This window comes from Candoia aspera, chromosome 1, assembly GCF_035149785.1.
Source record: "Candoia aspera isolate rCanAsp1 chromosome 1, rCanAsp1.hap2, whole genome shotgun sequence".
Lineage (NCBI taxonomy): Eukaryota > Metazoa > Chordata > Lepidosauria > Squamata > Boidae > Candoia > Candoia aspera.
The window spans coordinates 98,515,206-98,587,294 of record NC_086153.1 but is presented as its reverse complement, the minus strand read 5'-3'; the positions used below and the strand labels follow the sequence as shown (position 1 = coordinate 98,587,294).

The following is a 72,089-nucleotide window of genomic DNA, read 5'->3' as shown; positions in this document are numbered from 1 at the left end:
AGCCTGGTGTCAGCAGAAAGCCCATAAAGGTTTGCCAGAAGTAATAACATGTCTTGTTTTAACCTTGATCAAATAAACCAACTTTATATTCCTTCATTTTACTTCCAATGTTCTTAAACTTTAGTTCATTCAAATATTGTTGCAGGATTTGATTTCTCTTCATTTCTTCTTTGTCCTATCCCAAAGAGGTTTTCAAGGCTTTAACAAGCCTCTTTTGTAAACCCAATAGGAAAAAAGTATTCAGGTCACTCTCTTGGTTTGTATTTCCCATTTGAATTTTAAAACTTCAGCCAGTTTCTTTTGTAGAACCCAGTGAAACATCATTTTCTAAGTCATTCTCTTGGCCTGTCAGTTGTAAATCCACTTTCAATACCATTTCTATCTTGTCCGATAAAATTTGTTCTACATCTGTCATTTCTTCAATAACATCTTTTGGACATAGTGTATCAATAGAAGCAGACATCATTACTGACATTGCTGATATTGTGGCTACTAATTTCTGACTCCATTCTTCAAAAGTCTCTTTCAGTATTTTCATTGTTATAATATCTTGCAACATTTTACAGGCTTGTAAATCTTTCGTCTACCTAAAAACTTTAGTTCCCTCTAGTGTCCAGTTTTTGAAATCATGAAATTTGTTAATCTTCGTTATGTTTTGTAAAAACCAAAACAGAATCTGTTTCTGATGAGCAACTATTGGTCCTTTGTAATTAATTCCAAAATCTTATTGTAAGTTTCAGTATTCCAATTTTATCTGGACCCTTAGTCCATTTATAACTTTCTAAGATCAAAATCTTATTTAGCTTTTTGCTGTTTATTTCAGATTCTTTAAATTCTTAAACTTATGATTAAAATTTTATTTCATTCAGAATTGAAGGCAGACTCTCCGGCATTTCAAACTTGTTGTTCCAAAGGTTTCTGTCATGAGTACTGATGGTGAGCTGGAGGGGGCCCCTATCCAGGGGGAAAAATGCATGCGTAGTTTAGCAGCTTTGAACTTCCCTTCAGAGAAACTCAGAGCAGACCCACTTTGAGTTTTGGGTTTATCTGTGTGGGTTTCCCACAGTCTTTCAGTTTGGCAGGATTTTCTGTCTACTAGAGTAGTTCAATAAACACTAGAGACCAAGACACCGTCTCAGCGTGGTTCTTCGCTCTAAGTTAGGACAGTTTCTAATAGCTTAGAAGTAGTTAATGAGCAATTTCTGAAAGTGATTAGAAAGTGAGGTTTGTGAACTTAGTGTCCTTTAAAAGTCTCTGCCACAGCCGCGAGCAAGATGGATAATCCTGGTGTTCAAACCCATGGAAAACCACCGTCCTGCTGTCTCCTTGCAAGGACCAGCCACCCAGAGCATATGTGGGCAATCTCCCGTCCTTTCCTTTTCCAGAAAGGTTCCAAGGAACTGGTCTACTCACCGGTTCTTCGTTCTTTTCCGCAGTCATCAGCTCAGCTTTTGCAGAGCTGTCTTCAGTTCGCCATACCCCGGAAGTCTCGAGTTCCAATGCTCTCTCATTATAGCCTCTGGTCAAATCTTTTATCAGAAAGGATCTTGAATATGTTCAAACTTCATCTTGCTGACTTTGCATTTTGAATTTAAACCAAATTGTGCCACATTTGAATCCCTAAGGTCAATTTCAAACTTTGTTTTAGCTGATTAGTCTGCCCCGAGAAATAAGCAACTTCAATTCAGTAGAGCTGTTTTTTGAACTATAGGTAGCACTGTGTGGAGAACCAAACAATCAGTGAGGTATACTTGTTTGATCTTACAAATCAAGGTATTCTCTTCAATATTTATTGTCCTAGGCTATTCTGAGGGACCTGACATAAGCTGCAGAAAAAGGATTTCATGAGATGTGTGAGCTGCAGGGAAAGGAATAGATCTTAGGTTGCAAATACTGTGTATCAGCATGGGTGTACTTTTTTTAATGGACTGTTTAAAGATAGGCATGAAACCGGGCCAGAAATGCAATGCCCTCCAAATGTGTTTGGACTGCATTTCCAGAATGCCTCCCCAAAATGTCTGAAGGCTCAACACATCTGGAAGATGCCAAGTTGGGAAGAGTTGTCAGTGACTGCATCTTCATTTGGAAAACACTCTGTTTACTTAAAGAAAATGGGGGGGGGGACCTCCAACCATTCTGAGGTGCTCAGTTTTCTTTCAATATTTCTGTTATATTTATGTTCTATTGCCTTTTGTTTGATGAAGGTAAGCATAGTTTTATTGATCTCTTTTTATCATTTTTGCTTTATAGCCTTGGAATTAGAACATCTTCTAAATCAGTGTGATATTGCAACTGTTGTCAAACATATAATGATTTTCCAGCCCTCCTGTCTTGAAGTTATATGAAGAGAAGATTTATACATTTATCAGGGCAATATTATTTGCCCAGTGGCAAAGACAAGTTTTAAATAACTGGGATAGCAGCAAAATGAAAGAATTTAGAAGCTTCATAAATTGACTTACAAGGCCATTTAATTTTTATAATGTCCTGTGCATTACTGTTGCTATTATTTTCCTTTTGGGATCCTAATGACCACCTTTTTTTAAAAAAAAAAAAAAACTCCTCTAGCACACTCAGAAAAGAGATAAATTTCTCCCATATTGCAGTTTGTAATCATTACTGACTTCAGCAAAGGATCGTTACCTTGTCGTGGTGCTGGAGCTTGAGCACCTCAATGATGCCATGAGCTAAACCGTGAAGGGCCACCCAAGACAGGAAAGTCATGATAGAGAGGTCAGACTAAATGTGATCCCTGGGGAAGGTAATGGCAACCCACCCCAGTATTCTTGCCATGAAAACTCAATGGATCAGTACAACCAGAGATATGTCGGTATACCATCGGAAGATGAGACCCCCAGGTCGGAAGATGGTCAAAATGCTACTGGGGAGGAACAGAGGATGAGCTCAACTAGCCCCAGACGTGATGACGCAGCTAGCTCAAAGCCGAAAGGATGGCTAGCAGCCGACGGTGCTGGTGGTGAACGGCGAATCCGATGTTCTAAGGATCAACACACCATTGGAACCTGGAATGTAAGATCTATGAGCCAGGGCAAATTGGATGTGGTTATTGGTGAGATGTCAAGGTTAAAGATAGACATTTTGGGCATCAGTGAACTGAAATGGACTGGAATGGGCCACTTCACATCAAATGACCACCAGATCTACTACTGTGGATAAGAGGACCACAGAAGAAATGGAGTAGCCTTCATAATTAATAGTCAAGTGGCTAAAGCAGTGATTGGATACAATCCAAAAAATGATAGATTGATCTCAATTCGAATTCAGGGCAAGCCATCTAACACCACAGTGATCCAAATATACACCCCAACCACAGATGCTGAAGAAGCGGAAGTAGAGCAGTTATATGAGGATCTGCAGCACCTACTGGACAACACACCTAAAAGAGATGTTATTTTCATCACAGGAGACTGGAATGCTAAGGTGGGCAGTCAAATGACACCTGGAATTACAGGTAAGCATGGTCTGGAAGAGCAAAACGAAGCAGGACATAGGCTGATAGAATTTTGCCAAGACAACTCACTCTGCATAACAAACACTCTCTTCCAACAACCTAAGAGACGGCTTTATACATGGACTTCACCAGATGGACAACATCGAAATCAGATTGACTACATCCTTTGCAGCCAAAGATGGCGGACATCTATACAGTTGGTAAAAACAAGACCTGGAGCTGACTGTAGTTCCGATCACGAACTTCTTCTTGCACAATTTAGGATCAGACTAAAGAGATTAGGGAAGACCCACAGATCAGCTAGATATGAGCTCACCAATATTCCTAAGGAATATGCAGTGGAGGTGAAGAATAGATTTAAGGGACTGGACTTAGTAGATAGGGTCCCAGAAGAACTATGGACAGAAGTTCACAACATGTTCAGGAGGCAGCAACAAAATACATCCCAAAGAAAGAGAAAAACAAGAAGGCAAAATGGCTGTCTGCTGAGACACTAGAAGTAGCCCAAGAAAGAAGGAAAGCAAAAGGCAACAGTGATAGGGGAAGATATGCCCAATTAAATGTAAAATTCCAGAGGTTAGCCAGAAGAGATAAGGAATTATTTTTAAACAAGCAATGCGCGGAAGTGGAAGAAGACAATAGAATAGGAAGGACAAGAGACCTCTTCCAGAAAATTAGAAACATTGGCGGTAAATTCCAGGCAAAAATGGCTATGTTCAAAAACAAAGATGGCAAGGACCTAACAGAAGAAGAAGAGATCAAGAAAAGGTGGCAAGAATATACAGAAGACCTGTATAAGAAAGATAACAATATCAGGGATAGCTTTGATGGTGTGGTCAGTGAGCTAGAGCCAGACATCCTGAAGAGTGAAGTTGAATGGGCCTTAAGAAGCATTGCTAATAACAAGGCAGCAGGAGACAATGGCATCCCAGCTGAACTGTTCAAAATCTTGCAAGATGATGCTGTCAAGGTAATGCATGCTATATGCCAGCAAATTTGGAAAACACAAGAATGGCCATCAGACTGGAAAAAATCAACTTATATCCCCATACCAAAAAAGGGAAACACTAAAGAATGTTCAAACTTTTGAACAGTGGCACTCATTTCACATGCCAGTAAGGTAATGCTCAAGATCCTGCAAGGTAGACTTCAGCAATTCATGGAGCGAGAATTGCCAGATGTACAAGCTGGGTTTAGAAAAGGCAGAGGAACTAGGGACAAAATTGCCAATATCCGCTGGATAATGGAAAAAGCCAGGGAGTTTCAGAAAAACATCTATTTCTGTTTTATTGACTATTCTAAAGCCTTTGACTGTGTGGACCATAACAAATTGTGGCAAGTTCTTAGTGGTATGGGGATACCAAGTCATCTTGTATGCCTCCTGAAGAATCTCTATAACAACCAAGTAGCAACAGTAAGAACAGACCATGGAACAACGGACTGGTTTCAGATTGGGAAAGGAGTATGGCAGGGCTGTATACTCTCACCCTATCTATTCAACTTGTACGCAGAACACATCATGCGACATGCTGGGCTTGAGGAATCCAAGGCTGGAGTTAAAATCGCTGGAAGAAACATTAACAATCTCAGATATGCAGATGATACCACTTTGATGGCTGAAAGGGAAGAGGAACTGAGGAGCCTTATGATGAAGGTGAAAGAAGAAAGTGCAAAAGCTGGCTTGCAGCTAAACCTCAAAAAAACCAATATTATGGCAACCAGCTTGATTGTTAACTGGCAAATAGAGGGAGAAAATGTAGAAGCAGTGAAAGAGTTTGTATTTCTAGGTGTGAAGATTACTGCAGATGCTGACTGCAGTCAGGAAATCAGAAGACACTTAATCCTTGGGAGAGGAGCAATGACAAATCTCGATAAAATAGTTAAGAGCAGAGACATCACACTGACAACAAACGTCCGCATAGTTAAAGCAATGGTGTTCCCTGTAGTAACATATGGCTGCGAGAGCTGGACCATAAGGAAGGCTGAGAGAAGGAAGATCGATGCTTTTGAACTGTGGTGTTGGAGGAAAATTCTGAGAGTGCCTTGGACTGCAAGAAGATCAAACCAGTCCATCCTCCAGGAAATAAAGCCAGACTGCTCACTTGAGGGAATGATATTAAAGGCCAAACGGAAATACTTTGGCCACATAATGAGAAGACAGGACACCCTGGAGAAGATGCTGATGCTAGGGAGAGTGGAGGGCAAAAGGAAGAGGGGCTGACCAAGGGCAAGGTGGATGGATGATATTCTAGAGGTGATGGACTCGTCCCTGGCAGAGCTGGGGGTGTTGACGACTGACAGGAAGCTCTGGTGTGGGCTGGTCCATGAAGTCACGAAGAGTTGGAAGCGACTAAACGAATAAACAAATCATTACTGAAGATGACTTTTTAAAAAAAGAAACACCAGACTACATGGACTGTTGCTTCAGTGCTGAATTAATATGGATCTTCCCAGTGAGATGGATTATTTTCAGTTTTCACTTAACAGGCTAAGCCCAGACAAGAGGCATATTTTGCATTATGAGGTTAGTTTCTGTTTTTGTTTTGGTATCTTGTAGAACCACAATATAGCTTCCTTGTAGTTTTTATTAGTGTTCTAAATAAAAATACCATCCAACATGGTAGGAAGATCATGACTGGGCGTACTTGAACTTCTGCATATTTGAACCAGGTGCCTCATCCTGTTTTCCTTCCATTCCTCCCCAGTTCACTCACTTGAATACTACAGTCAAGGTGTGCAAGGGTTTTACTGGGATTTTGGCACAACAAAATATTCCTAGGTCAGCACGCTCCGCATAAGATTACAATTCCTGTATTTTTTAACAATGAATAAAAGGTGTTATTTGGAACAGAATCTTTCATAACAGGATTTAAGAGTTCAGCAAAAACAGTGTCTAAAGGCACTGTTCCAAGAGAACCATGGTTTAGATATTGTTTGCTACAAGATTTGCCCTTGCTTCAACGATCTGCTCCCCCTTCTCAAAAGAGATGTTCTCATATAGGCATGCAGGCATAGAAGAATCTTTTTAAATATAAACAGTGTTCATTTTCAGGTAATTATTTCCACATTTCAAGGCAAATATGAAATCCTCAACCCTGGGCTTTTCTCATGGTTCCTTTGTAAAATGCACTTCTATTTCTATTGATTGATTAATTGATTGATTATGTGTCATCAAGTTGGTGTTGACTGTTAGGGACTACATAGATACACCTCCAGGATGAAGGCCTGTTCCCACTTGGCCTTTCAGGTTTCTCAAAGGTGTGGCCACTGTTGCTGTAATTGAGTCCATCCACTTTGCTATTGGTTGTCCTCTTCTTCTCTCTCCTTCCACCTTTCCCAGCATTATGGGCTTCTCAATGGAGTTGGGTCTTTTCATTATATGTCCAGAATATGACAATTTGAGCCTGGTCATTTGTGCGCCAAGTGAGAAATCTAGGTTGATTTGTTCTATATCCATTTGTTTGCTTTCTTGGTTATATATTGTCCCATTTCTATACATACCCAGAAAAATGTTGCTTCTACTCTGCATATGAAAGATGAAAAAAGATTGCCAGAAACTAGGCATGAAACTAATTTCCAAATGGGTTTGAAATCTGGGGATTCTGATACAATTAAATGAATATGGTATATACAAATGTGTGTGAAACTCCTGCATGCTTCCCCACAGCAGTTTGGGTTTGGAAGAGGGGGATTGGGTATCACACATAAACCAAATGGAAACCAATCTTCCCTCCTCTCCCAAATTCCTTTGGGGCAAAGCAAAAGGGAACATCCTTATCTATGTAATTCTTACCTTCAGAGAACTGAGCTTCTGATCTTTTCTGTAAACCAGTTATCTATGTCAATAGGAAAAAAATGTACAAAGATGATATAAAACATGTGCTGAAGACTAAAGGATATCATCTGGATGCTCCATGAAATGAATATAATGAACTTTGAACATTAAAAAGTTTTACTTGGAAGTAGGACTCAATCCACGATGCTATTTTTTCTAGGACTCAAGTTGTATTTCCATTCCCGTGTTCTGCACTTTTAGTCTTCACATGCATTTTTAATTTATGCTTCCCCACTGGCCAGTTTCCTTGTTTTGGCTAGCCACAGATTCATTTTTTACTTGCCAACACTCTATCTCAATTTTTCTACAATAGCTATTATTGAAATTTGGAAGATGTTTTCCAATTCTTACCAAAATAACTAGGTATGGACTTAAAAATGAATTCAGAGTTGATTAATTTATCTTGGAAATTATTAAACCCCTCTCCCTTTCCCCAAAAAGTAACAGAAAAATGTGAAAAAATCAAGCCAACATTATATCTGAAAGTGTTAGCAATGACTACATATAGTTGGCTCATTTATATTATGAAAGAGCATTTCTAGAGGACTTTTGGATGCTAGGTGCAATGTCTTTCTTTGCACTGACAAGACATGTAGGAACAATGTTGACTCCTCAAAGTTAAAACAGCAGCTAAGGAAATTAGCATGGCTATTGTAGGAGACACAATTCCAGAGCTGGATTGTGGCAGGGCTTTATTTAAATCTTGGACAGAACACTACAGAGATCTAACTATTATTTTAAGTGACTTGCACTGGGCTTCCTATCAATCAGTTTCCAGAAAAAAAAAGGTGTTGGTTTTATCTTTTAAATCCCTTTGTGGCTTGCCAAAAATTGACATTTTTACCTTTATGGACACACTCATGCCAAATGAGATCATGAAGGCTTACTTATGCTTGCAATAAATCTTAATCTTTTCATGAGATTTTAATATGTAATGCCTACTAAGATCAACATGCATCACAATTAGGAAAAGAAATAGCCCATAAGTAATTAAATTCAGTATAGTCCTAAACTGAAACTAATGAAACTCCTCTTTTCCTCATGAAAGAAAACTCTGAGTATAACCAAGGAACAGTAATCTGGAAAAATATCCAAGCTACATGAAATCTGTATAATTTTTGGCTTATCAGGCTGAGCACAGTTCTCCACCTATGGGATAGTGGTGTGTGCATTTTTTAATAGAAGATTACTAGGTTCAACTCATATCCTTCTCTCGGTGGGCAGTCCCTCTCTCAGGGGGAGATGGGCAGTGGCAAAATTTGATAAATAAATATCACCTCTTTTAGTTAACATGTGATCTCTGCCTCAGACTCTGGAGCAGTGTTTCTCAACCTCAGCCACTTTAAGATGTGTGGACTTCAACTCCCAGAATTCTGAGAGTCCCATGCTGGCTGAGGAATTCTGGGAGTTGAAGTCCACACATCTTAAAGTAGCTGAGGTTGAGAAACACTGCTCTGGAGTGTCATTGCCAATGAAAGCAGACACATTGTATGCATCAACAGTCTGATCCAAGATATGACAATTTCATTCACTATTCCATTATCCACTAAAACTCCTGCTTCCTTTTGGAACATCAAAAACTGGAATTGAAAGAATATGGTAGGAACAATGCACAGCTGGTAGAATTTGCTTGGCTTCTGTATCAGAGATTCTAGCTCCTATAAAGAACATTGCACTGATACCTCATCTTGGTTGGGACCATAGGTCATTGGAAGGGACTGAAGCTTAATCAAATGATGATGTTAATGTTGTTGTTGTTGTTGATGATGATAGGAAGAGAGGGAGGGGATAACAATAGCACCAGCTGATTCTTAAAACTAAAGCAGTGACAGACATACAGCATGTAAAGATTCTCTTAGCACAGATGACATAGCATTACCTGATAGAAATCTTCAAGTCTATTGCATTCCTTCCCTGTAAACAAGTTGCTGCTAAGATGAAAACCAGATTATAGCTCTGACGTGCCAAGTTACAGGCACTGTTTGCTGCCTGATTTCTGGCTGAGTGTTGTCTACTTAGCTTTCATTTACCAACCTGCTTAAACTTACTTTCTTGAGCTATTGGGCTTGAGAAATTAAAGAGATGAATTACAGATTGATTGACCAGATTTGATTGACTTTGATACTACATTTTGATTTAGTTGCCTCCACTGTGTTTCTTCATACATATTATTTGATGTAAGAAGAAATTCCAGGTTGAAGAAGTCCTTCACAGATAATAGTTGAGTTTATATTAGCATAGATTGTCATATCAAGCAGTTATGCTATTTATTTGAAAAGGTTAAATCTAAGAAAAAGAAATCCACTGTGTTTCTTAAATTAACTTAGGCACTCTGACGGAATCCATTCTAACTGATGATAAACAAAAATAAACATGTCAGGCAACTTAGGTCTCATTTCTGCTTAAGTATATTCAGTAGACATATTAATTGTAAGCTTTGGCAAGCTTTGTGCAGCATTAAACTGCTAACAAAATTGTGAGTTTTATCTTATGTGGATTTTACTGTAATATCTTACTGTTCAATTAATAATGTATTTTACTGAAATTATTGATCGAAATCGCTAAGATGATCAAGTGTAGTGGCTTTTCCCCTAAAGAAAGAATATAAGTGAGCAAACACAGAAGTGTAAGAGAAAAATGGATTTCAGTCTGTTCCGTAATCTATTTTTCCCTTTATAAATGGATAACGGATCAACCTATGGATCAACATGTTGGGTTTTCGGGAGAGAACAGGTACCAAAAGCTTTACTGTACTCAAAATAATTTTTTTAAGAAATATCACCGCAAAAATGATAGCTAAAATTTATTCTCATCTGAAGTATGACTTTTTATTGTTTCTTTTTAAATATTTAAAAAACAAACGCCTTCCTCTTACTTCACTTTACTTAAAGTGGAACAGAGACCACGACTAATTTCTCTCCAAATAGCAGTGCAAAGGAGTTAAATAAATATGTCTGTGCATAGGTTAGAGATAGGGAATTAGATTAAGAGCCTCCCAACTTGGTTATACAAGGTCACAGTTCACAAACTACTCATACTAGAGCTTAATTTATTTAAGATGTTGGACAGCTCAACCTGAAGTAATCCCATCCTGTCAACAGTAACTAAAGAAGATGATACAAAAGAAATACGTGGCATAAAAAGGGAAGAAGGGGGAAAAGCTTTTTTTTTTTTTCCCTTCTGGAAGTTAAATGCTACTTTCTATCATGACAAGCTGGAATGGAAAGAAGCAGTATCAGGAAGTTGTGTTTAAAGCAGTGGTAATGGGATGGCTTAGCTTTCTATCCATCCCTTTCTGACCGAATAAGGAAGCAAATCCCTCTGTATTCAGGAAACAGAGCTAAGTAAAACATCTAATATCTGCCATTAAAGAATTCTCACTGTAACTCCAAATTTCTCTGAAAGTGTGCATTATCATTTCTTTAATTCTTCCAAATACTGGGAGTAGTGGTCTTGGAAGGTTCTTAGGGCCCAGGGCAATGATATATGTTGCTGTTATTTTAATTAGCTAGTAAAAATGGTTTTCCATGTACATAGGAAAATATACATATTAGAGGGAATTTTTGTAACTCTCCTCCTGAGTTTTTATAAAATGAAAAATAAGCCTCTAGAATATATTCTCATGAGACAGGTAGGGCAAGAAGTGGCCTCTGCTTAAGGGGCATGTGGAGAGGGTTGCTGGACCATTTTAATGCTAGGCATTGTAACCTCAGGAGAAAAGGGGATATAGAAACCAGTAGACCAGGAGATCTAGTCCTACCTTAGGCATGAAATCAGCTGGGTGACCTTGGCCAGTCACTCTCTCTCAGCCCTGGGAACGGGCAATGGCAAGCCACTTCTGAATCTCCCTCCTATCCCTCTAGGCCATTCCCTCTACATCACCTGATGTTACAAGAAGAAAACTGCTGGGACTTGTCCAGGCAGTGGCCAGGAGTCAAAATACTAGCTTGAAGAAAACACCCACACCCACCCACCCACACACATACACACAAAGTTTAGAGTTGCACAGAAAGTAGAGAATGAGGCTTCCTCAGATAAATAAATCCTGAATCTACAAGTGAACACAATTTCCTTTTCACAGACAAAGATGTGCCTGACCAGATGAAGACATATTGACAATGTTTAAATGCCCTATGAAAAATAGGTCTTGAAATTGAAGAATGCCATGTGCATGGTATTATTCCGTATACTTCCAGAAATTGTTTCAAAAACTGAGTGTTAAAACTAATATTGTATACAACTGGAACCAGATCAAAGGCATCCTGGCTCAGAGGCAGATGGGAGGCAAGTAGTTAGGTTCAGGAATCATACTGGTACAATAGTTGATAAAAATGTAAATAAAAGAAATTTTGGGGCAACTGATTGCCAACAAATGCAGGTCTTGCTATTCTGCCTTGGGATGTCATTAAAAACAGTAATAGGTTTTACTTGTAAGTTTGGACCAGTTCGGTAGCTAGGACTGTAGATAAAGCAGGTTACTCAGGATGTAAAAACCAATACAGACTGCAAAGAGATCCAGAAGGTTAATATTGTAAAGGACAAATGAGAGGCTCATTATAAAATAAGAGTAAAAGATGCATATTGGAATAAAAATGCTAAAACCATACAGTAGGTGTACTGATGGAATCTGAACTATAGGAACTATAAAGAAAAATGATTTTGAGATAGTGATGGATAGCTTACTGAAAAGGTCACATCATATGGAGATGGAAAATGGAAAGGCTATGCTAGGAAGTGTTCTAGGAACAACTGAAAATAAATAGCAAATATAAATTGGTAGCATGGCTGCATTTGTAATATGTGTAGAAATTTGGCTGATTAGACTCAGGAACAGGATCAAGAAGGTGTTAAAAAGAGCTTCCAAAATTATGAAAGGAGTGGAGTTCCTGCCCTCTAAATAAAGGTCATAAAGCCTTTGAGACATTTTAGTTATCAGTTTTATGACATTACCTGCAACGTTATAAAAAATAGGGACCTTTTTCTCCACTTAATAACTAGGGTTTCAGCAGGCAGTAATGCCTAAATGATGCTGGCTGTTCGGAGAAAGCAAAGGTGGAGAAAACACTGTTGGATGGGAAACCACCAAGAAATCTCACAACTAGAGGATAGACTGCGAAATTTTTTAAAATCCAGAAAACAACTTCCTTCTACATTGTTACCAAGAAAATGACATGGATTTGGATATAGAGTCACCAGAAATGGAGCTTGACTCAAGGACACTACTGTAGATATTATTAGAACTTGGGATCCTCAACAACATTTATTTCTTCTGGATTCAGGATTCAATGTTATAGAGAAACCACTTCCTCTATATTATCTGGTCAAAATCCACTAAATACTTGGAAGATTGCTACATTTGAAAGCAACCGTATATTCAGATGTGTTTTTATTCACTTGGGTTAATTTCTACTGAATTCAGTGACACTTATTCCCTGGCAAGTCAGTGTATGACCACAGCCTAATTATGAATGCTGTATGTTTCCATAGGCAAGTGTCCCTTATATCTGATGCAGAATCAGGTTTTGAGTTTCTGACCTTTCTCTGTATAAGTTCTACTTCGTAACTGTAGTTCTGAAGGAAAAATACAATTAGACAAATTGCGTAATTCAGAGCTTGACAATTCACTATCAAGGCTCAACCTAAAAATAATGTAATGTTGATCATATACAAGAATCAGCTAGAGAAATCCTGCATTTTATTTTTCTAATTTGTAGAAATCTTGCAGATGAGAAATTGAAGTGGCAAAATACATACATGTTTTACTAAAGTGGGGGGAGGGGATACTTTGTTTTACTGGTCATGTCCATGCAAAACACATCTGGGAACCTGTTTTAGAGAAGGCAAAATTGTAAATATTCCATAATGGAATTTTCATTTATATAATTAATCATCGGCTGGGGCTGTTCTTAGCTTTGGACTTCAAAGGACAAGGTTAAATATCACAAAACAGTTTAACTACTTGGCCACTAGTTACAAAAATGACAGCAGGCCGCATCTCAATTATATTATAAATATGTACAAGTAAAGGTCGGCAAGAACTGGTGACATTTTGAAATATATATATTTATTAGAGAATCTTTCCTCTGACATTACATTAATGTATGTCCAGGCTTGAAAACATATTAATCATCTGATCAACCAATGCAGGGTTTTGTGGAGTGGGACAAGATTGTGAAACCAACAGATGCCTCTTTTGCAGAGGATACAGCATTTTATGTAGCAAAACGTCAGCCTTTTCTAGCACATTAAAGGACAAAATTTCACAACAGCATAAATTGGTGTTGGATTTTAAAGTTTTTGAACTATTCAGAAGTGGATATATCACCAATAAACATTCCAGGGAAAATATGGGAGATTTTAATGTCACCGTATAAATGTTGGACATAATTAGAAATTTTGGTTTAGTGCTCTTTTGGAAAAGCGGTAGACCTGTTGTTGTTGTTGTTTTAAATGGATTTAGCGCTCTGTGACCTGGCAGTCAGGTTAGCAGGTACAGAGAGGTGCAGGGGAAAGGAGGAGGTACACTGGGTGGCTCCGCCCCACTTCACCCTGTGCCCCTCCCCTGTGCCTGTGACCTGTTAATTGGGCTAATAGCCCCCCCCCCTACACACACACACTTTCTGTCTCTGGTTTGCTGTCTTTCTTGCTTGCACTCCATCTTGCTTATATGCTCTGCCTCTCACTTGCCTTCTCCTTTGTCTTCCTCTCTCTCTGCCTCTTGCTCATCCTTCATATCACTCAAGAGAGCACTAATCCCATTTTTTAAATACAAATATAGGGTTCTTTCAAATGAGTGCTAAACCTACATATCTACAGTAAGTCATTCATGTAAGATCTGAGAAGCACTTTAGAAAGTATGAGTTAGACATTACATAAGCAGATGCCTCTGCAGTAGCCAGGTGCCTGGTCAGTTCTTGTAGAGAATAAGGAAGTGACCTTGACAAAGACAGGTCAGATTCATTACCAAAGAGATGAGGGGAAAAACATGGCTTAAATCCAAAACAAGCAGAAGGAATGCGAAAGGAGCTCATGAGTATACAGGCAGGGGAGTAAAGCACAATTGGACTTGCAAGACTCCCTTGCTATGGCCAATCTTAATACAAGTAGTTCTAATCTGGGGAGTTGATTTCTTGGTCTGGTCTACACAGTAGGGTAGACAGTTCTGCAAAATGGCTAGGTTGGGCAAAGTGCAGGAACTGGAGGGGAGGTGGGGGGACTTAGAACAGCTTAAAATGATCAATAAGAGCTGAGCACATCCTAGCTTTTGTCTGTGTCATCAACCACATTGTCAGTGATGGGTCCTAGATTGTGTCCATGACAAAAACTGTATGGGGGTAAGAGGAAAAACACTATTTTAAAACTGGAACAGCCAGAAAAGACCTGATTCTTCCTCTGCTGTGGATTGGTCTTGAGAAGAAGGCAACTTCATGAAGATGTCCTTTAAAAATGGTTAGAAGTCTGTATGAACTGGAGCCTCTCACAACACCAATTAGGCTGGGATCCTAGCAAGGGTTTTTCAAAGGTTTATGCGTTCCAGCAGTCCAAACATGAAATTATACTTAATTATTAATAACCAATCAATGCACTTGATTAAATAATATTTGAGACTAATTATATACAAGGCATTCAATAAGCAGCTGACAACTTACAGCAAATTTAGCACAAAGAATATCCAAGGGAAGCAATCAGGTAAGAAGAAGTAAATAATCTATAGAGAATTTAATACATTCAGTGAGAGAAAAACAAAGGCTGAGTTCAAAGAAAGCTGGTTCACTTTAATGAAGCATACATGGAGTTCAGCTATAGCTGCAGAAAGCAATAAATAAATAAGTAAGTAAGTAAGTAAGTAATGTTAAAGCTTCTTGCTGCAGCCAATAAGGAAAAAAGGTTTAAAATTTCTTGTCACTCAAAGAAGATAAGAGATTTAACATTCTCACACACATGCTTTTGAGCAGGTTGTGGGGCACAGTTTAACTTGGGAAAGAAGAAAAAGCTTGCCTTCTTGATAAATAAAGTGGGAAAGGATTTCTGGTTTAAGAGACAGAAAAAGAGAAAGAAAAAATTACAGTCCCTTTCTTTTGCAGCACTGGAATACATTTGCTGGCTTGTGATGGGAGATACCTTAGCTTCTTTCAAATAAAAAGGGGGGAAAAAAGCCTAAGAAAAAGAGTTGTTCAACTGAACAAGAATTCCTCTTCCATTCTGAATGTTTGAGGACCATTGTTATACTTTTCTTGAGCAATTTATCAAATTAAAATAAATCAAAACCAACTTCTCACCAAGATTTGGGAAATTAACATTACGGGCCAGGCAGAAAGGAGAAGAAGAAATCTTTTTTCCTCCCCTCTCTTTCCTGGGCTGAAGGAGAGAGGGAAAGAGGTGGAGATTCTTTAACATGATGATTGGTGAGAGGCAGGAGATGGTTAATGACGACCCCAAACAAATGGTACTGTTTGATCAACAGCAGCTGGACATTACGAACTGAACCCCGGAATTATCAATCATCTAATATCTCTAGTCTGGTTTCTTCATTCTGGCATCAGAACATTATAACAACCTAGCTATTTACGGATCTTTCATAGTAACTTGTAGAGTTCTTGCCCTTTAAATACCATCTTCAAATTCACAAGTGTCACTCACAGGGAAGAAAGCACTTTCAGGAAAGCAGGTGGGGGCAGAAGTTGTGAATCCTTGTCAAAGCTTTGTGCTTTTGCCAAGCCACAGTGGAGCCTCTGTTTTAAATTGCTGTCTATCTTTACCCAACAGGTCTGGCAGTTTCCCGGCAATTCCCTCTGTTGTCGATCCAGCAGACCAAAGGTCTCCCACCTCCCCCTATAATCACTTCTATGACCACATATGACCACCGTGGTAAACTACGACAGAGAAAGCTAAGCTGAAGTAGTTTTCATCAAGATCTAATTAGTTTGGCTAAAATATGATGGACTCTATCACTGTCCCCATTCCTAGTTCTCTAAATTTCTCTTGCTGTAGGTAAGGATGAGAAGGAAGATAATTAAGGGTAGGTAGAACTAATATTTGATTGATAACTGGCAAATAAAACTGGCAAATAGAGGGAGAAAATGTAGAGGCAGTGAAAGACTTCGTATTTCTAGGTGCGAAGATTACTGCAGATGCTGACTGCAGTCAGGAAATCAGAAGATGCTTAATCCTTGGGAGAAGAGCAATGACAAATCTCGATAAAATAGTTAAGAGCAGAGACATCACACTGACAACTAAGGTCCGCATAGTTAAAGCAATGGTGTTCCCCGTAGTAACATATGGCTGCGAGAGCTGGACCATAAGGAAGGCTGAGCGAAGGAAGATAGATGCTTTTGAACTGTGGTGTTGGAGGAAAATCCTGAGAGTGCCTTGGACTGCAAGAAGATCCAACCAGTCCATCCTCCAGGAAATTAAGCCAGACTGCTCACTTGAGGGAATGATATTAAAGGCAAAACTGAAATACTTTGGCCACATAATGAGAAGACAGGACACCCTGGAGAAGATGCTGATGCTAGGGAGAGTGGAAGGCAAAAGGAAGAGGGGCCGACCAAGGGCAAGGTGGATGGATGATATTCTAGAGGTGACGGACTCGTCCCTGGGGGAGCTGGGGGTGTTGACGACCAACAGGAAGCTCTGGCGTGGGCTGGTCCATGAAGTCACGAAGAGTTGGAAGCGACTAAACGAATAAACAACAACAAGAACTAACATGCATCAAATAGGGAATATTACAGGAATATTGGAAGGATGTCTAAAGACAATCTTTAGAACAAAGTTAAAAATGAATCTAAAATTACAAAAACACAATGAAAAAAGCATACATTTAAGTCATATGATGGAAGATGTAGGGATATGCATAATAAATAACAGAGTTCAGTAGCATCTGCTTTGGTTAAAGATTTTTCCTCTGGGCATGAACAAAGGATAGTCAGAGAATGTGGATATTTGTTTAATTCCTTACTTAATGCATGCAAATATCCTTCTGCTAAATCTTCCACTGTCTTGCTATACTGTAATTCAACAATCAGTTATGCAAATGACGAGGTTGAGAGGATATTTAAACAGCCTTAGGGTGGAAAGTCAAGTTTGTTCCTTTTTAGTAGCATTTTATTCTTGGCTTGGCTACAGTCAAACTTTAAACCCTGAGCTGAACTGGGGTGCTATTTAATCCCTGTGCTGCAGTTGGATGGAGGTGAAGATAAACCCAGAATAAGCCCACATTGCCTAGGCTTGTCACAGAATCCAGTGTTTGAATGTTTTTATTTCTCAGAGGTATATCCTGTGTTGCATTCAGGAGTTTGAGGCAGCATTCGTAGCGCTCCATCCTCTTGTTCCCCCACAGCAACCCAGTAAGGTAGGATGGGCTGACAGAGAGTGGACAGCATGGAACACAGAAAGGGGCAAGGGCAAAGTAGATTGGGCTGAATTATGGTGGCAGTGGGTAGCTTTGCCCCAGATACTACTTTTGAAGGAGAAAAAATAGGACGCTGTCTATGACCGTTTTCCTTGTCATATTTCCACCTGCGTTGCTGGCTGGAATCGGTGCGAACCATCTACCTCCCACTTCACAATATTGGAACGGTGCGGGGGGGGGAGGGGGACTTGCTTCTCTCATTAGAAACGGCACTATAAGATTATTCGCCCAGGCCTCACTTCACCAAATGCCCCCGAACAGCCGTAAGCAACTAGATCTCTTGCAGTTTGGGCTTTGCAAGCAAATGGGCTGGGGGAAAAGTCGATGGGCGAGGGAGGGGGAATCGGGGCGGCCCAGGAGCATGGGTTGGTGGTAGATGTTCTAGCGCTCTGCTGGTCGAGCAAGAAGCGCTGGAGAAACCAGGGCGGTGGGAGGCCAAGCTGTGGTCGGACTCGGGGGCTATTATTGGAGAACCGCTCTTCTCCCTCCCGCGCCGTTCCGCCGAGGCTTTCTCCTCCCCGCACCCGAGCCTCCGGAGCCAGAGAGGAAAGAGCGGGCTGGGTAATAACAATGCGAAGGGCTCGGGCGGGGGATTTGATCTGGAGTAACTTGCCCCAGCGGCTGCCGCCCAGAGAGGCTTGATTGACGTAGACCTGCTCGAAGCGGCGCATCCATCACCAGGCAGAGCCACAGCAGAAGTCACCGGCCGCTCCTGCAGGAACACAAAGGCGGGCGGGCAGCGGGGAGGCTCCCGGCCAAGCTTCACCTTTCCTCTGGCAGTAGCTCTGCCCCTCCGAAGAGACCGGCGAGGAGGACTCGCCGCCTCCAAGCCCTGATGCCTGGACAACCATTGCAGAAGGGGGAAGAGCGGGGGGGACGGGAGGGGACAGGGGAGCCCTGAGCCCACAGGCCCGTCCTTGATCGATCGGCTGCGCCTTTCTGACCGCTTCTGCCTGTTCTGCTTCCCATCCAGAGGAGTTGCTGCCTTAGCTGATGGATGCCGGAAGGTGCCGCATTGCCTGGTGTATGTTTGTCGGCTGCTTCGCTGGTAGGCATTACTTGGCTGTTCCTTTTTGTCTCTGAATGCCTTTCTTCCGGCGGATGGCTGGGATCCGCGCGAGGCGACCAGACCTGCTTCGGCAGTGAGGGAAAAGAACCCAAATTTCACCCCCGGCCTTTCCCCGCTCTTTCCCCCTTCCCTAGAGGCGACCGAGGGGGACAGACGGCAGCCTTGCTGGTACTAGATGAGGTCACTCTGTAAGTGGGGAGTGGGGGTGGAAGACGTGGTAATGAAATCCATCCCCGGCTCCGGAGACTAAACAGCTTGGGGGTATCAGAAGCAGCAGCTAATTGATTTAAAAAAAAATCCAACTTATCCAGCTGATCAGCACATGCCTCTTGAACCCTGCCTCGCATTGATTTTTAAATGCTATACAGGGATTGCTTAGAGAGAGTGAGGGAGGCAGGAAAAACACCTTTATTGAAAGCTTGGAATTAGCTCCTGTTTATTGAAATTGCAGTTCTTTAGCTATTTCAGCAGCACCAAGGTGAAGATCTCCAATTTGCAGGGAGAAGTGGGTGGAAATATTAGAGTGTGCCTGTGGTGGGGGAATTAATTACCTCAACCTCTTCTGCACTCCAGGCAAAGTCACTGTATGGCTGTTTGGCCTTGTTCTCTCTGGCATCATAATGCTGATCTGTATCTGCTGATCAAGGCATTTTATGTTTTGGCGAACGTGACTGTTTAATCCACTATTGAATGGGAAGGAGGAAGCTCCATTCTGTCTACTTGGGCCCTGTCAGAGCCATTATTTCTATTAATCAGCAGGCAATTGCTGCAGAAAGAGAGTAATTGGGTTCAATTATATGTGAGCTGTAGTTTTGCTGCAGCTTCAAGCTGTGGACAGGTGTTGGAAGGGTGGGACTTTGGGCTGAGAAAGGAGAGCAGCAGCGTAGTGTGTGCGTATGGTGTGGGGGTCACTGGGGGAGATGATAAGGGCAGATGGGAACTGAGCCAGACATATTGATTGAACCATATTAGGGATTATTGTTGGAGAGATTGGTACCAAAGGAGTGCCAAACTTGTTGGATTCTGGAAATGGAAGGAAGGATTTCTTAAAGGCAAATCCAAAAAAGGGACCTGATTCCAGACTTTGTGGCAGCTTGGAGGTTCCACCTCTTCTTCAGTAAAAGAAGAACCAAGAGCAGTATTGGACCAAGTGGCACAATGACTCATTTGCAGGCAGGTCTGTCTCCAGAGACCCTGGAGAAGGCCCGACTGGAATTGAATGAGAACCCAGACACCCTGCACCAAGACATCCAGGAGGTTCGGGACATGGTGATCACCCGACCCGACATTGGCTTTCTTCGCACAGATGATGCCTTTATTCTTCGCTTCCTAAGGGCCAGAAAGTTCCAGCATTTTGAAGCGTTTCGCTTGTTGGCCCAGTACTTTGAGTATCGTCAGCAGAACCTTGATATGTTCAAGAGCTTCAAAGCCACTGACCCAGGCATCAAGCAAGCACTCAAGGATGGCTTCCCAGGAGGGCTGGCCAACCTTGATCATTATGGCAGGAAGATCCTGGTTCTATTTGCTGCCAACTGGGACCAAAGCAGGTAAAGGTTTTAACTCATGGTGGGAAGGTGGGGTAGGCTAAGGTGTTCATTTGAATCCACCATAGTGCTTCAGTCTATATGTTTGACATCATCATAATGAGTTGAAATCCCTTTGATCTCAACAATATTTGGTTCCAAATTTATGATATGTATGGCATAAATATAGTTTATTTGGTTCTGATTTGCAGAAGCTAAATTGAAATTTTTGTGATCTAATTCAAGGGAAGGTTCTAGATTAATTTTTAAAAAGTTCTTTCCAAACTTGAAATTCTGTGATGGGAAGAATCAGCATACACAGATCTGGGAGCTTTGATCCATAATATGATGGTGAAAACAATGAATGGAAACTGATTTTAATGAGAATCTTTCTCCTGTAAATTTTGGGGGGAAGATTTGTTTAGAGACTCATCTCAGTGACTGGTGAGACGTTCACTCTCAATTAATTATTCTTTTCAAGGACCTGAACAGCAGGTGCTAATACAGTTAGCCATTCGTCCCCTAACTTGGTTTTGCCAACTTAATTAGTCATTTAAAATCTTTCTAACTTCCCCTAGATCCAACTGATTCCAGGCCAATAGACAACAAAAAATATTGAAACAAAAGTACAAGTACAAAAAACAATGGCAATGGCAAATTAAAAGAAAACAAAGGATGAGGTTGGCAAGCAGTCTAAGACAGTGGACACCCTTAAAACATATTTCTGATTTAAGATTGTAATGCTGGTGCCAGTTGTGTATCGTTGAGTTCATTCTTGAATTAGGCCTCAGCCATCAAGCCAAGAACAATATGAGAGAGACAGTGACTTTTGACAATGATGTTTCCCATGTTGCTGTTCTCACTTTTCCAAATGAACTGTGATTTCCCAATTTTTAGCAACAGCTGTAAAATTTAAAGGCAAATCTATATTTCTTCATCCTTGGCGGGCTCAGTATCAGTTTCTTTACCAGAGGCAGTAATTTTCATATAGAAAAAATTATCTATGAAACAGAAAAGTGAAATGCTCAAACCTGCTTTGACAAAATTTCTATTAATTTTAATATCCCTCCAACTTATTCTAGCAACATGATGCATTTTGTGAATGTCACTCAGCCTAAGGTGTGTCCACCAGTGAGTTAAAGAAAACAGCTTTTTCTGATTCATGAAGAAGACTTTTATGCCATCCTATTTTCACCTCTCATGGATATATTTTATTGTATATCATTTTCATTTTCATTTATACCTCCTAGAAGGAGTTAAAGGCAGTGTACATGGTTCTCTTCCTCTTTTATCCTTTACAATAGTCTCCTGAAGTAGGTAAGCATTCAAAGCTGGCTCATGGTAGTTTGTTGCTTGAAATGAAATGGTAAATGTCATGTTTTCCCTCTCCCCCACCAGCTCCCCATCAAGGTACATTGTGCCTCAAAGTGTTTGAGTTAATTGGGTATTTGTGGGCCAAAATGCTTATTTCTTTCCTCTTTGAGGTCGATATAATTACAATAAATTAAATGCAGTAACTAACAAATAATATGCTGTCCTTTCTTACCAACAAAAGTCAGTACCTGAGAGGGTTGCCTTAGACTACCTAGAGGTAGAGTCTATCTTGTAAGAGTGAAAGATAATGAATGGCCCACTTAGGGGTTTCATGATTGGACAAGCGAAGAGGGTCAGAATGATGAAAAGAGAGCCATGAGATAGCTCCACCCATTTTGGACTGTATTGTGATGTCACATGTACGGACAGTAGGGGCAAAGCTTGTGGCACAATGCCATGATGTTGCTTTCATCATTCTGACCTGTCTTGGTCCTGTATCCAGTAAAGACACTTCCATTATTCTAACACAAGTAGCAAGCCCCTATGGGCATGGCTGTCACCGCAGTAGTATTTGAACCCAGATCATCCTAGACTGACTTTCTGATGTTTACACTGCTCAATTTAAAATTTGTTCTATCTGCACACAATTCAGATGTTTCTTTTATAGTATAGTTGCTCTTTTCTTCTGATCATACCTCACTTTACATCGGCATAACTTGGCTGCTGGATGACCTGAACAGTTCATGAATTCTGAAAATAGGGTTCCACCTCCTCTGAGGTCTACTGAAGTTGGGATCAGAATTAATTACCCAGAGTGATGCCTAAATTCAAATGTTGCAATTCCTACATGAGAGCCCTTGTAGCAGAGTAAAATGCATGCTACGAAAACAACTGTTGAATTGGACCTTTTCATAATGTCATCATTTGGCTCAGTGGAAGATGATTGGTCTGGATCTATTGTATGAAAGGCAAGAAACCATTGTTGACAGAATGCTAGTGATATGCACAAGTGTTGCACTGGCTTTTCTACTCTCCAGTTTCTTGAAAAAGCAAGAACTGTGTCTCAGAGGCACAGAGTCTACCAATGAATTATCTTAGAATTGATTGATTGATTATGTGCCATCAAGTCGGTGTCAACACTTAGTGACCACACGGATAGATTTTCTCCATAATGAGCTGTCCCTAACCTGGTCTTTCATGTCTTCCAATGGTGTACCCATTGCCACTGTAACTATCTTAAAATATATTGATGCATTTCCAGTAAAACAGTATGCTAAAAACATACTTCAGTCATGATCAACAGAAAGCTGTTAGATTAAAAACAAAAAACCTCATAGCAGGGAACTGAACCATCAGCTCCAAGCAATGTCTTTAGACTTCTCTAGTCCTGCCAAGATCAGTCCAATCTCTACTGCATTCAGACTTCTGCCTCATGCTGCTCCTTTATTTGTCTTGGAATATTAGATGGGTGAAATCAGAGAGTGGATCATCCTGGTTTATTTCACTGGAATGTCTCCCTTGCTGTGGGTGGATATGCCTTAGCAATGCCATTTCAAAGGAAATAAAATCCTTCCTAAATTGAGGACTGTGTATGGTATGGCTTTGCCCTCTTATCACTAACACTTCGCTTGACATAACTCCCTCCTTTTTTCTGAATAAGTTGGGGCAGCTCAGATGTTTCTGCTCCATCAGTTAACTTTTTCCAGTCTTTTCATATCTAAGATAAAAGAAATGTGCTTGTCTGTAAATTTATTATGCATGCATAATAATCAGTGGGGTCATAATTATACTGAAGTGACAGTTGATTGTCTATATCATGGTTCTTATTCATTTTACAATCTACTGCTGCCACTATCAGCTTCTCATTTAAATAAGTCCAATTCATAAATTCCCATTCCAGTTAAGTTGGAAATACATTTTGTAGAACAGTTCTACCTCTCACACACACGTACATATATTGCAAAACATGTCCTTGTGCTAAACATTTAAAATCCAAGTTGAGGGGGAGAAAAAAATGTACCTTTAACATGGAAATAACTATCAAAAATGGCACAAGAAGCAGAATTCAACAGGTCGTGTTTCTCCTACCGATACATCTCTATGCTGGAAAAACATAGCAGGGAACCTACTAGGCTAAAAAAAAACCTAAGTGAGAGAAATCTAAGAAATCTTCACTTACCAAGGTTTATGTGTATAACAGTCACAGTGCTGCTGCGCAAAGCCTTGAAGAGATGCTTTTTTCTGATCAAAGCACCCCTTCACGGGTACCTTTACATGCTTCCTTCAACTAGCAGGCCTGAGCAATCCCAGTATTTCACCTGTCTGAATGTCCATGAGCTAGGCAGGCGGTTCAGGCAGCTGAGCCCTATCTCAAGACTTCTCACGGGGGCAGATGTGTGTTGCCTCCTCAGTGCAAAGTGCCTCACTAAGATAGCACACACTTTCTTCATGCAGCCCTCTTGCAGAACCCAGACTGAGCAGAACATCCTGTAGTGCCATAGATTTAGATGTTTCTCCTACCATTGGTCCCACTTGGTTGGCCACTTGTTTTTGCACTATGCTCACTTAGTTGTTATAGCAAAACTATCAATGCATGATGCGACAAGAGATTTTGTTTATCAGTTGGCTTGTTGGCCTGACACTGATTTAGGGCCGAGAAGGAATGATTGGCCCAAAGTCCCTCAGCTGACTTCCATGTCTAAGGGAAGACTAGAAGCTGGGTCTTCCCTGCTCCTCCTCCATCATCTTAAGCACCACACCATGCTGTCTCTCAGCTGTCTACATCTACATCCAATAGGTAGAACACAGAAAGGATAAAATAGGTTATTTGAGATAAATGGTTCTGGTGGTGGGTAGCTTTACTCCTGATGCTATTTCTGAAGGGAAAAAAGGGAGCTACCTAGGAGAATTTATCTCGCTCAGTTCCTAGCCTCTTCAGTTAAAAGATGCATGGAAAAGTTGACCCAGGAATAGACCATAGGGTTCAGTGGGATCAGTTTCTAACTCAAAAGCCTGGCTGTTTTGTTCCCTCCATGTAGGGACTGCATTCACTGATAAGGTGAATAATAAGTTCAATAATGAGGAGGAGGAGGAGGAGGAGGATAGTCTTTGGCCCCATTTCCACATTCTGGGCATTCAGTGGGAAGTATGAAAGGGGCTTCCGTGTGTATAAAGCTGTAGATGAGCACACAATTCAGAATCATGATAAAAAACCCAGAAAGTTTCCCTTTCCCATTGCTGCTGAAAGCATGAATGTCCAGGGTTCAGAGCAATAGGTGTGGATGCCCTTCAGTTTATGTGTAGGGAAAATATTTGAACAGGATTACTTAAGGGCAACTTCAACCTCATCTGTTCACAAGGAAGGTGCCGTGGTAGATTGCTATTGAGCTGGAATAGTAGGTTTCACTAATTCTCTGATCAAGATGATGTTGAATTGAAACATGTTCGGAAAGTTTTAGAGGGGAAATCATACTAGTTTATGATAAATTATGATGATGAGCACTAAAGACAATTGCTGAGGTATGTAGCTGTAGCATGGATTTCTATCCGTGCAACTAATCAGATGGAGTAAATGGACTGAAGAGGTAGGTTGAATTACCATTAACCTAATTCTTACATCCAGAAGCTTCATTTGAAATGTTTGGTGCACAAATTAATCTCTGAATGAAGACAATAGCACACTTCTAGCAGAATGAAGAATTTATGTCACAAAAACCTCAGGATCAGGTAGCTACAAATACAATGAAACACAGCTTTCTATTACTATTACTATTATTGTTGTTGTTGTTGTTATTCCTCACAACAACCCTGTGAGGTGGGTTGGGTTGAGAGTTTATAGTGGAAATAAGTACTCGCTACTCCATTCCCAAGATTAAAATTAAATAACACCAGCACTACTAAAAGTGATTGATTTAAAGAAGAAAAATAATGAAATTCTAAGCCTTATCGATTCTGTGTTCAGTGCCAGCTTGGAGCTTTTTCTGCAACTGAACAGAACTATGAAACCTAACAAAGGTCTATCTGTTAAATGTTCTCGTTTTTCCATTGTCACGGACATAGCCTCATACTATATCAATAGAAGTAATTCATAGCACAGTTCTCTACATGCTTTTTCTGGAGTAAGTCCTGCTGTGTTCAGTAAGACTTACTCTAAGAAACATCTATAAGATTGCACCTTTGATTGTAAGAATTTGCATGTAAATCTACTTTGAATTTTGGAACCGAAAGAGGAACATTTTACTTATTATTGCATGCATATATTCTAACTATTTTCCAGTTGGGTAATTGTATCTGTTTTCTTAAGGCATAAAGCATTTTAGAAACAGCATAAACAGAGGTTTTCTAACAGCATGCATAAATAGAGGCATTAGACACTGTTAAATAAATTGTAAATCCTAGATTATTCTTTAGACATTAGTGATACACCATCGGGTTTACAATGTGACCCATGAGACTCTGCATGAAAGCTAAGTTTCACTGAAGTCAGCCAGATTTAAAGTAGAGATTAATTTTGTTGGCTGTTAATACTAATCTTCTACATATTACTGCAGAGTCATGGCTCCCACTTTATCTCCCCCCTGCCGCAGATATCTGCTACCACTTCTCTGACCAGATCTGAAGGAGGCAAAAACAGAATATAGTTGTTCTAAACTATGAACATGGTGTTTTATCTAGCACTCTGTGGAATTCACCTAGTGAGAACCTCTTTGGTAACATGTTCATACTATCAGATGTGGAAAAATACAGACTGCTTATTTTGAATACATTGAAAAATAATTGAGAAATGCAGAGGAAAGCATCCAGAACCGAGTTCTTGGTAAAGGAAAGTACCAAAAGCTTATACCTTATAAAAGCTATTTATAGGGATGTGAAACTGGCTAATTTTCTAGTAGGATCCTTCTTAATACTCCCTTTTGTACTTTGTTGGGCATGGTGCATGATATTACTAAATTATAAATCTGATTGTTGATCAAAATAAATACATTGATATTATTGCAGAAGGATAGAACTGTTAATAATGCTCAGTTTTTATTAAGCTCAGCTGAAGGAACTGGATAAGTAAAGTAGTTGGAATGGATTGGGAAATAATTGTAATATCGCATGAGGAAAGAATGGAATATTAAAGCTTGAGAATGAAAACATCAGATTTCTTTAGATGTCAGAATCTGAAAACTAGATAAAATGAAGTAAAAGTTCAGTAAGTTTTAATTAGATCTGAACCAAGCTCTGGAGAAAAATTTTCAAGAGCATTTACCTAATTCCTGTTTGCATACAAGATGTTAAATATGTGTTCTTTCAAATTTATGCTCCTTCTCTCCATCCAGCTTACTGTGATCGATCTTGAAAAGGTTACTGGGTCAGATGTAATTAGTACTTGGAAGGGAGATCACAAGGGTTGTAAATTAAACTGAGAAGTCAAAATGATATCTTGGAAGAAGGCACTGGCAAACCGCTTCCATAATATTGGTCCAAAATGCATCTTTGTAGTCATCCAGTCTCAAAGTCAACTTGAAGGACTCTTTATTTTACTTTATTAAAAAGCCTTTCATTAGTGTAATGGCTATAACCATTTTGAAAACCAGAGAACAGTTTCAGATTCCCACTTACTTCAGACTCAAAAACACTGTAAGCAAAATGGAAGGTGCCTTAAAATTGAAACTCTAAAATTTTTACAAACATTAAATATGTGGAAAGCTTTGTTATGAAAACTTCATAACATTTCAAATCCTTAAGGTCTAGTTCAAAATCGAGTATACTGTATGTTGTGGTTCTGTGTTCAGTCAGAAAAAAAAAATGAAATCTGTCAGAAGCTTGTGAAAGAACTTCAGGTTTACATCTGCCCCCCACTACTGTGCTGCAGGCATAAATAACAATAAGGATGATTGCTTTCACCTATCCAGGTCAATAAATGTTGGATATTACAGATCTACAATGAATATGAGATGAGCTTTTATGTAATTAGTTCATCACTGGGCAAAGATTTTAATGCAGCTTCTTTCATCATAATTCATTCTATGTTGCCATTTTCATAATAAAAATGACTATAGTGGTACCTATAATTTCAATCCTTACATAACCGTAAAGATTCCAAGACCTTAGCTTTGAAATGCACACATTCATATAAGCATATTCATATATATACCTTCTCCACTGACTTGTCAATTCTATATTTAGCATTTTTCTGGATGGATATTGACTCTGTTTACTGAACAAAATGTAATGCAGTTTGAAGGAAAGAACTACTGAGTTGCTCAAGCTATGTCAGGGCTGGACCATCTGGAACAGTAACTGCTATGGTATGGTCTCATCTGAATAGCTTGTTGTTTATCTTTCCCAGTCTTAACACTATTAATTCTAAAGATACACTGCATGTGTATATACTTACAATAGCTACAGTGACCATGTTTCATGAAATCTGTGCTATACTTGATCACTTGAAATGTTGAAATGTTGCAAAGTAGTAGCAAAATAATGGCTTATCTTCTATCGTCTGAACATTGTTGGTTAGCTTAAGCCCATCTTTGCTTTTATATGTTGACAGATACACACTGGTGGATATTTTACGTGCCATACTTCTTTCGTTAGAAGCCATGATCGAGGACCCAGAACTTCAAGTAAATGGCTTTGTTTTGATTATAGACTGGAGTAATTTCACTTTCAAACAGGCTTCTAAGCTGACACCAAGTATGCTTCGATTAGCCATAGAAGGCCTTCAGGTAAAATGGTTTTAAGCATTATTCATATTTCTTCTACTCTTCTCTCCCCAAGCATCACTCCTCAGTTCTTCCTGACTGTTTCATGTTTTTAGCAATCTAACAATCTTTTTTAGCAGTCTAGCAATTGAGAGTTTAGATGTCTATGTATGTTTTGGAATTTGTGAGTGAACGGGTAAAGAATCTGTTTAGTAGCCAAGTGGCTCTTCAGCTTACAGTGCTCAAAGTCTGAAGGTCTTACTTGAAGATTACTTCACATTTAGTAGCTCTAAATTGTTATTAAGAGTTGGAATATAACAAAGCAGGCAATAAGGCAGATATACTACTGGATTATATATAATGCTGGTTAGATATATTACTATCTGTGTAATTATTCCTTGTACAGTGAGGCCTACAATCAAGTAGCATATGTTGTGGAACAGTGAAACTCTGAACAGACATTTGTACATTGCTACTAGCCCTATTCAGGCAATACATTCATGTGTAGAGCTAAAAATGCAAAGAACAAGGAGCAGCCCTTCCTTTTTTTCCCTCTTTATTGAATAGAACAGAGAGGAAAGAATATAAGAAAAAATACAAGTGAAAACAAGAGAAAAAAGAATAAGAAAGAAAGAACAGTACAATTACAGGATAAATTGTATGTGTTCATGTATATCTATGGGCTTCATACAGACACACATACATACATATATACACATTTTTATATAACAGTTTCAATAAGAGATAATTATAACTGTAATTATTTGAAATACACACACACACAGTCACTTGTATATTTGTTAGGCAGCTAACAAACAGATATTTGTTAACTATATTTCATTGTAATTTTCCATGCATAATTTTTGTCTGAGGACAACTTGTAACATCAGGTGAAGAGGGAAGAGGGAATGGCCTTGAGGGACAAGAGGAAGAGCCACTACTAAGACAACCATCAGATAAAAGGGGCCTGAGTTCAGGGCAGGAATGTAACCTGAGTAAATGTCTCAGACATGACCCACCCTAGTTCTCATGAAGGTAAAGGGAGGGAGGGGGGAAGCATATGCAGACTTGCAAGATTCTGTTACTATAGCTTTACAATAAAAGTAGTACTACATGACATTGGATTGCTAGTCTGATCTACCTTGAAGGACTGACAGATCTTTAGTCCACTGGGTAATTGGGGCCATAAATTGGTCTCCCCATTGTTGAAAAACTAATCTCATGGCAATGATAAAGACAAACTATCAGAGAAAGGCTAGTTGCTCGTAAGTAGGGTGTGGTTGCCTGCCGTGGGGCCCTTTGATGAAATGTGTCAACTCTCAGTCTTTGAAATGGCTCTTACAATATGATTCTAGATGGTGAAGATTTAATTTGTTATTTAAAAGCTAAAATGTAATGATGCTCATATAATCGTGTATTTTACTTAGTTTTTGTTTGTTTAGTGGGTTGATTTGTTCAATATTGCCTTTAAAAAAATATGTATCCAACTATTCGCATATTTTGTTGTCCTTATGTGTTGTAGTAAAACAATAATAATAATAATAATAATAATAATAATAATAATAATAATAATAATATCTTTGCATACATACAGTGGTTTCCCATTCACTGACAGTCACTTAACTTTCCTCCAAGGTAATGGGAGACAAAGCCCCTATTTGAGGCTCCCTTGCAATGTGGGGGAAAATACTTCTTTAACACCAGTCCAGTTGAGGATGACTAAAGCCTTGCTCTCTCATAGGAAAAGGATGAGATGAAGGCAACATCAAGGGGATATGGTGGAAATGGACATGTTTATGGTATGGTTAGATGCAAGTAAGGAAAGGCTTAGACAGAGAGGATGGTGTGTTGGTTTCTTCCAAATCTCCTTTCAGAAACATGTCCTTTTTTCACCATTGCTCTTTTAAGTAATCTGCCGGATGACCATGCTGTACATTTTATTTTGGCACGATATAATGTGAAAAACCAGATTTCAACCTGGCCCTCTCTAGATGTATTGGATTACATTTGCATTACTCTCACACAGCATGGGGATGATGGGAGTTATAGTTCTTTGACAGAATACCACTGGTGAAAGAAAAATTCCCATGGTGAAGCTGCAACCTTAATACAGTATCCAAATATTGCTATTTTACTGCAAACTGTCTGCTTTTAAGGAAGGAAATGCTTTCTTCACATCTGAAGCAATGAAATGTTTTAGAACTTCTATGAAGCAAATTAAAAACCATCTGTATGAGCATTTATGCATTTTAATAACGGTAATTTTAAGAGGATGTGCTAGAATGTTCATTGTGCTTCTGCAGAGTTCCGATCTAACACCGCTTTGATACACGTTTTGTGGACAGTACCCAGAGTTAAGTTAACGGATTCCCTTGTTAGTGACTCCTTTCACAAAAGGGCCCGTTTTGCCTTTTGCAGCAAAGAAGTATGTAGACCTGTTGGCTGCAGTTTCTCTTTACCACTTCAAGTATAAAAAGAAGAATTGTTTTGCTGAGCAAGGGTGTGTGCATGACTCATGATTATTCTTTTGTTCTGTGTGCCACTGAGGTAAATGATGGCTGCTGGTTGGATCTTTTCTACTTTCCAGGGTGGGGCTTCTTTTCTGAACAGCAGTTCCTTCTCTCCCCCTACCCCCTCCATTTCTGGAATCTTTAAATATTAGGGTGGAGGGAGATAATCTGTGTTTCTGACTGTCTGCAAGGTTAGGTACAGGCATAGACAACATAGATTTAGAAGAAGAGGTTTATTTTAAAACTTTTTTTTAAACTAACCCTTTAATGGACTGGTTAGAATTGATTTAATATTTCCTGTCACAATGACCTCTTACTCTAGGGGAGATAATTGATTGAAATTCCTCTTGTGTGAGGAATCAAAAACAGAGCCACCCTACCCTTACATTCCATTCAGCTTGAATACTAATAGCCCCAGGGCAAATTGTTGCTCCAGTTCAAAGACTAGGGTTAAAGCTAACAGATCTGCGCTACAAAGGTCTATTTGGCCACTAGATGGACGGGCAGAAATCTTAGAATTTTCTGCATCTCACTGTTGCCATCTAGTGGTCAGTCAGACTTTTGCAGCCCAAGAGGCTTGTTCAGAATCTCACGGTTTCCCATCACTGAAACACCCAAAACTGTTCTGGGTTTTGCTTTGTTTTGACTGAATTGGTTTTGTTTCATCCAGACCAAGGCCAACCCTGAATGGGTCAATGGAACTTTGGAAATGCAACATTTTGTTTTGAATTTGCAGCAAAATACATTTTCCATTTCATGGACACCTTAACCTATCGGGTACTGTGGGGTAGTGATTGGATTGTGACAAGAGGGAGCCAGGTTCAAGTCCTCCGTCAGCTGTCACACTCTCAGCCTAACAAGGTTGTTGTTGTGAGGGTAAAAATGAGGAGTGATCTCACACATGCTGCCTTAAACTCCTTAGAGGAAAAGCAGAATATGTGTAATAAAAAATAAAAATACTATGTAATGCACAAAGATTCTAGAAATAAATATTTTAAATAAAAATATCAAACATTGCCCTCAAGTATTGAACAATTGAAATAACTAAAGAATAGATAGATGAGAATGAAGGAGAGAGAGAGAGCGAGAGAGCCAGCCAGCCAGCCAGCCAGTTTGGTCTAGTGGTTAAGGCACCAGGCTAGAAACCAGGAGTCCGTGAGTTCTAGTCCTGCCTTAGACCTGAAAGTCGGCTGGGTGACCTTGGGCCAGTCACTCTCTCTCAGCCCAACTCACCTCACAGGGTTGTATGGGGAAAATAGGTGGAGGAAGGAGTATTTGATATGTTCCCCACCTTGAGTTACTTATAAAAATAATAAAGGTGGGATAAAAAAATCTATTCCCAAGACATTGATCCACCACAAATGATTCAACATTAACAACAGTGAAGATATCGAACTCTTCTGTATCATTATCCATCAGTTATGTTTAAACTCCTGCCTCAAAATACCTCCAAGGATAATTATAGTCCTTTCCATTTCCCACAATTTTAAAAAGGAAAGGATTTTCACTATCAAATACCAATGAATCCTTTCAAAATTGCTTTTTGTACTGATACCTACTGATCAGGAGAATCCATCTGATTAAGAGTCACTTGTGATGTCTTCTCATTCACTAGTGTATTGTGAAACTATGACCTTACATTTCAAGAGCCACTTGCTGAATCTGAGCAAAACACTGATGAGAGACAGAAAACAGAGGGAACAGCTGATATTGTTTCTTTTTACACAGCATTTTACATGTACATGAGAAACTTGTCCATCTCTATAACAGAGCATGTTAGACAAATATTGCTGCAAGAGGAACATAACTAATACAAGCATAGAACATAGTGCTACCTTGATAAACTCATACACTGTTTCATCAGTTAATTTAAATTTGATTTGGCTCACAAGACTTTGCACAGCTCAAAATGGCTGGCTGCATACAAAAGGCTACCATTCCTGGAAATTAATTGCATTTATAGGAAAAGGAAGCAGAAATTGGTAGCTGCCTCAGGATTATCAGAGGGCGGGAGGGAGAGATATATCTGTGCTGAGAAATTGCAGACCCTGCAGAATTGTGCAAACTGTTCAAGGATTGGTACTCAAACTTCTTGAAGAGGGCTTCAGAGGAAAGATGGCAATGTTTTTACGGATTATTGTGAGCCACCTAGAATCATTGTATGAAATAGGTAGGTAGGTAGCTTGTTAAATAAATAAATAAATAAATTGGGCTTTCTAAGGCTTTGCGAGGTCTACTTGACTTTTGGATGGACAACAGTTCACCCAGCAATCTTAGAAAAAGATTGGAATGCAGAATGGGTTCCTCATTCTTTTCATTCCTTTTCCAGAATATGTATAAAATAAAGAATGAGGGTGTGGTTCTTGGTCATCAAAGATGGAGCTCATGCTAAAGCAGTCAGTGTCACCTCTTCTAGCTAGAAGGCAGAGTTTAAGACTTCTTTCTTTCTTTTTAATATAATTTTAATTACAATAGGAAAAACTAATACCAACTAAACTTAGAGAAAGAGAAGAGAATGGAAAGAAAGAATAAAAATGCAGGAAAAAAAAGAAAAAGAAAGAAAGACAAGAAAAATATATAAAGAAGTGACTTCCAACCTTCATCACAAGTATAGACAAATTTAGTGACTCTTCACCCCCTCTACGGTTACAAACATTTATCTCTTCATCCCATATCCCATCCCTTATCTATAAGGAAATCAATAAAACATCAACTTTTCAATCCTGGTATCAGCCAAGCCCATAAAGGGTTGGAGAAAAGAAATCTTATTTTAACCTTGATCAAATAAACCAACTTTATATTCCTTCCTTTTACTTCTGACAGTCTTAATCTTTAATTCGATCAAATGTTGTATTTTTCTTCAATACTTTTTTATCCCAATACACAGATTTCTTCAAGGATTTAAAAAGCCTCTTTTGTAGATCCAATAAGAAAACATTTTCTGGGTCATTCTCTTGGTTTATCATTTGTATTTCCCTTTTCATTTTTAAAACTTCAGCCAGTTTCTTTTGTATATCCAGTAATGCGTCCTTTTCCAAACTATTCTCTTGACCTGTCATTTGTAGTTTCACTTTCAGTACTTTCCCTGTCTTGTCAGATAAAATTTGTTCCATATCTGTCATTCCTTCATTAACTTCTTTTAGATATAGACTATCCAAAGAAGCAGACATCATTACTGACAGTGTTGATACTGTGGCTACTAATTTCTGGCTCCATTCTTCAACGATCTCCTCTAATGTTATAATGTTTTGTGTCATTTTGTAAGTCCCAGTATTAATTAACTGACATCAAAAACAAGCTTGTATTTTTTTTCTTCTCCTTAGAATCTTTAGTCCCCTCTATTGTCCAGTTTCTAAAACCATCACTTATTTTTGTTATGACTTACTATACCAAAATAAGTCTGTTTCCCATGAGAAACTGTTTGTTCTTTGTACTTAATTCCAAAATCTTATTGTAAGTTTCAGTATTCCAATTTTATCTGGACCCTTAGTCCGTTTATAGCTTTCTGAGATAAAAATCTTATTTAGTCTTTTGCTGTCTATTTCAGATTCTTTAAATTCTTAAACTTATGATTAAAATTTTCTTTCATTCAGGTTTGAAGGGAGACTCACCCGGCATTTTCAAACTTGTTGTTTCGAAGGTGTTTAATAGCTTAGAAGTTGTCAGAGTCAAGCCTGCTTCTGACTCAGAAAGCAAAACTCCTTCTGAGTGAGAGGAGGAAATAGAAACTTACCGGGCTGAAACTGGGGAAATGAAACTTAAGGATGAGCCAGCAGTGCAGGAAGAGTCCAAGGCGCTGATTGGCCAAGATTTGGGGAGGATTTGAATCCTCCAATCAGCGCATGCCAATGACAGGCAGAAAAGCATGCAAAAGAAAAGACAGCCCGATTGGCTACAGAAGGATCGGGATAAAAGGCAGACGTGTGGAAAGCAAGCTGCTGGAGACAACTGATCCTGCAAGCCTGCAGCTTCAGTGGAAGAGTCCCTACCTGCATAGGAGATGGTGTCTGTGGCTGAAGAGGAATCAGTGCCTTTGCTCTGCTCTGAAGAGGACTTGACTCCTGCCTCTGCGGTCACTGAGGATTCTGCATCTACCATGCCCAGCGATTTCAGCCCTGCCTCCAGCCTTGAAGCGCCGCGTTTTGCTGTGCAACTTTTTGGTTCCTTTGATCAGCAGTTCCACGGCTTGCCTTCGGTGCAGCCCAATCATGCTTCAGGTGTCCAGCATTGCTCAGGAGCTTCACACTTACCTTGTTGTGAACGTGTATCCCAGCCTTGTTTCCAGTCTCCAGAGAATCCAGCCCAGTCTAGGGCTTCCAGCCATGTCTAACCTTGCTTTGAGTTCCCAGCCTTGTTGCCAGTCTCCAGTCCAGAGAATTAAGTCCAGTCCAGGGCTTCCAGCCGCGTCTAGTCTTGCTTCAAGTTCGCAGCCTTGTTTCAAGTATCCAGTCGAGAGAATTCAGCCCAGTCCAGGGCTTCCAGTAGATTCTAGCCTTGTTCCGCGTTTCCAGCCCTGCTCCAAGTCTCCAGTCCAGAAGGTCCAGCCTAGTCTGGGGTTCCAGCCAAGTCCAGCCTTGTTTCGAGTTCCAGGCTTGCTCCAAGTCTCCAACCTAGTCCAGAGTTCCTAGTCGAGTTCAGCCTTGTTTCCAGTTCAAGATCTGAGTCTTCAGCTTCGGCAGCACCTTGTGTGTCAGTCTCTACCAGTCTCCCAGTTTCTGTTAGAAGGTCCTGTTCCACTAAGTTGTGGCCAGTTGGGCTTGTGGAATCCAGTTCTTCATACTTTAAGGACTTAATTACTGTAAATAGTTATTTAATAAAGAGTATTTTGGTTGCATAGTCTGACCAGGACAGAAGTAGTTAATGAGCAATTTCTGAAAATGATTAGAAAGTGAGGTTTGCGAACTTACCATCCTTTAAAAGGCTCCACCACGGTTGCAAGCAAGATAGCTAATCCCTTCATCTCCCAGTGCTCAAACCTATAGAAAACCACTGTCCTGTGGTCTCCTTGTGAGGAGCATCAGTCCAGAGCAAAAAAGGCTGATCTCCCATCTTCTTCTTATCTGGAGAGGTTCCAAGGAATCGAGCTATTCACTGGTTCCTTGGTCTTTGCCACAGTCATTGGCTCTGCTTTCCCAGAGCTGTCTTTAGTTCTCCACGCCTCCCCCGGAAGTCCCCAAGACTTCTTTCCATCCCTTGAAGGAAATATCTTCCTTCAGTCTTTAGCTCTGCCTTCTAGGAAGCAACAGTAAGTTTCCTGTTTGAGGACCAAGAAGGAAAACTCTGCAACTGCAGACAGACAAGGGGAAAAAATGCACAAGAATGAAGTGGCTCTCAGCAACCATAATCCAACTGATTCAACAATAGGCCCCAGATGAGATGACATGTGGTGGATGTAGATGAAACCAGGGAGTGGAAGAAGTAATGTTGGAGCCAGGAAATTACAGCCTCCAGAATCAGCAAAGCAAGATGAATGAAGCAAGTGACAGTGCCAACACTGAGCTCACCTGTAATGAAGCAGAAGTAAAGGCCACTCAGAACTTATTCCATACAGAGGTAAGCACTAGGAGGTAAACCACCCAACTGAGAGCCAACTGACAGCAAAGCCCTTTCAGGGGAGAAGTTAATTTGTGAGGCAGTTGACCCAGTCCCAGTGGAAAGTAAGAATAAGGGGGAAAAAAAAGATCCTAGCTCATAGACCTGAAGAAGGAAGAGAGGAGATACAGAAGGAGTTCATCCTCATTCTTGTTCCTGACCCTTTTTCTGGCAGGGAACACACAGGAAAACAATTGCTGGAGTTCCCAGTCCTATCAACAGAAATACATATAATAGACAAGACAGAGGAGGGAAGTACCAAGGTAAATGCCACCACCTCCGAGGTACCCCTGCAAAACTTCTGCTGACCTGGAACCATGCACGCAAGGTCAGATGAGTTCCAGAGAGAGTTCAGTGAAGATACGCTCTGGACGTCACCAGAAAAGCAAGAGACAGAAAAATTCAAATGGCCAAGGGTCAAAGCAACCATTACTGCCCTTTGGTTTTTTTACATTGGTTTTCCATCTCTTACATGTTTTATGCCAGTGAGAAGAGTTGTTGTTACAGTGAAATATTCAACGCAAATGAATTATACTCAGCTGAAGTTGGTGCATGCACTGAAGGGAGGGGGTTTACCCTGAGACAGGTGTAAGTCTAAAGCCCTTCCTTCTAGTTAGAAGAGGTAGAGCTAATCCTTTCCTGGCAGGTTCTTTTTCCAGGGATCAGAAAGTTGCTTCACAGGCACTACTGTTCTAGACTGGCAGTTTGGGTGATCACACAACCTGAACCTCCCAGGTTCTTGAAACTCCTCCCTACATCTTCAAGGCAGAGAGAGGGAGAAGAGTGAGGGATGGAAAGACTTTGGAGGTGAACGTGAAAGGCAGGCAAGACATGGAGTGGTGGGTGGGCACAGGAGAGGCAGGTGAGGGGCTATACGCAGCCACCCTGCTGAGCTATACTGTGTGTAACCCCAAAGCTCCTTTCTTGGCACTCCTGCTGAAGAGTTAGTCACCCCTAATCACAACATAAAATATTGATTTATGGTTCCTAATTTTCATCACTAAGTAGCTCAGATAAATTTTTATTTGTTTGTTTGTTTGTTTATTTATTTTTATCCCACTTTTATTATTTTTACAAATAACTCAAGGTGGGGAACATACCAAATACTCCTTCCTCCTCCTATTTTTCCCCACAACAGCAGCCCTGTGAGGTGAGTTGGGTTGAGAGAGAGGGACTGGCCCAAGGTCACCCAGCCGGCTTTCAGGCCTAAGGTGGGACTGGAACTCTCTGTCTCCTGGTTTCTAGCCCATTGCCTTAACCACTAGACCAAACTTAACCACTGGATCTAACTATTTTGTTATAGGACCTCTTTCTAAGCTGAGTTCATAGATGAACTAGGAAAATAAGGTGTGCAGAGCAGATGTTTAAATCTTTGTATGATACCAGGCTGCTGAGAACATGTTAAGAGAGACAAATATATAGATGACTGGTGGAACTTTAAAAAGTCCCCTTATTGAGCCCAAATGAAAATGGCTGGTATTTTGTTTTTGCTCTGTGGGTAGCGCCAAAGGCTTTGTAGAGGTAAATAGTGATGTCAGAAGTCTCTCGCTGACACTGTTTTACTAATGAAAAGACAAAGGCACAATGGAACATGGTGCAATTCTTCTTCCAGCTGCCACCGAGACCAGACACATCAGACAGAAGGGAAAGAAAAGGAAAACAGCTGGGGGCCAGCTTCTTTGTTTCTCTCTTCAAAGGGGGAGAAAAGCAACATACCAGAAATCTCAGGTCAGATTGGGCTGCTTCAAGAGATTACAAGGTTCTCTGGTGTGAAAAAGGATTTCTCCACCACTGACAACCAAAATGGAATATGAACTTCCCAGAAGCTTTGGGAAGGTGGGTATTAAGAGCTGGGGAAAGTTGTAGTTTAGCTCCACTTCTTTACTTTTGCTTTTCCATATGTGACAACGACCAGATGGGGCGAGAAGCAGGAGAGAAGATGAAGAGAGAGGAACTGACAGGGAACATTTTCTCAAGGCTTTCCAATTCAGAGGCTTGAATCTTTAGAGGGCTTTGCTGCTCCCTCTGCTTTTTGCTAGATTGATTCAACAAATAGGAATATGCAGTGGAGAATATCTTAGTGAGTGAAATATTTCTTATTGTATGCCATCAATTCTTTCTCACCCCAATCCTTGTCTTAACCCTTCTTACGATTCTAACATGTCAGTCCTTCTCAATATTTTTTTTGTATTTCCTAATCTATTTATTCTTCTCCTGAAACTTCCTCTTAAAGAGTCTTAGTTTGTCTGTCTTTGGCTCACAGAATTTAGTTGGGTAGGGAGAAGCAACTCTGTCTCCCACCATTTCAGTCTGTTGTTTTGCATCACATTTTATTGCTCATGCATTTGAGAAGGCAGTCTGACCAGCAAGATAGTTGGAAGTTAAAGGCAAGAATAAAGGCAAGAGTCATAGCATGGCAGAACCTAGTTCAAGTTTTAGATCCTCTCCAACTCCACTGAACTAAGCAGAATTTGGATACTTGGGGCCGAATGAATGGAGAAGAGAAATATTTATTAAGTTGGTACTTTCAAATAACAAAGATTCACAGGGCTGAATGATTACTTGAAAGCAGTGTTCCTCAACCGCAGCTACTTTAAGATGTGTGGACTTCAACTCCCAGAATTCCCCAGCCAGCATTGGGGAATTCTGGGAGTTGAAGTCCATACATCTTGTAGTTGCTGAGGCTGAGAAACACTGCTTTAAAGCAAATAAGGGAAACAGAGAACAAATAGCCTCATCAAATCAAGTTAATTCTTAAAATAATAAAGTATAGAAATATGAATATAGAAAATAGAAAGCAAATATAGAAAACAAAGAACAAATAGCCTCATTAAATCAATTAATTCTTAAAATAATAGAACTAAGCTTTGGAAGGTAATATCTCTCTCAAGTCAAGCTCACCTCCTGGTGAACTTATGCCCATGCCCAGGCTGTTTCCTTTTGGGCAGCTGTGGGATTTCTTGGTGGTCTCTCATCCAAGACCCAATCAGATCCAATCTTGTTTACCTGGTGGGATTCTGAATTAATACAGAGAATATTTTTTCTCTCTAAATAAAAGGCAACATAGCTAAGCAAAACTCTATGTGGAAATGTGTATGGAACAACTCTATGTGGATACACCTGTATCAGAATTACATGGGCAAGGTTTTTAAAAATAAACACAAAAGACTGAACAATTAACCCTTATTTAATTAACCCATGCTGGCTGGGGAATTATGGGTGTTGAAGTCCACCCATCTTAAAGTTGCCAACCTTGAGAAACACTGCTCTATGCTTTTCAGAAGCAACGTCTGCAAATCATTTCCATGCCCTGCTGATTTCTTTGTTTACAACAGCTTCTCTTTAGTGAAGGTAAGATGAATCTCTCCTTCCTGCCCACTCACAGGTAATTTGGAGCGGGGAGGCAGGGAACTCATCCTCCTATCAGGTGAAGATGGTGTTCGGATTCCCAGAAAGTCCTGTGTGTATATTCTCTCCCCGTTAATTGTCAAAGCAGGCTTGTGATTTGAACATGTTTAAGCACTGCAGTTCTTTGGAGCTTCAGCACAAGAAACTAAAGAGCGGGTCAGAGTGGAGAACGGCCAGTGCAGCTCCCCAGACTCTGACTCGTTTTGATGAGCTACTTCCTTGGGGCTAGACATACGTTCTCACGTCAGAGTTAGGGATAGACTCATCAGTCAGCCCACGGGGCAGGCTTTTATAACAGTTGCAGTGTGGAGGGGGGGAAAATGGCCACCTGTGGGATGAAAATTACACAATACCATTTTTAATTTACTTCTGTTTCTGTGTTAAGGTGACGGTAAGTAAAATGTGAGTGATCCAACTGAAGCTGTGGTCTTAAAATTCCTGCAAGGGAATAGGTGTCACTCAGGATAGTAGGATTCTCTTTTGCACTTTAAAAGGAAATTAAAATTGTTCTACCTCACACACACAGAGAGAGAGAGAGAGAGAGACCCAGAAGAGCAAAAGAGAACAAGACCATAGATCTGATCTCATTTCTATAAAACAAAATACCTTGGCTAACCACTTGCAAAGTCTACCTGCGTAACCATTATGATTTTAATACCTGGCTGCTCCTGGAAAGAAATATAACAAAGGAGTAGAATTGTAATATTCTGGACTCTTTGATGGATATACCTATTTGGCCATCAGTGAGGAGCTACTTGACACAAATTATAGTCGCTTTTGACTTGGATAGCTCTGTCCAACACTAAGGCCGTACAGTATGTAATGGAATTCTCAGAGGATGGGAATGGAAAGCGTGGTTTGAAGGGCAGGAACATTTGTATAGTCCTCCATTAATAGGCAAATGGGTGGCACCATCTCTCCTGCATTGAGGAGTTAGAGGATCAGAGGGATCAAAGAGGCCCCACCTTAACATACATCCTAATCTCCAATGTCCAAGATTCTATAACCTAACCCCCGCTCCTTTCACTAAACGTGATTAATGAATCTTGGTGAGTTTCTAGTTTTCTTGGTTGTGAGCAGCAATTAGAGGTTTGACACCATATAAGAAATGCAGTTCTAACAATTTAGACTGAACTCCATCCTGTCCTGTTCAGACTGTGAGGCGGCCAGACAGGATTATTATCAAAACTACTCTTTATTAAGACAACTATTTACAACAATAAGTTCATGTGATAAATGAGGTAAGACTGTTTCCGATCAAGACCACCCAGGCAACAACGGAAGAACAGGCGAGGTTGCAGGATCACACTGTGGCAGAACCGCAGGGCAGGATTCACTGACCGAAGCTGTGGGACTGGATGATTCTAGGAAGCATGGCAAGACTGGAACTGAAGGTGAGAGTCCGCAATCTGGAACACCAATCGAACTGGACTGGCACGTGGAGGCTAGGCAAGATCGAACTGGAACCTCTGGACAAGGCTTAGTTATGGAGGCTAGGCTGGGCTGGACTAGAGACTCAAGGCAAGGTTGGGATCCTGAAACCAGAATTGTCTGGGCTAGAGATTTCGAACAAGACGGAGAACTAGGAGCAGGACTGGACTGGACTGGAAATTCTGGACTAGGCTGAGAACCTGGGGCATGACAAGACTGGACTGGAGTTCCTGGACAAGGCTGGATGCTTGGTGCATGACTAGACTGGACTGGAGATGCTGAGCAAGGCTGGAAGCTTGGAGCATGATGAAACTGGACTGGAGATCCTGGGCAAGGCTGGAAGCTTGGAGCACAACTAGGCTGGACTGGAGATCCTGGGCAAGGCTGGAAGCTTGGAGCACAACTAGGCTGGACTGGAGATCCTGGGCAGGGCTGGAAGCTTGGAGCACAACTAGGCTGGACTGGAGATCCTGGGCAAGGCTGAGAGCTAGGAACAAGGCTAGGAACACTCCTGGAATGTGCTGAATGGTGGCGGCGAGGTCCGGAACTAGACGTGAGGCTGAGATGGCAAGAATCGGCAGGAAGAAGATCCTCTATGGCAGCTTGCACAGCGGGTAGGTCCTCAACAATAGGAAATGCAGGCTCTGATTCTCCTCTGGCCACAGACGAAGTTTCTGACGCATATAGGGACTCTTCTGCTGGGGCTGAGAGCTTGAATGATCAGTTGTCTCTGGCATCTTGCTCTTTGCGCATCTGCCATTTATGCTGATCCTTCACATGCCTGTTTCCATCTGCAGCCAATTGGACTGCCTTCTCCTTCGCGCGCTTTTCTGAATGTCTTTCCTGCATGCTGATTGGAGGATTTAAATCCTCCTCCGAAGACTGGCCAATCAGCTGCTGTAACTTCTTCTGTGCTGCTGAGTCACTTCTGGGTTTTACTTTCCTGGTTTCTGCCTGGTAAATTTCTGTTTCTCCTTCTGACTCAGAATGAGTTTTGTTTTTTGAGTCAGAAGCCGGCTGAAACCTCACACATCCTCAAAAACCTTCCATGAATGTTGTTAGCTACTGGTGCAACCAATACAAAACTATAACTTGGACTAACTGTGAAGTTCAATTCAGTGGAAACCTGTAGGTTCTCTACTGTAAGACCCTACTGTTAACTCCTCTTTGATCAGAAGAAAGGCTCCCAGATCAAAACCTTCAATGAAATATTTATTTATTTTATTCCATTGTATGGCCACCCATTTCAACAAAGTGACTCTGGGCGGCTAACAATAATTAAGAATTTTATTAAGTTTAAAGCAAAGATAAAAGCTACAGAAAAACAAAAAACTACAAAGAAAAAACTAAAAAACTAAAAAAGTGTAGAAACACAAAGAAGCATTTTTTTCAAAATTACAAAAAGAGGTGACTTCTGACTTTTAACAGCAAAGATATACAACAATTCTCCATAAACAATCCCTTATTCTATATTAAACCAAAACCACATTATTTCTATAAACCATTCCATTGGCACATTATAAAAATCACTAAATACAGTTGCTCCCTCCCCTTATAGTAAAAGAAAAGAAAAATACATATAAACCTTCTAAACAACTTCCCCCTTCCCCAAAGATAATATTTATTTATTTCCTTCCTACTACTATTCTATACATTCCTGTCTACTATAATAAAAATCAAACTAAAAAGCATATAAATTGTCTGCCATATAAAATACAACAATTTTAATAATCTTAATCATATTAAACCCAAAACCAGACATTTATTTTTTTTCTTATTATACCTTAATAAACTTAATCCAATTTGTTAAAGATAAATTGAATCAACCAAACCCTAAAAGCAATCCAGGTAAATATTCTTAAACCCATATCCCACTTCAAAATAAACCAAAGCAGTTACATATCCCCACAATATGCACAGAGCTTTTTTCTTTAAAAAGTTACATAACCCAACTGCCCCACTCAAAAACTCCGACTTCTCTTTAGAAAACCTCCCGTACAACCTCTTCTTTTCCATGGAGTTCCATCAGAAGTTCAGTTGCACTTATGGCTTGCAACTCGATCTCTCCCTTTAATTTCTTCAACTCGACTATCCGATTTTCATCCAGCATTTCAACAGAAGCCCCAATCTCACTCTTAGAAGAGACATTTCTGTTGTTGTTAAATTCCTCAGTTTCATCCCCAACATCCCCAACCAGATGACACGTTTTAGACCTCATATTTTCCACAATGTCCTGAATGCCTTGCATAAAAACTAGGTAGGAATCAGAAAGAATCTGTTTAAAATCTTGGTGGAAGTCAGAGAAAGTCTGTTTAAAATCTTCCATGTCTTATGCAGTAGATTATGGCGCCCCCTAGGACCTTAACCAGCGAAAGTGAAAGATGTGAAAGAATTCTAGAATGTGTTTACACGAGTGAAAGTGAAATATGCAGACAGTTCCCCAGGGAAAGTAGAAGCAGAAAACTGAAAGTTTGAAACAGCTGATTCAATGTGTAGGAGAATGCTAATATCTTCAAATTTAGTACAAAAATAATAACAGGGAGACAAGTATTTACTCTCAAGCCTCCTTAGTATTTGGATGGAAAACAAAGTCCAAAACTTAAAAAGAATTTTTTTTAAAAAAATAATCCCCAAAATAATGGTGAGCACCAAGAGAACCCACTTCTGCTTGCTGTAGAAAAGCCTCTCTTAAGGTACGCATTTTGTTGTTTATTCGTTTAGTCGCTTCCGACTCTTCGTGACTTCATGGACCAGCCCACGCCAGAGCTTCCTGTCGGTCGTCAACATCCCCAGCTCCCCCAGGGACGAGTCCGTCACCTCTAGAATATCATCCATCCATCTTGCCCTTGGTCGGCCCCTCTTCCTTTTGCCTTCCACTCTCCCTAGCATCAGCATCTTCTCCAGGGTGTCCTGTCTTCTCATGATGTGGCCAAAGTATTTCAGTTTTGCCTTTAATATCATTCCCTCAAGTGAGCAGTCTGGCTTTATTTCCTGGAGGATGGACTGGTTTGATCTTCTTGCAGTCCAAGGCACTCTCAGAATTTTCCTCCAACACCACAGTTCAAAAGCATCGATCTTCCTTCGCTCAGCCTTCCTTATGGTCCAGCTCTCGCAGCCATATGTTACTACAGGGAACACCATTGTTTTAACTATGCGGGCCTTTGTTGTCAGTGTGATGTCTCTGCTCTTAACTATTTTATCGAGATTTGTCATTGCTCTTCTCCCAAGGATTAAGCGTCTTCTGATTTCCTGACTGCAGTCAGCATCTGCAGTAATCTTTGCACCTAGGAATACAAAGTCTTTCACTGCTTCTACATTTTCTCCCTCTATTTGCCAGTTATCAATCAAGCTGGTTGCCATAATCTTGGTTTTTTTGAGGTTTAGCTGCAAGCCAGCTTTTGCACTTTCTTCTTTCACCTTCATCATAAGGCTCCTCAGTTCCTCTTCACTTTCAGCCATCAAAGTGGTATCATCTGCATATCTGAGATTGTTAATGTTTCTTCCAGAGATTTTAACTCCAGCCTTGGATTCCTCAAGACCAGCTTGTCGCATGATGTGTTCTGCATACAAGTTGAATAGGTAGGGTGAGAGTATACAGCCCTGCCGTACTCCTTTCCCAATCTTAAACCAGTCCGTTGTTCCGTGGTCTGTTCTTACTGTTGCTACTTGGTTGTTATACAGATTCTTCAGGAGGCATACAAGATGACTTGGTATCCCCATACCACTAAGAACTTGCCACAGTTTGTTATGGTCCACACAGTCAAAGGCTTTAGAATAGTCAATAAAACAGAAATAGATGTTTTTCTGAAACTCCCTGGCTTTTTCCATTATCCAGCGGATATTGGCAATTTGGTCTCTAGTTCCTCTGCCTTTTCTAAACCCAGCCTGTACATCTGGCAATTCTCGCTCCGTGAACTGCTGAAGTCTACCTTGCAGGATCTTGAGCATTACCTTACTGGCATGTGAAATGAGTGCCACTGTTCGATAGTTTGAACATTCTTTAGTGTTTCCCTTTTTTGGTATGGGGATATAAGTTGATTTTTTCCAATCTGATGGCCATTCTTGTGTTTTCCAAATTTGCTGGCATATAGCATGCATTACCTTGACAGCATCATCTTGCAAGATTTTGAACAGTTCAGCTGGGATGCCGTCGTCTCCTGCTGCCTTGTTATTAGCAATGCTTCTTAAGGCCCACTCAACCTCACTCTTCAGGATGTCTGGCTCTAGCTCACTGACCACACCGTCAAAGCTATCCCCGATATTGTTATCCTTCCTATACAGGTCTTCTGTATATTCTTGCCACCTTTTCTTGATCTCTTCTTCTTCTGTTAGGTCCTTGCCATCTTTGTTTTTGATCATACCCATTTTTGCCTGGAATTTACCTCCAATGTTTCTAATTTTCTGGAAGAGGTCTCTTGTCCTTCCTATTCTATTGTCTTCTTCCACTTCCGCACATTGCTTGTTTAAAAATAATTCCTTATCTCTTCTGGCTAACCTCTGGAATTTTGCATTTAATTGGGCATATCTCCCCCTATCGCTGTTGCCTTTTGCTTTCCTTCTTTCTTGGGCTATTTCTAGTGTCTCAGCAGACAGCCATTTTGCCTTCTTGGTTTTCTCTTTCTTTGGGATGTATTTTGTTGCCGCCTCCTGAACAATGCTGCCAACTTCTGTCCAGAGTTCTTCCGGGACCCTATCTACTAAGTCCAGTCCCTTAAATCTATTCTTCACCTCCACTGCATATTCCTGAGGAATATTCGTGAGCTCATATCTAGCTGATCTGTGGGTCTTCCCTAATCTCTTTAGTCTGATCCTAAATTGTGCAAGAAGAAGTTCATGGTCTGAACTACAGTCAGCTCCAGGCCTAGTTTTTACCGACTGTACAGATGTCCGCCACCTTTGGCTGCAAAGGATGTAATCAATCTGATTTCGGTGTTGTCCATCTGGTGAAGTCCATGTGTAAAGCCGTCTCTTAGGTTGTTGGAAGAGAGTGTTTGTTATGCAGAGTGAATTGTCTTGGCAAAATTCTATCAGCCTATGTCCTGCTTCGTTTTGTTCTCCCAGGCCATACTTACCTGTAATTCGAGGTGTCATTTGACTGCCCACCTTAGCATTCCAGTCTCCTGTGATGAAAATAACATCTCTTTTAGGCGTGTTGTCCAGTAGGTGCTGCAGATCCTCATAGAACTGCTCTACTTCAGCTTCTTCAGCATTTGTGGTTGGGGCGTATATTTGGATCACTGTGATGTTAGATGGCTTGCCCTGAATTCGAATTGAGATCATTCTGTCGTTTTTGGGGTTGTATCGAAGCACTGCTTTAGCCACTTTACTATTAATTATGAAGGCTACTCCATTTCTTCTGTGGTCCTCTTGTCCACAGTAGTAGATCTGGTGGTCATTTGATGTGAAGTGGCCCATTCCAGTCCATTTCAGTTCACTGACGCCCAGAATGTCTATCTTTAATCTTGACATCTCACCAATAACTACATCCAATTTGCCCTGGCTCATAGATCTTACATTCCAGGTTCCAATGGTGTGTTGATCCTTAGAACATCGGATTCGCCGTTCACCACCAGCACCGTCGGCCGCTAACCGTCCTTTCGGCTTTGAGCTAGCTGCGTCATCACGACTGGGGCTAGTTGAGCTCATCCTCTGTTCCTCCCCAGTAGCATTTTGACCATCTTCCAACCTGGGGGTCTCATCTTCCGATGGTATACCGACATATCTCTGGTTGTACTGATCCATTTAGTTTTCACGGCAAGAATACTGGGGTGGGTTGCCATTACCTTCCCCAGGGATCGCATTTAGTCTGACCTCTCTGTCATGACCTTCCCGTCTTGGGTGGCCCTTCACGGTTTAGCTCATGGCATCATTGAGGTGCTCAAGCTCCAGCACCACGACAAGGTAACGATCCTTTGCGGAGAAGGTACGCATACTTAAAAGAAATATAAATTGGGTGATTTAGAAATGGGTAGCCAGTCTTAGTGTCCCTTTAAGGCTACAGCGCGGCTTGGAAATGGTGGCATCCCAGCCTCCCTGCTGCTCTTACAGTTGAGCGTGAATGCTGTTTGCAATCTTCTGGCTGCAAACAGCAGTCTGGGGACAGATGGGGTGATTCCAGGTGTTTTCCTTTTTCTGGAAAAACACCCCTGGGCGTCAGGAAAAACCTGCCTGAGCCCGAAAAAACTGCTGCGTCGTCAGTTCTGCCTGCTGAGCCCACGGGCACAGCTCTTCAGTCCGCCATGTCCCCACCGGAAGTCTGGGCAACTAACAATAATTAAAAGCAACATATCAGCAGCAAAATAAACACATTAGTGGCAACTGAGATAAAACAGCAAATGGTACAACCCCCTCAAGAGCTTTAACTGACATTCCGACTCCCACACCTGGGGACACAGCCATGTTTTCAAGGCCTTGCGAAAGGCCAGTGGGGTTGGGGCCAATCTAATCTCCAGAGGGACAATGTTCCATAGGAACCTGAAAGTGTTTCTGCATGATCTCATATCTGATCTCATAAGGTACAATTCAGATAATAATTCCTCTATAAATCCATTGGTCTCTTCCCTCTTGTTAGAAGGCTGGAAGGAAGGACGTATGGCAAAGTTAATACTAAACTATAAAGTGGGTAGCCGTTCACAGAGAGAAGTCACAAAGCTGCCCTTATGGAATCCTCCTTCCAAAGCAAACTTCAGAAGTGACAACAGAGTTGATTCTTTACATCTGTCTAGACTTCAACAGATGTTTTCTGAGAGTGTAATTGGCAGCCATGAGCATTGGCTGCCGTTTACAATGATAAGGCAGGAAGATTCTCAGTGGCCCAACTACTATTGATGGATATGGAATCCCTTTCCCAAGACTCTTGGTTTTTCTTATATAAAAAAGCTGCCTGGTTTCTGTCATACTTGTTCAACTTATGTAAAGATAGAGAACCTTTAAGACATTTAGTTTATACTCATTCTTCTCTAATAGATGGGTAAAATACAAGCAAGAACTGGGCAGAAAAAAAGTCTCTGAAGAAAAATGAAATTAACTTACGACATAAAAGATGGATATATCTTCTTATTATGAAAGAATATAGTAAATCTGTTCCAAGGTCTGGGATGTAGCCATCTATGCATTCATCCATGCATATCCATGCATGCATGCATGCATCAATCCATCCATGTATCCATCCATCCATCTCTATATATGTATCTATGCACTTGTCTATGTAGCCACGGTAAAGGCGACAATGAAATAATACTTTCCAGTTAAGGCCATTTTTTTGAGCTTTTATTCCTAGATCTGTTTGTAGACTAAGATCTAAATGTGACCATCACAACATTAAGTTGGGATCACATGGATATTTTACAAAGAAAAACAAAAAACCTAAAAAAAACAAGATAGGAGCTGCTGCTGTTTATGCTTTTGAAGAAACTCCCTTTTGGGATAATAATTTTTCATTTTAGAAATCAATATGCCTGAAAGAGGGAGATGACCTTTAAGGCAAAAAATTGATGCAGTAAAACTTAGAAGTGTGTTTCTTTTCCATCAAGGAAGAAAAAAATCAAACCTACAAAAATAAATGGCTTCCCTCATTACCTTCTTAATGTAGACCAGGCTAAAACATTAATTTAGGTTCATTTTTAATAGAGGAAGATGCTGAATCATCACTATGAAAGACAATACAGTATGGGGGAGATCTTATCCTGATATATGTACACCAAATTCATGTATCTTGCAATTTGTGGTTATGAGTTTATGGTTGCTTTCCCTCCAGAATAATCTGATCTTATCCTGCACTCTACTCAAAATAGCGCACTATTTCATTTTCTTTTCAACCATTCCTCAACTGTAAGGGGGGAAAAAAAGTGTCATGCTATTCTGCTTCTTTGGAAGACTACATTTTAAGCATATGTTCCTTCTCCTCCAGAAAATGCTCATTTCTGTTTGGCAGTTTTCTGTTTTAAGTTTCAAATCATCTGATTTAGGTATTTCTACTGGTAATCATCAAGTTTTTCTTTTAAGAATTTGCCCTTGCCATGGATTGATACTGCAGATGCCAAATGTAATGTATAAGCAAGTGCCATCTTTTCATTCTGAAAGGAAACTAAAGTGTCTGAAGGAACTAAATCCACGCTTCTGAGTCTCAGATGCCGTAATTAGGAGTACAGTTTTCATGCATGCATAATTCTCACAGGTGTGTTCTCTTCATTCGTCTATTATTTGTCTTGTACTTTAAAAAAACTGGGTTGACTTAGAAGTAACCCACTCGCTTCTAAACAATTAAAAATTATGTCGGGTACTTTGCTAATTAATTTCTTCTGGGATTATTCAGTCCATACTATACTATATCAGGTTTTATTTCATGCCTTCATCTGTGTAAGGATGATCAACTTGTCCATCACAGTGTGTGTGTCTCTGTGTGTTAATATGTGTGTGTGTGTAAGGCACAGACATTAGGGGACAAGATTTGGCCTGCTGGTTACATATGCTTGTGTGCTGGTTACATATATAGAGTATGTGGGTATGTATGTGAGATGAACAGGTTCCTCTACTTTTCACATTATCTGTGTTCCCTGAGATTATTTCAATACCTTACAGATCTTTTTCAGTCATTTTGAATTTTCAGGACCTAAATAGCTATTTATGCTAGAATATGATATTCTAGAGGTGATGGACTCGTCCCTGGGGGAGCTGGGGGTGTTAACGACTGACAGGAAGCTCTGGCGTGGGCTGGTCCATGAAGAGTCAGAAGAGTCGGAAGCAACTGAACAAATAAACAACAAGTATCAGCAGCCAAGGTTAGGCAGAGGTTAAGGTAGAAACTTATCAGAAGAATCCACCCATGCATAATTAAGTGTGAGTTCTTCTGAAAAATTTCTAATTTATAAATTCTAATTTATTCTCTTCCTCCTGCACCCTCTTTGGTCTTGCATCCTTCCCCCCACCCCACCCCCAAGCTGCCGGTGCTGTTGGCTTTTATTTATGACAGAAGGAGAAGAATCTCTGTAGACAACCTTTGAACATTCTGTGACTGTTCAAGGGATGGAATGTTGGATGGAACATTTAATGGGGTGGAGAGAGAAGATTTGTGCTTCTTGTCCCCAAACTAATTTTGGATGGTAGACCTTTAACATGACATCTCCCCTTCACCAGTAACCTCAAAGACTTCCCTTTCTTTAATAGGCCTTTTGGAGGTTCTGTTGCTCTTCATATGTCTTTTGCCAGCTTTGAGATATACATACAGATTTTAAAAAAGATTAAGATGCATTCATGAGAGGCACAGTTCACATCAAACTCAGCAACAAGCAAGCTTATATACCAAAAGGCTCCCTGCTTTAAAATGCCTGCTGCTGGAAAGATTGTGGATGGGAATTTGTGTAATCTCCGGCAGAGAATGTCATGCTTGGGAGAAGCCACTCAAAATGGTCCATAGCACATTCAGAATATTATTGGTGGTATCATGCAACTAAAGAGGTACAGAATAAAACTGGTTTTCAGATTTTTGGTTTAAAGAAAAAGCAATAGAGGCCTTCAAGCGTGTTTTCCAAGCTGGTTTGGTAGAATAAGTTCCGCCAAAACTGTCTCCACTGTCAGCTATGTCAACTATGTATTATAGCAAGTCGATAACACATTTTTGGAGCTTAATTCCTGGGAGAAAAAGAGCTGCCTTTTCTAATAGCCACATTTACATTACAGTACTACTTAATGTGCAGTCTGTTTTTGCTCCATGTAAACCTGTTGATAAGGGACGCGGTGGCGCGGCGGGTTAAACCGCTGAGCTGCTGAGCTTGCCGATTGGAAGGTCGGCGGTTCGAATCCACGTGAGGGGGTGAGCTCCTGTTGCTAGTCCCAGCTCCTGCCAACCTAGCAGTTCAAAAACATGCCAGTGTGAGTAGATTGACAGGTACCGCTTCGGCAGGCAGGTAACGGCATTCTGTTTAGTCATGCCGGCCACATGACCACGGAAGTGTCTACGAACAAATGCCGGCTCTTCGGCTTTGAAACGGAGATGAGCATTGCCCCCTAGAGTCAGACACGACTGGACTTAATGTCAAGGGAAACCTTTACCTTTACTAAACCTGTTGAAGGGTAGATAGAAGAACTGTGCAGAACAACCTCTTTTAAAAATGATTTGTTTCTTCCAAGGGAAAATAATTTTATTTATTTTGTTTGGCAGGATGGAACATAATTTGAATACACAGAGCTAGTGAAAGCAAAATCAACACATCTAAGCAGAGTAAAATATTAGTGTTTACAGTGAACATAAATTTAATTTTATATACCAAATAGGTGGGGGGAAATGATGTTCATATATAACAGTTTTGGTGCTGTCTGTGTTGGGGTTTTTTGTGGGGGGGGGCTTCAAGTCAGTCTTGTCTCCTGGCAACTGCCTAGACTAGTCCCTGCAATTTTCTTGGAAAGGTTTTTCGGAAGTGGCTTGCCATTGCTTGCTTCCCAGGGCTGAGAGGGAGTGCCTGGCCCAAGGTCACCCAGCTGCCTTCCTGCCTCAGGTGGGACTAGAACTCCCAATCTCCTGGTTTCTAGTCTGCTGCCTTAACCACTACACCAAAGTCACTCCCTCTATGTTGGGCTACAACTCTCTAGCTGTTGGCTGGGGAAGAAAGGAGTCACAGTCTCTTGCACCTGGAGCACACCAAATAGGAGGGGCCAATTTACTCTGACCACGCAGCTTATTTTGGAGAAAACACTGATATTGTTGGTATGATTTACAAATTGACAGGTGGGGTAGAGTTTTTCATGTTGAGAAAAGTACCACCAATGCACCACCATGGCAACTCTCCCTGCTGTTAGTCATTGTAATTCTAGTCAGACTAGAAACACAGTAATTTATTATAAAAGATAGCAAAGGCAGTATGTTGGAAAGAACATTATGCCTGCTATTAATGGAAAGATACAGTTTATACTGTATACTCATGTTTTGACTTTTACTTCCTAGATTAAAAAAAAAAAGCCTAAAATGCATAATTTTGAAAAGCGTCGCTGCCTCTTTGTTTTTGTCCAAATGGCAAGCTGTCATCAAGCATGTGCATCCTCAGGTTTTCATGCATTCCATGTCTACCGAATGGAAAGAGAACTAATCATTGCTCTTGTCTGTGGACAGTTCACTGCTGGTGCTTGTTCCTCAGTCACGGCATGGAGGACCACTCTACAGGCATTCCCATCTGCAAGTCAAGCCAGACCAGTTAAGGGTGCTACTTTTAGGTACTAGAGATCAGGGATGAAAATTACAGCAGAGACATCCCTGAAAAATGGCCAGTTATCAATGTAGTTTTCTATGTACTTGAATGCAAACCAGTTCTTCAGTAATTTGACAGTTACCATGGTGAGCCTTGTTCAGTTACAGTAGTATGCAAACATGCATTAAATTGTATAAAGGAAGACAGATCTTAGGTTCTTATGGGAGGGGCAAACATGGACCATGTGAACAAGATTGCTTGTAACCTGTATTATTTCTGATGAGCAGCAGGTATGGGTTTCAAAATGTAATAGAAAACATGAAAATAGAAATGAAACCTCCTGCAAAGGAACAGCCTGCTTTTCTCCAGCCACTGGTTTTAGACCAGGATTTCATTAGGTATAAAGAGAAGTAGAATTCTTCTCTTGGTCAGTGGCTCCCATATAACCCTCTCCGTGACCCTCACAGTTCAGATTTGTTACATGGGGGTCTCCACTCAACAATCTCTTTTAGCTAGGAGCATTTACAGCCATGAGACAGGAAGGACACTGCCGTGACATGGCCAGGCTTTTGCTACTGGAAGTTTTATCATTAATATTATCAATAATTTTAATTGATACTTTCTGTTAAAGATCTTATTGTGTGTCTTAGCACTACCCAGCACACCATTTGGGCACCTCTCACTCTGCATACCTATAGTTTTCCTTTATCAGAGGTGGAGATGAAGTTATGGAAATAACAGCTATGGTCATGATAGACTGCATCCCAAATATGTAGGGATGCAGTACAGAGCTGGAGATTACAAATTAGGGATCTTATGTATATGGAAATATACATACAAAGCACCAATACAGCTAACAGTAAAGAATAGGGTTTTAATATAATCACATTCCAAAATAATTAAATCAGGCGCATCAAAGGTATATGTAAAATACGTTTTAAAAATCTGCCAATGAACTAAGCTCCAGAGAGAACCAAGACAAAGCAATTGGTCCTACCAGTTAAAGACTGTGTAAACAAGTTATTCATGGCATTATGCCACTGAAGAGGGGGCTAGAACATTATTTTGCAAAAGGGAATTTTAAATGGAGACATAGCCACTCAGAAACCCCTCACACACTCATCAAATGCATCTCATGAGGTTTATGAGATGCAAGAAAAAGCCTCTCTCAAATGCTGTATAGGGTGTCTTAAGTAAGGGAAGGCTTTGAAAAATACAGCCAGAAATTTTAGTTAAGCCTGGAAATAGATTGGAAGTTCTCACATGGAAATCAGAATATTTATCAAAGTTCTCATAATAATTGGCACTAGTTAAAAGCCATGGCATTCTGGAGTATCTATAGTTTTTGAACATTTTCAAAGATAAGGTAGAACGTATTTACAGTAATATAGTTAAGATGTCTTGCTTAGGATAAAGCTGCACCTAGTCATTAGTAACACATTTGAAACAAGTTTAAAGGGTCCAAAAAGGAAAAGGTAGCTAGTAACCAACAAACGAAGTGCTTATAAAGTGCTCCAACAATTGTTCTGAAAGCAAGTACTTTTAAACTTGAACCCTCAGAGACTTATTCAAAGGCCAGTTCTGTGAGAGGTTATTATGGAGGGCCATGGATGAGTTGTATTAGTAATCCAGAAGGAATTTCTTTGCAACCTATATTCCCTAGTATTGTCTCAGCTGGAGGATCTGTATCAGAGATGGCCTCTGTCTTCCAAGCGAATAGAAACCTACTGTAGCTGTTGTTTCATAATTTTCTAATTCAGGAAGCTTCCTAATTTTTCTTCAAGAGGAGATGTCTGGGGAGAAGGCATGAAACAAAGTATACTAAAAAAGTTGGCCATCAGTGAATAATTTCCATTCCTTTGCTTTCAGAGCTTTTTCACCCAGCAAAGCATGTAACCTTTATACTAGAGTAGGGCTTTCTGTCATGTGTATGTGTAAGAAAAGCAGTTGTACATCCCTAATTATATGGAACACACAATAGCGAAAACCTTCATTGGTTATAACCTTTCATAATATATATCCAAATTCTTCAAGACTCATGTCATCTGAATTGAGTTCAGGCTGGTTCCCAGAATATATGTGTGAGTCAGGGTGCAATATTAGCATAAAGTTCTTTTATGCCACTGATACTTTGACTTCATCGTGCTTAACATAACAATGACAACAGCTGATTAAAAAGCTTGACTGTCCTATTTATTGATTGACTGCTGAGATGTCTTCAGCATTACTCTTTGTGCCGTTATCTTCAATAGATAGGATTATTGCTTGATAAATTTGCCTATGCTGATAAGTGCTACACTAATGTACCTGGATTCATCCGTCATGGCTGTTGTGTTTGACATTTCCAAAATTAAGCATCATATATGACACTTACAGTGGCTCATTATGCATATTTTGTCTGTGAATGGTGCCTGAGAGACAAATAGGACTATGAATGTTCAGCATCTAGAACAGTTTAGTTTAAATACACACACTCTCCAACGTAAGTCGTTTGCTCCAACTATAAACAATGCAGTTCACTGTTGAAGTTGGCACAAGTCCAAAGTACTGCTGCATGATTACCAAGGGGCCAAGATTTTCTTTGTCTCTTGTTGGGCAAATCTCAATACAAGTTTTCATAATAGGTAACCAGTTATCTTGAATAACTTTATGTGATGTGTTTTTATTATTATTTATCAGCATTTTGATGGTAGGCGGGTACAGCAATCAAACCCTGTAAAATTGCATATTTAAACAGCAGGCTAAAATCGTTCCAAAACAGCCATTAATGGCTATCTAATCAATACCGTGTAAGTTTTGAAATGTTTACTGAAGTAAAGCTCATATACTCAAACATGTATGACAGCAAGGATAACCTTCTGGGCATTTTAATTAAGACATGCAGCTGTATATAAATCGAGGTATATGCTATTCATCTAGTAACTAGAAAGCAGTTTTGAATGAAACAAAGGTGTTGGGAAATTAGTTGAGGATCACCGGGTTAGCGTAATACACTGCCCCCAAGCTGTTTTTCCAGGGAGAAAGAGACCTGTAGTGGAATGCTACGGAAGAATGCTTGGGTCAGAAGCCATGTTCAAATTAGAGAAAAACAGAGTCAATTGAGCAAGGCTCATTAATTTAAACTATACATTGTATGCCCACTGTATTTATACTACAAGGTTTTAGCTCAGTCTTCCCCCATAAAACATCAAGATCAATGCATTTATGCAAGGGCATTCCTTCTGCTGTGATTTCCCAGACATTCTGTGAAAATATCTGTAAATGCAGTCCACCATTGTACATTAGAGTAGCTTCTTTCTCTCATCTTTTGGCATTTGCAGAAGAATGTATTCTGATCATGTTCTCACAAGTTAATACAGGGACAGAAGTGCATATTTCTTTTTAAGAAGGGACACAACATAAACATTTGCTTTATCCAATTCTGATTGTCGGTCTGTCATCTCTAGCAGGCACTGGCTTTTCATTGTCTCAAGCAGAACCATTTCCTAGCCTTGAAACTTGAAATCATTTAAATTGGATCCTCAGTATCAAGAATTAAGCCTGGGACTTTCTTGGTGTAAATCACATGCTCTGCAGGTTTCCTGAATGGATACATACTATAAAGATTAGACAGCTCACACTGTGTAGCTGAGCTCTGTTTGCCACAGCAGTTACAACCTAGATGAATCATAGAAAGCTGCCGTGTACTGAGTTAGATCTTTTTTAGTCCTACAAACTCAATATTACCTATGTCAATCAGCAGTCACTCTCTAGAGTTTCAGATGAGATTCATTCTCAGTCCTACTTGGATATTCAGCATGCAGCTCTGCTGCTGTTATCTGGCCCCCACTGATCATTCACACCATCTCTTGCATGTCACTGACACTTGATGTAGGCTGCAATTCTAAGCAGACTTCTTTGAAATATAGGGATTTTAACAGGAATTAAACTTTGACTTCTCATAAAATACCTCCCAAAATGGAGCTTTGGTTTGGCTTCAGCTTGGATTTATTCACTAAACCTGAAAAAAACTTTCGGAGATTTTTGAGAGCCCTATATTGCCAACAGGGAGCCCAAGTTTTTGAGAGCCCTATATTGTCAACAGAGAGAGATTTAATGCATTAACTACATATTGATGTGTTTCAGCATCTAGAGGCCTCTGGACAGCAATAGCATAGCTGAGGTTAAGAGGAATCTATTGTAATGTAACAAAACACTGAATTCTGATAGTCCCCCAGAATTCTATAAATAAATAATTTTCCATGAATACCTTGTTATACCAATGTCAACTGCAATAGGTTTTGCCTGCAGCTTTAAGGAGCACTGTAGGGTCTTCCCTTTATTCCTTAGATTTTATTCTAATTTCTGTCCTGTGGTCAAGGGAGGATGCATAGCACTCCCTCCTTTAATTTTAATTTTTTCCCCATAACTCTGTGAGGAAGGATGGGCTGAAAAATAGTGCCTGTTCAAAGACATCCAGTAAGCTTCCATGGCTGAGAATGGATCTTGCCGTTACATCACACCAGCTTGCTAATGTTTAACAGGAGGTCCCAATCCTGTGCTTGTCACAGGGCCTGTGTGGAGCACCAATGAAGGTGTTAGGCTAGGAGTGAGGAGACCCAGGCTCTTGTCCACTCTCAGACATGAAAATTCATCAGGTAATCTTGGACTAATCACGCTGCCTTAGCCCAACATACCAGCTTGGTTGTTGTTGTGGGAAAAATAGGAGGAAGCATTACATATGACTCCTTGTGCTCGGCAATGAAAGGTAGGAGTTAAATCCAATACATAAAAAATAAATAAACAACGACTTTATTGTTAAAACATTCCAGATCTCTTCTCTGCCAAACACACTAAAAACAGACCTTGAATAAAAATAGTTCAAACAAAACTGCAAATGCTCAGAAAGCATCAGAGAGAGCAAACATGTCAGGCTGTAGCAGTGACATTCCCATGGAAGCATCAGACAAGAATTGATGAAGAACAGTTACACGCACACACAGGAACAGTACGCCCTCACCCCCACATCACAGCTATATTAAAAGAGGCATATAAACAGATGGTAACTCTGGGACAAGATACTCATACATTGCTATGCATTTCTGAAGAGCAGTGACAGATGGATAACAGAATATGTTTCTATTTGTGTGCCAAAGGCCACTTTATTGCACATGGATATCTCTCGCTAGATTTGGGCACAGGTCATAAGAGAGAGCTCATCATTACCTCCAGCCACAGTTGCTACAAAACAATAAGGAAAAAATGATTGAAAAGGATAGTCAGACTCACTATATGCAAATACGGTCACATTATGGATACCCCAAATTGCAGCTGATGGATCTTGAACATGATTTACTCAGAAGTAAGTCCTGTGTTTGATGGCAGTTACTTCTCAATAAGGGTACTTGGGATTTCAGCCTTATTCCACAACCTGTGTATGGAAATTCTCTTACACAGTAGATAGGATGTAGTTTCCAGAGCTCCCATTCAACCTACTACATATCCTGCCAAGACCCTTTCCTTATTCCCTTTAAAGGACCAATGGCCTGCTGTCCAAATAGCTGAAATCTGCATTGTTCTGCCAGGGTGTTAAGATGCTCAGTGGAAGCCTTTCTCTCAATACCTTCCATGTTATATTATGGATAAACAGGCAAGCAGGATTGTGCTGCCCTGATTTTGAAATGTAGGTCAAATAAAATACAAGAAGATGGTAATTCTGCTGACCGTCCTTTCCCTTTGAAATCTAATCAAAGCATTATATAAGAATAGAAGTGGACAATCGTTCATTCACTTGAAAGTTGTGATGGGTGGATATAGCCATGAAATGTGTGTCAGTGGGATGAGACTTTTTTTCTTTTCTCCTGGGTTTTGGAAATTGGGGTGGGGTGGAATGTTTCTTGGTCTTTAAAGGTATCTTAAGTTTGTTTTAAGGTACCTTACCTGTTTTAAGGTAAGGTATGTAAAAGGTGAAAGGTCCCCTGTGCAAGCACCGAGTCATGTCTGACCCTTTGGGGGGATGCCACTTTCGTGATGTTTTCTTGGCAGACTAGAGCAGGGTGGTTTGCCATTGCCTTTCCCATCCGTCACCTTCCCCAGCAAGCTGGGGACTCATTTTACCAACCTTGGAAGGATGGGAGGCTGAGTTGACCTGAACCGGCTACCCGAGAATCCAGCTTCCGCTGGGATCAAACTCGGGTCGTGGGGAGAGTTTCAGTTGCAATGCTGCCGCCTACCTTTCTGCACCACACAAGGCTCAAGGTAAGGTATACCCTACATTTTTTGTGTGCTTCCAGTTATAAACTGGTAGGAAATATGGCTGCCAAGTTTTGGCTGTTATGGACAGGGGACTTTCAGGACCAAAAAAAGAACGTTCAGTGGCTGCATGTAGAATTGATTTTCAGGTTATCTATCCTTCCTACAAACAGGAATTGTTTTTATTCTTTTTTTCTAACTGATATATTTATTTAATGCTGAGGAATGTTATATTTCTTGTCGTTTTATCTGCGTTATATTGTGTTTGACCTGTTTATATCACCCTGGAATCCATTGTGAATGAACAACATTTATAAGAATAAATCAAATCAATAAGCTCATTCTTATTTGATAGATTCCCATCAAACTATTTCTGAATATTAAGTGCAGACTTTTTACAGTTACAAAAAGGTATGGAATTTGGTATATTTTTATTGGTCCCAAATAATAGAAGCACACATCAATCTATAATCAAAGATGCAAGGTGATTCTTCTCAGTTAACCTATGCTTATATAAGACCTCTGAAGATTCTCTTGAATGCCAGTCATAAGACTATATATTTAAAATAAATAATACACTTTTTCCTACATTTCATGTACTCTTGGCTGTTCTGGAATGAAACAATTGATGCTGACTTCATCTCTCTCTACGTTTGTTCATGGTCATTATCGTTTCTCTCTCACGTTCACACTGTCCTGGCACTGCAGAAGTTAGTGTTATAGACTCCTTTTTCTCTTTGCACATACAAGAAATTGATTGATTGATTGATTGATTATGTGCAGTCATGTTGGTGTTGACTCTTAGTGACTACACAGATAGATTTTCTTCATGACGATCTGTCCCTATCATGGTCCTTCAGGTTTTCTAATGGAGTACCCATTACCACTGTGACCGAGTCCATCTACCTTGCTATTGGTCATCTCTTTCCTTCCACCTTTCCCAGCAGGAGAACCTTCTCCAGAGAGCTGTGTCTGAAGTACATATATGTAAGAAAATTTATCACCTGCCAAGGGGAAGAGGAACAATAGTTGTGTAAGAATCATGTTCTTATAAACAAAGGGTCGCTTTCCAAAATATTGACCAGATATGTCGTCAGATCATCTCCAGATGCTGTCTTTGGCAGAGGACTTATGATAAAGTCCTATCAAAAGGTGCTGCCAAACCATCCCCAGATGTTACTGTTTATGCTCCATGTCTCTTAAGAGAAGTATTAAAAAGTGGCAAATGCTCCAGAGAGTTGGAATCTCAATGTAGACCCAAAGTCCTGGGAGGCTCCTGCACAAAGAGCAGCTTCAGGGGGTTCGTCTGCTGCTCTTCTTGGGATTCCTGGCATGCTAAAGGGATGAAGGTTGGTATATCTTTCTCTGTTAACTCTCTGAATATTTATTCAATAAAATCCTCTTTGGCATTTTACCCTGGTTTAAACCTATTGCCTTTGAATTCTAAGGAATCTTATTGGCTCCCAACTAGCCATGGGGTTGCCAACACACAGACTCTGTAACTACCAGTTTGCTTCTCATCTTGCATAATTACTTTTGAAAGGAAGTTATTCTACCTTGTTCTCCACTTTTCCTATCTCCACATTTATTCTCCTTGAAATCTAATACTTTATTGCTATAAACATTCTACCAGATGCCCTTTCTGTCTTCCTTTCTTCATTATTTCCTCCTGTTTTCTTAGTGATAGACATTAACCTCATCTGACTTTCCTTCCATATTAGAAGAAAGCTTTTTAAAAAGCCTCTAGCAAATCCTGAGCTATAACTTGCTGAACAAGTGAAAAATATCTCCCTCATTTCACAAATCTCATAAAATCCCTTAATGTTTGCCATCTCTCTCTCTCTCTTTCATGCACATACACCCCTTGTTGTCTGCTCATGATAGTACTGCTTTTGTCATTTTGTCATTTGACCTATCCTGCAGACATCTTTGGTCTGGTGGTTCTCTTTCTTAGCAACCTGTTCCGTGGAAATTGATCGTTAGCCTCCATTCTGCTTGTCCGGGACTCCCTATTATCTGTCTGATCCATCCTCCAATCTTAGTTGGGAGAAACGTGTTATTTCTCCAGTATTACTGTTTCATTTATGATGAGAAAAACTTCCAAGACTTGTCCATCCTTGCCTTGCTCTCCCTAAGGAAGCATTTTTTCCTCTATTGTTATTCTTACCCTTACAAGTGTTAGTCTGGCTCCTTGCCCATCAATAATTAGTTCTTTGATAAGTAACATCTTGCAATGAATCTGGAAAATTACTAAGCAGGTTCTCTTCTAGCTTCCTCTGATGGGATTTTTCTCACTGGCCACCCCTTAGTGGGCTCCTTGAATGTAATCTTGCTTATTTCACTGTTTGTTCTCTTTATTTCAGGATTATTCTCAGAAGGCCAAACTCCCCTATTGACAGAAATCTAGGGCAATATGCAGGCATACTCACAGAAACATCAGATAATTAATTTATTCAGAAAACATGATTTTAGATCAAATAAACCAGTTGCTTTATTTGATCAAGGTTAAAATAAGATGTTATAATTTCTGGTAAGCCTTAATGGACATTCTGCTAAGACCAGGAATGAAAAGATGATGCTTTATGGATTTGTCTATAGATAAGAGATAGGATATGGGATGAAAAAATCATTGGTTATAAACTAAGAGGGGGTGAAGAGTTACAAAAATTGTTTATACTTGTTCTGATGAAGGTTGGAAGTCACTTCTTTATATATTTCTTTTCTCTTTCTTTACTATAGTCTTACTTTTCTTTCTTTTTTCTTTCCATTTTCTACTTTTTTTCTTCTCCTTTGCACTTTGCACTCTTTCTTTCTATCCTTCTTTCTTTCTTTTAGCTTGTATTAGATTTTACTATTGTAGTAAAAATTCTTAATATATATATATATATATACATACATACATACAGTACGTAAAAGAAAACTTGATTTTAGGAAATGAGAATTTCAAAAATACCTATTTCTTACAGGCTTGTCACTGTCAGAGTCTCATGCAACTCAGCTTTCCAAGCTTGTGTTTCATAGGTAATTAAATGTATCACACATTGCTTTTGTTCCAGAGCTAATAAAATGTACAACAACAGCTGTTTGTTGGAGGCAGTCTTGAACTGGTAACAGACCTAATGACTTCAGATATGGGTGATATCCAATTAAGTCCTCCTGCTAAGGGAACTGCTTTCCTCAGTTGAGTGGGAAGGGGGTGGGATATCACAATCAGCTGCCAAGATTGAGGGGTTCTTTAGAGCAGATGGTGGGACAGAAGCTATGGAAGATAGAATATTGTTTACATGATTTTGGAGTCCATCCAGCCCTTCTAGATTACACCTTCCTAGATTTCTTTTAAGGATGTGAAATTTATTTACTTGGTTTGATGGGTATTATGTCAATCACTATAGGTCAAATTTCAATTGTAAAATAACAGGCTGATAATGAATACAATTTATTGTAGCATAAGTAATTTTGCATGTGAAAATAGTGGCCTTGCACAGGTTTTTGTGTGAAGCGACTAACTAAATGACATAATTTGTCACATTTCCACAATGATGTCACAACATGCATGATATAATTGTGGCTTGCAGCAGATGCCTATGTGAGGCTGATACTTCTAAAAGCTTCAAAAGGATAATATTGACAGCTACACTTGTTCTTGTCCTGTCCATAATGCTCACCTTTAATAGACTTCTGAAGAATGTATTTTAACATAGTTTCCTTGCTGAGTGCTAGATCTGAGGTGTCAATAAATTACAAAAGGCTACACTGTAATTCAAAGTAGGTTAGAAGAAGGATAGCTAGACATCATTGCTTACCCCAACACAATGGTGTACCAGCTCAGAATGAATTGTAAATAAGGAGCTTCTCAGTTCATCTCAAATTTTCAACAAAGAAGTTTGCTAGGGTGCACTGGCCAGCTCTGTAAGTGTGTGTGAGTAGACACCAACAGAAACCTCATCTACATCCAAGTTAAAGCCACCACTATAAAATACCCTACCATCAAACTGTTTTGTTCTCCAGAGGAGCAGCCACCAAGGCAGCAAGGGTAAGATACGACCTCTCATCTCATGTATGCTGACAGGAAGCATTATAATTTGGTGAATAGTGGGCTTATATAAAAGAGTACATGATGCTCAGTGTTAACGTCTAATCCTGTATTTGTTACTTTACAGTTACATGAGGATAGATGTTTATTTTCTGAGTTTATTTTCTATCAGTCAATTTTCTGAATTTTGCTCATGGATTTCTCAGCACTCTTTGGGATGAAAGCAAAGCAGCAGTACTGTAAAAACCTATAGTCCCAAAAGTCATCAGTGCTTAATGTCTCAAATGTTAACATGGAGTGGAAGCAAATGAACTAGCCATTAGACTGCTATAGTGTCAAAAGACCTATGGGCTCCAGGTTTTATTAGGGAGAGAAAGATAGAGATAAAGATAAATCTTCATTGCCAGATTACTTGCTTGCTGAGTTTGTTCTTTTATATTCTCATCAGGTGGCTTTTTTTTCTGTTTTTGCTGAGCATATATCCTGCAGCTATTCCATAGCCTTTTTTTAACATTAGTAAATTCAGAAAAATCATAAAGGTCATTCTTGACAGAACTTAGCTTCTGCTAAAATGAAAAAGGAAGACATTCCCAGTAATGTTAGAAAATGTCACATATAACATTTTCATGGATTGTAAGGGTTGGAAGAGACCTTGGAGATCACCCAGTCTACTCGTGTCTTATAATTGCATTCTGCATACATATACTGTACACAGTTTATACATGACTGAGCTGAACTTAGAAGGGAAATGATCCACCATTCAGGAAAACTGTCAAGGGCTCTATCTTAGCTCAGAAAAATATTAATGGAATGGAAAATACTAATGGAATTGAGAGAATTGGAAGAGATCCTTGAGTAATTTGTTCATTTAACAATTCTGAATTGAAAATGTAAAGACAACTAAGGAACTTCAGGGCAAAAAAAAAAAACTGATCGTAAAATTTTAATGAATGTGAAATCTAGATCCCGTATAATTTTAAAAATTTATTCTCAAGGGCTATGTTGTTAAGTATTCTGGGAGTTTAGTCCAGCACTTTCGACAGTTTTGAAGAGAATTTACCAACATGGCCTAATCAAGAGTACTGATGAAATTGACTGAAGTGGGGGGAATTTCCTGTGACACAGACTGGTGACCTAATATTGAAAAAAGAAAGGTGAAAGGTCCCCTGTTCAAGCACCAAGTCACATCTGAACCTTTGGGGGGATGCGGCTTTTGCGACGTCTTCTTGGCAGACTATAGTAGGGTGGTTTGCCACTGCCTTCCCCAGTTGTCACCTTCCCCAGCAAGCTGGGTACCCCTTTTACCAACCTTGGCAGGATGGAAGGCTGAGTCGACCTGAGCCGGCTACCCGAGAGAGAATCCAGCTTCCGCTGGGATCAAACTCGGGTCGTGGGGAGAGGTTCAGCTGCAATACTGCCACCTACTATTCTGCGCCACACAAGGCTCACCTGATTATATATTAGAAAGGGGAACATGACATGACAGCACAGTTGTTTGGAATGTCCTGAACCGGATTAATATATGGTAAATTTGGTCTAGCTCTTGCAAATTGGTTGTTAAATTCCTCCTCTTCCTCTGAGGAGGCCCAGCAGGCACAAGTCGAATGGATAGCTTATGTTCTTTACTAACAGGCTAGATTGCTTGTCTCTGTATTCTCTGCTCGCTGCCTGAACTCTCACTACTTGCATTCTGGTACTTCCCCCCAGCTGCCTGCACTGGTTGTCCCCACTGGTACACATATGTTGCTGCAGCTTGGGAATGAGGCTGTCCTCTTCCTCACTAGGCAGAATATTTAACCTGGAGAACTGGTAAGTTGCTGGAAGACCGGAGAAGAGCAAACATTGTGACCGAATAGAGAATTGATACCATCTCCATCCTGTCACATGATCTCCCAGACATATAGACTATAATTGCAGCTAATAACCAGAGCCTAGAAATTAGCTGGGGGGGGGGGGGAATAAGGGTTTTTTTCCCCCATGCACAAAATTTCATGTAGGAAGGAGAAATTGAAATGGACCAAGTAGTTGATAGGGAAAGAGTTGTTTTGGGACTCAAAAGAAGAAGCACAAAAGAAAAAAGTGGCTAATGGGAAAAGAATAGAATTAGGCAGCTTCAGACTGTGAAAGAGATGCAGGTTTCTGGGTTATTCAAGATTACCAAAGATGAGTTGGCACAGAGGCTGCGATGCTGGGAAGAAGATGATGTGGCATAGATCAGTCCACCCAGTGCAGATGCCCAGAGAGGGAGAAGAGAAGGACCTTGCTAGCCTAGAGAGATTGCCACTATGTTTTAGAGTTGATTAGCTTATTGTGGAATTTAGTAATAACTACACAGTTAACAATACCTTAAGATATCCTAAGATAGACAGTAGAACAGTGTTTCTAAACCTTGTCAACTTTAAGCATGGCTGGCTGGGGAATTCTGGGAGTTGAAGTCCAGTCATCTTAAAGCTGCTGAGGTTAAGAACCCTGAAGTTGAAGAAGTGTTATTGCTGAAGATAGGAGACAGTTGGAATGGTAAAGCAAATAGACCACAAATCAATTTTCTGCGCTCCACTTTTTTCTGAAGACAGAAGCGGGGGGTGGGGGGAATCCATGGTATGCTTTAGCTGAATGTTACTTACCATAGTTAGTCTTGCATGTCTAAAAGAGAAACTAAACCTTGTCTAGCTTTCAAATGTTATGAATAAAGAAGAGAATTGACCTCATTGATAAGAAAGTCCTGGCAGGCTACATCTTGTCTGATCAATCCAAAGAACCCCCTCACAGACATAGTCCCAGTACTCAAAAAAGAGAAGAGAGGATCTTGGAAACTATACACAAGTTAATTTAACATCTGTCCTGAGCATGGCGCTTGTCAAATAGCATGTCAGCAGCATGTCTATGACACTTATAAAAGAATGCTGATTATTAGAAGCCAGAGAGTGTTTATAAAGAACAAGTCATGTCTGACTAAACTTATTTTTTTTTCTAATGACATAGTGATTAGTTTGGTAGACTAAGGGAATGTTGTAGATATAGGTTACTTTGTAGTAAACAAAGCATTTGACAAAGTTTGTCAAGATATTCTTGTGAACAAGATGTATAAATGCAGACTAAATAGTACTGCAATCTAGTAGATTTGGAACTGGTTGAAGCCTCCTGCATCAAAACTGCTCTTAGATAGTTCTGCATCGTCCTAGAAGGAAGGAAAGTGGGATTACTCCAAGGTGCCATCTTCAGCCCACTGTTATTCAACATCAATGACCTAAAGGATGGGGTGCTTCTTAGGTTTTCAAGGAACACTAAGATAGGGGATTAGCTAATACCTTGGAGCAACAAGTCACAATTCAAATTACTTTGCTAGCCTTGAGCATTGGGCCATCTCCAACAGTTGTTGTTGTTCATCTGTGACAAGTGTGAAGAATCAGGTGCAAAAGTACATTGGTGCAGTGGTGGTACTGCATGTGAAAAGGATCTAGGCACACTAGCAGGCAACCAACTGAAGTCAGACAGGTAATGTCATGCAGCAGCTAAAAAGGCCAGGGAACTAAGTCCAGATCACAGGAGGCAATAGATCCATTGCACTCTACTGATTCATCTGCACTTGGAGTACTGTGTCTAGTTCTTGGTACCATATTTATTTCAGAGACATGAAGAAGTTGGTTCACAGAAGAGTTACCTCCATGTGAGGGGGCTGGATATCAGGCTGTCAACTGAATTTTTTAAAAAGCTGTGGGTGTTTAGCTTCAAAACAGAAGACTAAGGGAAGATATGGTGGCAGTTTTCAAATATCTAAAAGGTTGCTACATGCAAGAAAGGGCAGTTCTGTTCTCTGTTGAAATTGAGAGCAAAATAAAGTGGAGTCCTTGGTGCTCTCTGAGCCTTGTTTTCTTGCATACGTTTCATTGCCAGACTAGGCAACATCTTCAGTGCGAACAGCTTCAGTAGTCTGGCAATGAAATGTCTGCAAGAAGACAACAAGGCTCAGAGAGCCCCAAGGACTCCACAGTTCAACCCTGAGCTACAAATATTCGCTTCAGTTGGTAGCAAAATAAAGATTGGAGGATTGAAATGAAAAGGAAGTTCAAACCAAATGTTTGGATTAATTTCTTGACACTAAGAGCTGTTGAGCAGTGGAACACACTATGTAGAACCTCATTGGAGGTGTTCAGCTAAATACTAGAGAGATACCATTTGGGGAGGGCTTAGTGGATTTCTGCCCTGAGCAGGGAGATTGGATTTGGTGATCCTTAAGATCTCTTCCAACTCATACATTCTATGATAAAATGGGATATAACCATTTCCAAACCATCTTGTATTCTGGCAGGAAAGAAGAGCTATAAACAAAATGTTGATAAAATAATAAATAAGCATGCAGTTTTCACACTTCTGTATTCATCTGAAACCCAACAGTTATATGCATAAATAATTTAACATGGAATAATCAAGCCACTGTGTTAATTTATTAAAACATTTAAATCCTCTCCTTCCCTCCAGTTTTTGATCAATGATTGCTAAGATGCCAAAGAACATACTGTATGTGAAAACATCATTATTCTTTCAAATAAAGATAAGTGCAAGTAAATTTGGATATATAGAATGGAAAGATGATATGATGGCAAATAATCTAGACTGGAAATATGTGCATTGTTGCTTGGCAGAAAATGTCCTCTCTCTTTGTTAGAATTCTTGTCCTAAATTTATAGCAGGGATACAGTATTACTATCCTGGAATAGAAGGCTACCATTATTACTTTTGTTTAATGAGCTTGCAGAAGAAATGATCTTAAACATGGAGCTCATCCGTAATGGTGCATATCACAATCTTGTAGTGAGGCCTGGCTATAAGGTTATTGTGAGGCTGAATTTGTGTGATGCTGTATTCACAGCACCGCTAACGATATAGAGTGGCAAATAAGATAAAACATCTACTAACTATTTGTTTTATGTTCTCTTCTAGGATAGTTTTCCAGCTCGATTTGGAGGAATTCATTTTGTCAATCAGCCATGGTACATTCATGCCCTTTATACAGTTATACGTCCATTTTTAAAGGAAAAGACAAGGAAGAGGGTAATCATATTCTTCTGTGTTTCCATCATATTTTATAATTTTCTGAAAGGACTGATAGCCTTGAAAACTAAAGAACAAGTACATGCTTCCAATGTCTTGTTTTGTCACTTTTTTAATTATACACATAAGGCAGATAAAACATTAATAACTAACAAATTTTAGAACACAGCTAAAGGACAAAAGAAATGGATTTTCAACTCATTGTTTCTTGAACAGCACAAGCCAGTCCCCTTTATTAAAACACCATTAAACCCACACACAGAGAGACGTGCATACAGTCTCCCAAAAACCATGCTGCTCACTACAGTCTCAAGGTGTCTTTTTTTCAGCTGCAGCCAAATTTCAAAAGCAACTTGAAATGGAGAATTTAATAGGCTTGCTCTTTGGAGGAATAGTACCAAATTCTGCTATAGAAGCTGAAGGCAGTTGTTAAGTTCTTCAGTTTTTCAACTGCTTCTCTTTGTGACCCAATGGACACCATTCAACCAGGATCGTCTTGTCAGTAACTTCTTTGAATTCTTGTAGGCTGCTGTTTCTGTCATCAGTGATATTATCTAGCCACCTTGTCTTCCATCAGTCTCTTTTCCAATTGTTGCTCTGTATGCCATTCTGTTACTTCCTGATCATTATACACATTCTTCAATAGGCAGAGGGGGTGGCCTGGTATACACTTGCTTTTAAAGGCTGTCCACAATTCGTTGTGGTCTACCTAGTCAAAATCTTTGAATAATTAATAAAGCATAAAAAGTCATATTTTTGGATCTTTTTTGTCTTTTCATTATCCATTGGATTATGGGCAGCTGAAGGCTTCAGATCAAAATGAGGAGAGGTGCATTGTGCCATTGGGCCTCAAGCTTTGCCCCTGTTGGATATGCATGCAATTTCATGATGCACCACAAATGGGGTGGAGCTTGCATTATGCCAATGCAATACTGTTTTCATCGTTCTGACCTTCTTGTGACTGCATTGTGACCTTGGTTGACCCTGGCTCTTCTGAATCATTGCACAAGCCTCTTTACAAATACAAGGTAGTAATCCATGAAGACCTTACGGATGCATAAAAAGAGTTCCTAGATAGCAGCCACAAGTTAGGTGCATGCCATTTTCCCCTTTGAGCATCAGGCACCCTGACATGTCATAGCACAAAGTAGCCTTGAATGTTCCCCATAATTTGCCTCATGCTCCAATCTTGTCCTTTGAGAAGGATGTGCTTAGAGCTTTTTTGGATTATAGAACAGGATTCATGTTCATTGGATCCCAAATGCTGTTTGGAAGTAGAAACATGAATAATCCTAAAGCAGCATCTTTAGGTAACCAATTGAATGTTATGTATCTTCTGGAACATTTGGAAAATCTTCTGTGGTAAAGACTATCTAACCATACCTGTGAGCTATCCAGCTTTTCAGATAGCCATATTTATTATTACAGGTTCTGATAATTTTACAATGTATTTTATACCTCTTTTCCCTAGATATTTCTCCATGGAAACAACCTCAACAGCCTGCACCAGTTGATTCATCCTGAAATTCTCCCTTCTGAATTTGGAGGAATGCTTCCACCTTATGACATGGGCACGTGGGCAAGAACACTGCTAGATCACGAGTATGATGATGACAGTGAATACAGTGTGGACTCTTATAACACTTCTGCAAAAGAAGTGGAAAAGGACCTCTCACCCAAATCCATGAAGAGGTGAGTTAATGATGCCTTCTGAAGCAGGTCAAATGCTTGCTCTTAAGTACTGATGCCTTTCTTACATCATGGGGCCATTCCAGGAAATTGGGGATGAGAAACTAAGTTCATATTCAGGATCAGATTCCTCACATGGCAATCTGGAATCCCTTCTCTCCTCCTTGAATGCCAACTTCTGGTATTCCTTCCTTTGCTTGGAAGGCAGCTCAGCCCTCCTCCCACTCCCTCTCTACATGGAGCATGAAATAATTGCTCCCAGTCTTGTTCAGATCTGAACAATTGCTCCCAGTCCCTACTTATAAGAATGAAAACTCCCTTTCTCCATACAGAGGAAGGAAATAGAGCAGTGTTATGGTGTGATGATGCTCCCTCTCTGGATATAGAGACACACTACTCTAGATATACCCTTATAATGCATCGATGCATGATTATGCTATGGGGACAGTCTTGTGCATAGTCAGAGGGAAGACCAACCAATTCACTTTACATCCTTCAGACAGTTCCACCAAAATAGAGAGTACTGGAAGAGAGAGGGAAAAAAACAACTTTTGCAAATTTGTGAGATCTGGGAAATTTACTGTACCTATACAAGCCACACTGAATGTTTTCCCTAGGATTAGGAACTAAGGAATGCCCATCTTGCTAAATTTATGCCCTCCAAGGCCTTGGGCTGAACACTCTCAACTGTCTGTCCTTGTTGCTTATCCTTTCCCTCCCCCCTCACCCCACCCCTCACCCCTTCATTGTGGATTATTATTCCCTTTGCATTTGCTGACACCCATCACTCATTTCTCACTTCATGATCTCTAGCCTCTGAATGTTGATGCCAGAGCATCCACCAGCTGGCTTCCCTCATTAGAACTCAGTTATCATTTATTTAGGCAGTGAAAATAAAACTGGTGGATGGAACCATTTAGCTTGAGGATGAGTTGGAGTGGGAAATCAGATGATTTTAAAGGTCGGCTTTGAAGCTGCGGGTTAGGTTGAAACCTGTGTAAATAGGCATGTTTTCTCATATATAGACAAGGTTTCCCTCACTTTACAGTAGGTGAATTCACTTTAGGCAAGGTTTTGAAGGAACATAACCCTAGCATAAAGCATAAAGCAAGGGAAGCCGATGCTTGGCATGCACAAGGGTATAGCGTGCATTCATCATACCAACTTACACCGCCTCTATGGACAAGTTTGCACCTCCCACACCCATTTATCCAGATGCTGCACAAATCTTTCAATAACAGGTTAGACAGTATTGCTGGGAAAGGCACTGCATATAGACCTGCACTCTTGTGCTGAGATCTGAATATAGAAGAGCCTTATGGTTCCACTGTGGTTGCAGTTTGTTGCTGAGCTGCTAAGCTGTGAAATATTCCAAGTTTGCTGAGCTGAGCTTTGCTGGAGGATGGCGTCCATGCCTAATTCTGCTTGAACTGCCCACTTCCCTCCAGGCAAGTGCTGCAACACCCTCATTTAGGCCTTACCTTGTAACAGAGCCCTTTGCAACTCTTTCTTATTCACATACAACTAGCTGGGGACTTTCCTTCATAAGAATGTCACTCTGTGCAGGCTGCCAATTGCCCAACTGTTTGATGGACCCCCCCAAAAAAACCCCTTTCAGATGGATGGTATAAAAGGCTGCTCCCTAACCAACCCTTGTCCATTCCTTTAAGGACTTTTAGTTGGAAACCTTCCTATGCACTTTGTTTTAGTTCATCAACCAGTCGTCCTAGCTATAATGAAGACTTTTGAATTAAGGACTCCAGGAAATGAAGAGCAGGGGCCATACAAAATACTGTAAGAGGCAGAAAAGTGCTCCCTAGCAACATGGAGTCAAACTTCATTTAGCCTTTACCTCCCCTGACAGCAAATCCAAGGTGTGAGGGAGGTAACTAGGAAGAAAATCACTCCCACTCATCTTGACATGGCAGCTTCAAAGTAAACCAGCTTTGCTTGCCTTTAAAAAAGAAGGTTGACATTTAGGTGGGGAAGGCATATCAGCAAAAGCCACAGTAGACTGAAAGGAGAGGCCTGCTGGCCAAATCTGACCTTTGGATCACTTTTCTCATCTCTGCTTTAAGAAACATGATTCTTTTCAAGAGGGACTTGCATCATCCATCATATTCCCTAAGCAGATTTTCTGGTTACAGACTTGCTTTTTTATAATGCGATGGAGCTTGCCTTTTTGTTGTTGTTAAAATAAGTCACAACAGGTCTTTGCTTAATATTTTTCTAGGTCTCAATCTGTTGTGGACCCTGGAGTGCTCAAGCGCATGGATAAAAACGAAGAAGAAAACATGCAGCCATTGCTTTCGCTTGACTAGCAGCCTGAGCATCAAATATGAATTAGGGTGGAATGTATTGCTTTGCAGAGCCATCCGCTGAGAAAGAATGTACAAGCTGGAATCCTATTTTTCATGTTAACGTAGCATATTGTAATGAGGCAGCAGGTTTTGCCAGGCATCCTAGCTACCACTGAGCTGGAAAACAGGGTGGGAGAAAAAGGTAACAGGAGAAAATATCAATAATATATTCTCTTAAGTGCCAACCTGTTTGTAAATAGTCTTTTCCTTCTTTCTGTATTTGTAAGTAATGATAGGAATATAGTACAGGAAAAAAAACATAGAGTGGCCATTAACGTGCCAGTGGA

General features: G+C 40.2%; 1 protein-coding gene across 1 annotated transcript; it reads left to right on the top strand.

Moving 5' to 3' along the window:
* The first annotated feature begins 19,599 nt into the window (after positions 1-19,599).
* On the top strand, positions 19,600-71,763 carry CLVS2 (clavesin 2). Its single transcript, XM_063290812.1, has 5 exons — positions 19,600-20,334; positions 28,166-28,340; positions 67,643-67,753; positions 69,225-69,445; positions 71,676-71,763. Exons 1-5 carry the CDS (start codon positions 19,946-19,948, stop codon positions 71,761-71,763), a joined length of 984 nt encoding a protein of 327 aa, XP_063146882.1. The 5' UTR covers positions 19,600-19,945.
* Positions 71,764-72,089: the final 326 nt, after the last annotated feature.

Coding starts and splice junctions, on each gene's coding strand:
- CLVS2 (XM_063290812.1), top strand. CDS start 19,946: ATGACTCATTTGCAGGCAGGTCTGTCTCCAGAGACCCTGGAGAAGGCC. Junction 28,341..67,642: donor TAGCCATAGAAGGCCTTCAG/GTAAAATGGTTT, acceptor GTTCTCTTCTAG/GATAGTTTTCCAGCTCGATT. Junction 67,754..69,224: donor AGGAAAAGACAAGGAAGAGG/GTAATCATATTC, acceptor TCTTTTCCCTAG/ATATTTCTCCATGGAAACAA.